Here is a 60,948-nt window from a genome sequence, read left to right on the forward strand (position 1 = left end):
ATGTATTTTTTACGTTATGTGTTTTATTTTATGTATATTTTGTACGTTATGCTTGTTTTATTTTATGTATATTTTGTACGTTATGCTTGTTGCATTTTATGTATATTTTGTACGTTATGTTTGTTGCATTTTATGTATATTTTGTACGTTATGCTTGTTGCATTTTATGTATATTTTGTACGTTATGCTTGTTTTATTTTATGTATATTTTGTACGTTATGCTTGTTTTATTTTATGTATATTTTGTACGTTATGCTTGTTTTATTTTATGTATATTTTGTACGTTATGCTTGTTTTATTTTATGTATATTTTGTACGTTATGCTTGTTGCATTTTATGTATATTTTGTACGTTATGTTTGTTGCATTTTATGTATATTTTGTACGTTATGCTTGTTTTATTTTATGTATATTTTGTACGTTATGCTTGTTTTATTTTATGTATATTTTGTACGTTATGCTTGTTGCATTTTATGTATATTTTGTACGTTATGTTTGTTTTATTTTATGTATATTTTGTACGTTATGTGTTTTATTTTATGTATATTTTGTACGTTATGCTTGTTTTATTTTATGTATATTTTGTACGTTATGTTTGTTGCATTTTATGTATATTTTGTACGTTATGCTTGTTGCATTTTATGTATATTTTGTACGTTATGTTTGTTGCATTTTATGTATATTTTGTACGTTATGCTTGTTGCATTTTATGTATATTTTGTACGTTATGCTTGTTTTATTTTATGTATATTTTGTACGTTATGCTTGTTTTATTTTATGTATTTTGTACGTTATGCTTGTTTTATTTTATGTATATTTTGTACGTTATGCTTGTTTTATTTTATGTATATTTTGTACGTTATGCTTGTTGCATTTTATGTATATTTTGTACGTTATGTTTGTTGCATTTTATGTATATTTTGTACGTTATGCTTGTTTTATTTTATGTATATTTTGTACGTTATGCTTGTTTTATTTTATGTATATTTTGTACGTTATGCTTGTTGCATTTTATGTATATTTTGTACGTTATGTTTGTTTTATTTTATGTATATTTTGTACGTTATGCTTGTTTTATTTTATGTATATTTTGTACGTTATGTTTGTTGCATTTTATGTATATTTTGTACGTTATGCTTGTTGCATTTATGTATATTTTGTACGTTATGTTTGTTGCATTTTATGTATATTTTGTACGTTATGCTTGTTTTATTTTATGTATATTTTGTACGTTATGTTTGTTTTATTTTATGTATATTTTGTACGTTATGTTTGTTTTATTTTATGTATATTTTGTACGTTATGCTTGTTTTATTTTATGTATATTTTGTACGTTATGTTTGTTGCATTTTATGTATATTTTGTAAGGTATGTTTGTTTTATTTTATGTATATTTTTTACGTTGTTTGTTGTATTTTTTGTTTGTTTTGTTGTTTTGTTGTGTTTCATGTAGAGTTTATTTTGTATCCAGGAAGAGTAGTAGGGGGATCGGACTAAATAGCAAAAACTTTCATAAGTTTTAATGAGGTAATTCTACTTCTTTGTGCAAGAACATCAGACAGAACATTTACTGACAGCAGCAGAGTTTTGTTAGAAAACAGAAACAGTCAGACGTCCTGCTGGCATGAATGAATAGACCCTCTGTTTGTCTTAATCCAACACACACACACTGAAACACACACGTCCTCCCTCTCACTTTCTCTCCACATTGCAATGTCAGCTGACTGTCAGAGAAAATAGACTTAGGTGTGTGTTTCAGTGTGTGCTTCTTTGTGTGCTACTGTGTGTGTTTGAGTGAGTGTGTGTTACAGTGTGTGTGTTTCTGTGTGTGTGGTGGTATGCAGGTCAGCTGTGTGTCACACTGGGGTTAGCTTCAGTCCAGTAGCATTAACATGAATCTGGATGCCTCAGGCCTGACTCTCTTATCTGTACTTTAACATGTTGGTCTCAATGAGCACGAGTCAAGTGTCTTAGCAGGTCGTCCTATTATCTCAGGGTCGGTGGTTTGATCCCCGGGTGCACCTGTCCAGGTGTCCAAGTGTCCTGATGCTCAGACCAGCAGCTTGTAGTTCGTCTGGACCCCGGACAGTCCATCTAGGCCGGACGCTTGTTTCCTGTCCAGCCTGTCTGTATTGTCTGCACCTTCATCTTGTTACACTGACACACTCACAACAAAGGAGCGTGTTAGCTTCGCTCATTAGCTTAGCATATCCTACTGTCTCTGTTGTGCAGCAGTTTAAACCTGGATGCAATCAACACAGCTAATAAACTCCAATAGCTTCCTTCATTTCACCTCGTCGATCGTTCTAAACTCTGGTGTGTCTCATTGTTTTTCACCACGACACAGTGAACAGTGAAACTGGATGATGTCAGCTTCACTAGAGCCTGCAAGTAAAACGATTCTGCCTTCTGAGTTAAAAACACAACTTTATTTAAATGTTCAATCCTACTGTGTGGATGAATAAATTAATCTCCAGTTAAACTCTATTAAATGAAAGATTACAAGTCGTGACTGATCCACAAAGGATCTGAAGCCCACTTTGGGTCTGGACCCAGCCGAGCGGCTGTACTCAGACACTACAAGAACAGTCCTCTACCACAGATCCTGCTTTTGTCTTGAGGACTACAAATCCAAACCCTGCTTCAAATGCTGTGAACCATTGACCTCGGAGGTCGGAGCTGGGAATGATTTCTCATGTCAAATGGAACACACCAAAAGCCTCCACCACCATCCCTAAAACCCCAAAAAACAGGGACCATAGAACTAAATGACCACAGACCCGTCACCCTGACCTGTGGTAATGAAGTCTTTTAAACGCCTTGTGTTGTCCCACCTTAAATCCATTACAGACCCACTCCTGGACCCCCTGCAGTTTGCCTTTCAGAGCCAACAGGTCTGTTCACTTCTTCCTCCAGCACCTGGACTCCCCTTGAACCTACGCCGGGATCCTGTTGGTGGATTTCAGCTCTGCTTTCAACACCATTATCCCGGCCCTGCTGCAGGACAAGCTCTCTCAGATGAACGTACGTACCTGACTCTACCTGCAGGTGGATCACTGACTTCCTGACAGACAGGAAGCAGCGTGTCTGACCATCTGGTGCAGCCAGTACAATCTGGTGCTCAACACTCTCTAAACAGTGCAGATGGTCGTAGGTCGCTCCCTCAACAAAAAAGCCCAGCAGAGGAGTTTAGTTTAGTCTGCAAAATTCAATGATGGTGCTGGTACCACGTATCATTCGCTCTGCAGAGAAGGTGATGTGCTGCAATATAACATCCCTCCTGGACCTGTACCCACAGGCACCCTCAGACACCCCACAAACCTCACACAAAAGGAACAGTTTCTTTCAGTCTGCAGCCTCATCTGCCTGAGACCCCCACTGACATGGATGACTCTCAACACCCCCCCCCCCCCATTTCAGTACAGCATGCATATTCTACACATTTTGCACATGTAAATCCAAAGTGTGTCCACGTGTTTGATCTGTACGCAGACGACACTGTCCTCTACATCAACAAATGTGACTTCAGTCTCACAACATCAAGCCACACACACAGGTAAACCAATGTAGTGTAGTGAACCGACAGTTTGGATTTGTGCATTTTATATTAAATAATTTTGGACTACTCAAATATTATTCCCCTCTCCCTGAGAGACGGAGGGGGGTTGAGATCAACTTTCAACAGACGGCTGAAGAGACTCCAACAGAAGGGGGTGGAAAGGTTGCTTTCCCTATGTGCTGTTCCTGAGCAGCCTGATCGTAAAACTGGCACCTTTGATTCTGCAGCCTGATAACTGATGACTGTTAAACTGACTAAAGGGACATTAACCAGCAGTTAACATTTCCCTGAACAGCCTATCAGAACTCTCCTTAAAAGGGGGCAAGAATCAGACACGGAGAACCTTGGAGAATCCCCTGGCAAAAAGCCAGGGATCGGGCAGCTAGCGTGGGACCCGTGCAACAGGCCAAAGGAGGCCGCCGACACAAGCAGTAAGACCAAAACAAAGTATTCTGTGTTCAGGGAGGTCCCATAGTGTTAATATTGTCTTTTAACTCATAGCTTACTTTCATTCGTTCTCCTCTGCCGTGGGAGTCAAATCCTCCCACAATCGAACCTCCATTCTCATTGTTTAGCCATTGTATATTTCTCTGATGTATTTAACCACCTTTTTATATCACCTTAGTTAATAAATTCACTATAACCAAGGAATTGTGTGTATTGCCTACTTCTGAGTCCCTGCCAAGAGAATTTACCCTTTAGATATGAGACTGACTGATTGATTTAAGATAATTGAGCGAATATTAACTATCTGATCACTGGTAAATAATTGTATAATTAATAAAAGCTACCTAGAGGTCCGGAGACTCTAAATTAATAACAACTCCGGTGGTGCACCGCGAAACGAGAGATCTATAGATTAATGTTGTCTGAATATTAAAATTCATAATTGGGTAATCTCATAAATTTATTAAAATTCATAGGTAGTTTAGACCTGCTACACCATTTAATAAAAATCTACCTGGCGTCCCCTGGCAGGTTGAAGATGGTTTGGTCCAGACTGAAGGCAGCTGGAGTCTGAATGGGGGTCAGAGTGGGATGGTACGGTCCAGCAGGGGGGGAGCTGGGCTGGGAGTGGGAAAGCCTGAGGACAGACTGGCAGACAGAGACACACGTTGATGATCACATATTAAAGTTCTTCCACTAGAAACATGTGTTGGTGTGTTTGTACCCGTCCCGCAGCATCGACGTCCAATCGTAGAGGAGGAGGGATGTTCCGTGGCCGGGGCGAAGGAGGTGGAGGGGTGGAGTTTAAACCTTGTATTCTCATTGGCTCTTTGCTGCCCAGGAGCCGGAAGTTGAAAGGCTCTTCGTGCGTTGGGGAGGATGGCCCGCTGCGCATTGCTAGCCCCACCCCCTCGCGGCCTCTGATTGGCTGAGCCAGCAGATGGGCACCTCCGTCTATGTCCCGGCCAATCATCTCAAGGGACTCCAGCGAGTGGGCGTGTCTCATGGTGTCCATCACCCGCCTGAACCCCGCCCCTTCCAGTCGCTCCTCAAAGTCCGTGCATGTCCATCGTCCACGGCGATAGGGCTCGCCCCGCCCGCCGCTGCCGGAACCGCCCACCGTCAGCCTCACCACCCTGAATCTGGAGGAAGACCCTGCACCCTGCCCCGGGGCATCATGGGACATGTACTTCCTCTTCAGAGAGGGCGTGTTCGGCTGGGAGGAGCTTCCCAGAGGGCTGCAGGAGAAGGAGGAGGCTGCTGATTGGAGGGCAGTCAGGACCACGCTGGGAGCTGATTGGCCAGCTGGAGTTTGGTTGAAATCTGAGGTCACGCTGGTGATCTGGAAGCCACTCCTCTTTTTACCACCGCTCATCCTCACAAACCCACCGCAGACTCACTGAAACACACAAAGACAACGCGTGACTTACGAGGACGCTTCACTAAAAGGTGTTTGTGCGCTCGCTGCTGGAAAACTGGACTTATTTACAGAGTTCAGAGAGAGGAGCTTCTTTTTATCTTAACATAAAAGCTTCAGATGCTACACTGACTTGTAACAGGCAGTACGACACCAACACGACTCTTCAGCGAGGAACTATAAGAAGAAGCAGCACGTATATACTGTACAGTGTGAGTTCTGCTAGCTCCGTGTTCTCAGTATGGACATCAGGCAGAGGCTGAAGAGACAGAAGAAGAACATGTTGTCAGATGAAGCTAAGAACAAGCAGCAGGCTGCCAGACGGCGAGCCGGCCTTCTTTCTGTTGGACCAGCCAGTCATATGTCTCTTGTGCTGGGTGTTTAGCTGTTAGCAGATTTGCTAGTGTTTGATGGTGATGTGATGAAAACAAGTGCACGTGTGCAGCTGAGCTGAGTTACAACTTTCCAAACAGTAAAGTCTGACTGATAATGGAGTCTCTGTGCTGTAACCACTAACCCCCTGACCTCAACCTGACACCAGGTCTAAACCCCGACACGTTAAGGTTTACCTGCTGCTGCTGTTCCCAGACTGGAGACGAGTCCTCACAGGTTCTGTGGAGTCAGCTTTATGTCCACAGAAAGACTAACAACAAACACCGTGGAGAGGGAGACTGCACCACACTGTCTCTCTCTCTCTCTCCTGCTGTTATGGTCAGTGTCTCTCGCCCCGCACTCCTCTTCTTCTTCTGTGCTTCCTGTTTCCTCTGACTCTGTTCTGTTGCTGGTTGCTTCAGGCTGCAGCCTGTTGCACAATCTGGATTACAGAGTGTGTGCTGAGTTCAGGTTCTGCAGGATCTGAGCTGTAAAACCACATTCACACAGTCTGCACATGCACTGCTGCAACTACTTGTACTCGGAGTATATGTACTCTCTGTCTGCACACGCACTGCTGCTACTACTTGTACTCTATTCTATACTCTATAGTATATGTACTCTCTGTCTGCACACGCACTGCTGCTACTACTTGTACTCTATTCTATACTCTATAGTATATGTACTCTCTGTCTGCACACGCACTGCTGCTACTACTTGTACTCAGAGTATATGTACTCTGTCTGCACATGCACTGCTGCTACTACTTGTACTCGGAGTATATGTACTCTCTGTCTGCACACGCACTGCTGCTACTACTTGTACTCTATTCTATACTCTATAGTATTTGTACTCTCTGTCTGCACACGCACTGCTGCTACTACTTGTACTCGGAGTATATGTACTCTCTGTCTGCACACGCACTGCTGCAACTACTTGTACTCGGAGTATATGTACTCTCTGTCTGCACACGCACTGCTGCTACTACTTGTACTCGGAGTATATGTACTCTCTGTCTGCACACGCACTGCTGCTACTACTTGTACTCGGAGTATATGTACTCTCTGTCTGCACACGCACTGCTGCTACTACTTGTACTCTATTCTATACTCTATAGTATTTGTACTCTCTGTCTGTACATGTAGTAGCAGTTCCTACTTGTACTCTCAGTGTGTACATGTGGGGTCTTCCTTCATACATCGGTCTGCCGGCTGCAGTAACTTCACTCACTGATTGGCTGGTTGGTTTATCTTCAGATTACTCTGTATCTCCACCAGAGGAAATGAGACGGAGGTGGAACCATTAGATAAAGTTCAGGAAACTGCACAGCTGTCTCTGACGCTTGGTTGAAACTCTGATCATTAGTACTTCAGTGAGTACTGCTCCTGTGAGTTCTGACTAACAGTAGACTTTAAACAGACTAAAACAACAAGTTAAAACTTTAAACCTGCTACAACATCCAGTAAGAGACTAAAAGTTCATTTCACATTCTTAGTGACCCTCGAAGGGTCCTGAGCCACAGGTTGGGACCCACTGAACAGATTAATGATGAGTGTTATGATGCAGTGTTATTTAAACAGCTGTCAGTGAGGGTTCTGTCCTCGGTCCTGGGTTTAGGGTTAGTGAAGCTGAAAAACTCTCAGCTGTACTTTACAAAGTACAAATACTCTGAACGCCGAACTAGTTGTATAAAGTACAAATACTCTGAACGCCGGACTGGAAAACTGCTCTGGTGCCAGTTGTATAAAGTACAAATACTCTGAACGCCGAACTAGTTGTATAAAGTACAAATACTCTGAACGCCGGACTAGTTGTATAAAGTATAAATACTCTGAACGCCGGACTGGAAAACTGCTCTGGTGCCAGCTGTATAGTATCTATACTCTGAAATATTATCTGTACTTTATAAAACTCACACCAGTTGTTTAAAGTACAAATACTGTGAAACGGGTAGTAAACAACAATCCCTCTGACGTCATCGTAAACAAAGACTCACGTTCACTCAGCTGAAGCGCGCTCCCGGTGCTGCTCCGGATCAGCGGCCGCGCGCCTCTGTCTCGCTCGCTCTCCGATGACGTCACCGCCGGACCCCGTGACACAATCGGTGTATTATACACAGGAAGTGGGCATGCGCAGTACAGCCTCGGGCCAGCCGCAGGCGGCGGGAGCGCGCACAGAGAGAAAAGTTTCAAGAGGAGTTCCTCCAACTTCTTCTTCTGCGGGTTTTCTTCTTCTTTTAGTCCACCACAGATCCGGCCTGCAGCGGGAGGCTCCTTCTTCTTCTTCTCTAAGGAGAAACTAACTCTTCTTCTGCTTCTCTGCCTCCCCTCTCTCTGTAAACCGCGCGCGCCTCTTAAACAGCCAGTAATCACCTTCATCCTCCTCCTCCTCCTCATCATCATGTCCGGGGCACACGGCCCCCCCGCCTTCCCCTGGTAGAGTGAGAGACGGGACGTGCGCGTGAACGAGCAACGCGCGTGCGCGTGAACGAACAACGCGCGTGCGCGACTTGGAAGTGCATGCGCCGTGCAGACGGGGCGAGGGGTATATTTTATTCAGTCCACATGTCAGAATCAGAAGGAGCTTTATTGTCAAGTAGCGTTTTACACACACGAGGAATTTGCTGTGGTGATGAGGTGCTGCACGTAGACAAACATCCAGTCGACATAAATAAATGTGGAAATATATAAATATGGAATAGAAGAACAACAGATACATACATGTGCATTATTCTGGGTCTGTGCAGATGTAACGCAACAGAAGAGAATATTGTGTACATATTAATATATAACCTGACAACATAAAAATATACAACAAAGATCAACAATCAACAACAAATATGTGCAACATGTCAGGTCTGAGCCCGACACGAGATGAAACAGGATTTATGTGCAGAGACATTTGTATCGTTTGTAAGTGGTCTTGTTAATGAGGCTGCAGACGGGAAGAAAGTGTTTGTGGCGAGAGGTTTTGGTCCTGATGGACCGCAGCCTCCTGCCAGAAGGGAGAGTCTGAAACAGTTTGTGTCCGGGGTGGGAGGAGTCAGCTGCAATCTTTCCTGCTCGCCACAGAGTCCTGGAGCCAATCACCTTCTCTGCAGAGCGAATGATGCGCTGCAGCCTGCCCTTGTCCCTGGCGGTGGCAGCAGCATTCCAGATGGTGATGGAGGAGGTGAGGATGGACTCAATGATGGAGGTGTAGAAGTGCACCATCATTGTCTTTGGCAGGCTGAACTTCTTCAGCTGCCGCAGGAACTACATCCTCTGCTGGGCCTTCTTGGTGAGGGAGGTGATGTTCAGCTCCCACTTGAGGTCCTGGGAGATGATGGTGCCCAGGAAGCAGAAGGAGTCCACAGTGGTGACTGAGGGGTCACACAGGATGATGGGGGGAGGGTGGAGCTGGGCTCTTCCTGAAGTCCACGACCATCTCCACTGTCTTCTGAGCGTTGAGCTCCAGACTGTTTCTGGTTGCACCAGGTCACCAGATGGCCGATCTCCCACCTGTAGGCGGACTCATCCCCACCAGAGATGAGCCCAATGAGGGTGGTGTCATCCGCAAACTTCAGGAGCTTGACAGACTGGTGACTGGAGGTGCAGCTGTTGGTGTACAGGGAGAAGAGAAGGGGGGAGAGAACGCAGCCCTGAGGGGATCCGGTGCTGATGGTCCTGGAGTCAGAGACTTGTTTTCCCAGCTTCACGCGCTGCTTCCTGTCTGTCAGGAAGTCTTTGATCCACCTGCAGGTGGAGTCAGGCACGCTCAGCTAGGAGAGCTTGTCCTGCAGCAGGCCCGGGATGATGGTGTTGAAAGCAGAGCTGAAATCCACAAACTGGATCCTGGTGTAGGTTCCTGGGGAGTCCAGGTGCTGGAGGATGTAGTGAAGGGCCATGTTTACTGCATCATCTACAGACCTGTTTGCTCTGTAGGCGAACTGCAGGGGGTCCAGGATCTGGTCTGTGATGGATTTTAGGTGGGACAACACAAGGCGTTCAAAGGACTTCATAACCACAGAGGTCAGGGCGACGGGTCTGTAGTGGTTTAGTCCTGTGGTCCTTGGTTTCTTGGCCCTTGTATTGATTTTATTCATTTGTATTTTATTTATTGTTCTGTTGTTTTGGTGTTTTATAAATAAATTCTGATCGATTGATTAATTAATGTTTTATTCTGACAGAAACATTTACATAATATGAAAGTATCTGAACATCATAAAGAGAATAATTCTGAATCATAACTCAGTAATTTAATGTCTTATTATGACAGAAGGCCGATTTAAAACATCTTGATGAAATCTTTTTAGAACTTTTTCAATCCCCCACTGTGTCCCTGAACAAGACACTTAACCCCTCGCTGCTCCAGAGGCGTGCGACCTCTGACACATAGCAGCTGTAAGTCGCTTTGGATGAAAGCATCAGCTAAATGCATAAATGTAATGTACTCCTTGTAGTTATTTGTTTTATGTATACTTTATGTATTTATAGATCATAAACCTCATCAGAACCTTTGAGGCTTCAGGGCAGATGAAGACCCTGCTGTAGGGTGTCAGTGCAGTGACCTCTTGTGGTCAGCTGACGCCGCTGCAGCCTGGTGCAGCTGGGAAAGACTCACGAGGCTGCAGGACTTTAAATCTTTTAAGTGCGTCTGGACTCAGAGGTAAAGGTTTGAATGTGCCCTGAGACGCTGTTCAGACTCCATGGTGTAACTGTATACTGCATATTCGTGCAGTGTGTACGTGTTATACTACGTCTCCACTAGAGCCCGACTGATCTGGGTTTATGGAGGACCGATGCCGATATTAAAGTGAAAAAGAGACGATATTTAGATTTAGAGAATGATTTGGAAAGTAGACCCCTTACCTGTATAAACTACACAGGCTGATACTGAAAGCTGGTATGTATGTGGGCTATTAAATCTTTTCCTGAAGGGATTATGTTAATAAAATAGATTACAGTCTCAACAACTTAACATGTAAACAATTGTCCATCAGTAAATATTTGTTGCAGGAAGGTGCAACTGTCACACATGACACACATGATCTGCAGCTTTGAGACTGAGAGAATTAAGATGTTAGAGGATATTTAGAAGTGAACTAGGGACAAATGTTGACTGGTCACTACAACTGTTTTAGAAATAAATCTACAATCACATCTGTCACCATTAACCTTCTGTGGGGCAGGACAAAGCCGGGGGAGTGCAGTGAAAAACGGGAGGGTTAGCAAGTCATGAAGGTTTGTTGAATCAAAGTTTAGTAGACCGCTAATTCTAACAAATACTAAGTTCCACTGTATAACAACCCAGGGTGTTATCCTGTGGAACAACAGCAGTAATGATTTAAAATTATGTAAAAACTTATTGCAATTTAAATTTAAAAAAAGAATCCTTGATGGATATGAGCTGGAACAGTGATTTTCTTTTTTGATCTTCATATAGTTAAGTTTAGGTAAGTTACATAGTTTAAGTAGTTAAAACATATCAGTGAAGTGGGGATAGGACAAGAAAAGTAACTTCTCCCTACCCCCTTTGAACATGACATGTTATCTGGACAATCTGCAGATGATCTTTTTTTGTTGATTGTTTATTTTTATTCAGTAACATGTTCAATAAAGAGTTGAAAAAAAAAATTGTTTACAGGAGAAGTGATGGGTCTGTTTTTATTATTAGAATTTAAATCATGTAATTAACGTGACAAATGACGGACTCACCGCTAGCAGCCCTATGCCTGTTTCTACACACTGCAGTCAGCTGATTGTTGTCTTTAGTGGATTTTCTGGTGCAGCAGTGCGAGCTGCAGAACTGTTTCTTTATCAATAGTCAAATATCTGCTGTCATAAACGCTGAAGCAGATTAAATGCAGTTAGCTCATATCGGCCGATAGTATCGGCCTGCCGATATCTCGGTCGGGCTGATATATCGGTCAGGTTCTAGTCTTTACTTCAGCTGAAACAAACGCTGAGCAGCTGGACCATGACAGAAAATATACAAATCTGAATCAACAGATAAAAAATAAACAACTTAAGAACTAAAGACTTCCTGTTGGTGGCATAAGAACCTGACTCAGTCCGATCAAATCAACCAATCAGACTACACCGTCTCCTCTGGACGTCATCATGTGTTGCATCATCATGTGATGTCACTTTATTTCACAGAAACAGAACAACCATTCATCTTTACAAAGCTCTTAAACACACCGCGAGAACTCCGTTAGCCTGCCCCATTTAAATCTATGGGCCCTGCTAGCAGTATTAGCATCCACTATTCACACCACTGGTTCCTGTTAACGCTGTTAGCATAACCTAAAACCCCAGGGGCCCCGTATAAACCAATGGGAACTCATTCACGTCAACGTGGACACTGGTAACAACGCTAGCATTGTTCAGTGAAATTAATGGGTTCTGCTAACAGTAACACTGCTAGCAACTAGATGCTCTGCTAACGCTAGCATTTCCAATTCAAATTAATGAGCACTGCAATCAATGGGATGCTAGCAGTGTTAGCATTTCCCAATCAAATCAATGGTCTCAATGGGTTCTAGCAGTGTTCAGTATAAGACTCGGGCAGGTTGACAGCAATGTCCACACATGGAACAGCTCGGGGTCAGCTAAAGACCACATAAGGTCATGTAAACAGGTAACATGAAGGTCAGGAGTCTATATGAAGGTCAGGAGTCTATATGAAGGTCAGGTGTCTATATGAAGGTCAGGAGTTGAAGGTCAGGTGTCAATATGAAGGTCAGGAGTCTATATGAAGGTCAGGAGTTGAAGGTCAGGAGTCTATATGAAGGTCAGGAGTTGAAGGTCAGGTGTCAATATGAAGGTCAGGAGTCTATATGAAGGTCAGGAGTTGAAGGTCAGGAGTCTATATGAAGGTCAGGAGTTGAAGGTCAGGAGTCTATATGAAGGTCAGGGGTCTATATGAAGGTCAGGAGTTGAAGGTCAGGAGTCTATATGAAGGTCAGGAGTCTATATGAAGGTCAGGAGTTGATGACACACACATGGAACAGCTCGGGGTCAGCTAAAGACCACATAAGGTCATGTAAACAGGTAACATGAAGGTCAGGAGTTGAAGGTCAGGTGTCTATATGAAGGTCAGGTGTCTATATGAAGGTCAGGAGTCTATATGAAGGTCAGGAGTTGAAGGTCAGGTGTCTATATGAAGGTCAGGAGTCTATATGAAGGTCAGGTGTCTATATGAAGGTCAGGTGTCTATATGAAGGTCAGGAGTCTATATGAAGGTCAGGAGTCTATATGAAGGTCAGGTGTCTATATGAAGGTCAGGTGTCTATATGAAGGTCAGGTGTCTATATGAAGGTCAGGGGTCTATATGAAGGTCAGGAGTCTATATGAAGGTCAGGAGTTGAAGGTCAGGAGTCTATATGAAGGTCAGGAGTCTATATGAAGGTCAGGGGTCTATATGAAGGTCAGGAGTCTATATGAAGGTCAGGGGTCTATATGAAGGTCAGGGGTCTATATGAAGGTCAGGAGTCTATATGAAGGTCAGGGGTCTATATGAAGGTCAGGGGTCTATATGAAGGTCAGGAGTTGAAGGTCAGGAGTCTATATGAAGGTCAGGGGTCTATATGAAGGTCAGGGGTCTATATGAAGGTCAGGTGCTGGTGTTCGTCGAGGCCGTAGCTGTGTTTGTGCTGCTCGAACAGTTCACTCAGACTCTCCAGGTAAACTTTATGGAGACACTCGATGTCCTCACTGCTGGGACTGGGAGTCTGGACAACTGGTATCGGCTTCCCCACTGAAAACAGAGTAGGGGGTTGTTAGCTATGATGCTAACTGTTGCTAACACCACAGCATCCTTAAATGAACAGTGTGCAGGATTCAGTGGCATCTAGCGGTGAAATTACACTTCACCACCAACTCAGTACCCCCTCCCTCCCTCCCTTCCCCAGTGTTTGGTTTGTCCTTTCTGGGTTTCTGTAGAAACATGGTGGACTCCTTTGTGGATATAAAGGGCTCATTCTAAGGTTACGAAAACACAACAACAACTCTAATTCTCAGCTAAGTAGAGTCACTTAATCGTACACACTGAACCTTTAGACACACAGAGATAAAACTGTAATCCATCTTCTCCAACAATTCTAGCTCAACATTAGGTAAGATGTCTGTGAAGATTCTCAGTCATCCAGGTCATAGTTCTCCAAAGAAAGTTAACCTTCATTCATGTGACTCTAACCTTTGTTGGATAATGTTGAGTAACTTTTGTAGTAAATGTAGTAATCATACCAATGGTGTTGATGGGCTTCCTGTAGGGCAACAGTCCAAAGCTGTACTGGAAAACTCCTCTAGCGTGAAACAGAGGCATCGCGACTCCCATGATGCTCTGCAGCCGGTTCTGTGCACACAGGACAACATTTGAAACGTCAACTAACAAGAAGAATCTGCTCTGTTGATAGGTTGCTATTGTGTGGTTGCTACGTTGCTCGATGCTCGAGCTATGACCTCAGTGTTCACGCTGTAGACTTGCAGGTGGAAGACATGGATAGAATGGTTTGTCCAACATGCAGAGACAAATAAAGGTATGCTAGCTATGTTTACTGGATTGATTTTAGCCTGATAGCTAGTGTCGTGTTACCACGGCACTTTCAGACGCTCTGTTTGCCATTTCACAGAGGTGCTGGGATAAACTGGCCTTATATAAACCCTGTCACAACCATTCACAGGATTTTGTTTTATAATTTGCGGAAACCTTTAACATAAGTACGACTTAAAAAGCAACCACTCATACAGCAAAGTGTATAGAATATTTAGCCTATGACTGATCAATCAACAACAAAGTCAAAGTAAACATTACACAGCTTAACAAGCAATAACCAAAACATTCCCAATTTATCCAATCCTTATTGTCAGTGTTGGGCAAGTCACTCTGCGTCCCCTCTTCTTCCCAACTAGTCACTCTGCGTCCCCTCTTCTTCCCCACTAGTCACTCTGCGTCCCCTCTTCTTCCCCACTAGTCACTCTGCGTCCCCTCTTCTTCCCCACTAGTCACTCTGCGTCCCCTCTTCTTCCCCACTAGTCACTCTGCGTCCCCTCTTCTTCCCCACTAGTCACTCTGCGTCCCCTCTTCTTCCCCACTAGTCACTCTGCGTCCCCTCTTCTTCCCCACTAGTCACTCTGCGTCCCCTCTTCTTCCCCACTAGTCACTCTGCGTCCCCTCTTCTTCCCCACTAGTCACTCTGCGTACCCTCTTCTTCCCCACTAGTCACTCTGCGTCCCCTCTTCTTCCCAACTAGTCACTCTGCGTCCCCTCTTCTTCCCCACTAGTCACTCTGCGTCCCCTCTTCTTCCCCACTAGTCACTCTGCGTCCCCTCTTCTTCCCCACTAGTCACTCTGCGTCCCCTCTTCTTCCCCACTAGTCACTCTGCGTCCCCTCTTCTTCCCCACTAGTCACTCTGCGTCCCCTCTTCTTCCCCACTAGTCACTCTGCGTACCCTCTTCTTCCCAACTAGTTACTCTGCGTCCCCTCTTCTTCCCAACTAGTCACTCTGCGTCCCCTCTTCTTCCCAACTAGTCACTCTGCGTACCCTCTTCTTCCCCACTAGTCACTCTGCGTCCCCTCTTCTTCCCAACTAGTCACTCTGCGTCCCCTCTTCTTCCCCACTAGTCACTCTGCGTACCCTCTTCTTCCCAACTAGTTACTCTGCGTCCCCTCTTCTTCCCAACTAGTCACTCTGCGTACCCTCTTCTTCCCAACTAGTCACTCTGCGTCCCCTCTTCTTCCCCACTAGTCACTCTGCGTCCCCTCTTCTTCCCCACTAGTCACTCTGCGTCCCCTCTTCTTCCCCACTAGTCACTCTGCGTCCCCTCTTCTTCCCCACTAGTCACTCTGCGTCCCCTCTTCTTCCCAACTAGTTACTCTGCGTCCCCTCTTCTTCCCAACTAGTCACTCTGCGTCCCCTCTTCTTCCCCACTAGTTACTCTGCGTACCCTCTTCTTCCCCACTAGTTACTCTGCGTACCCTCTTCTTCCCAACTAGTCACTCTGCGTCCCCTCTTCTTCCCCACTAGTCACTCTGCGTCCCCTCTTCTTCCCCACTAGTCACTCTGCGTCCCCTCTTCTTCCCCACTAGTCACTCTGCGTCCCCTCTTCTTCCCCACTAGTCACTCTGCGTCCTCTCTTCTTCCCCACTAGTTACTCTGCGTCCCCTCTTCTTCCCAACTAGTCACTCTGCGTCCCCTCTTCTTCCCAACTAGTCACTCTGCGTCCCCTCTTCTTCCCAACTAGTCACTCTGCGTACCCTCTTCTTCCCCACTAGTCACTCTGCGTCCCCTCTTCTTCCCCACTAGTCACTCTGCGTACCCTCTTCTTCCCAACTAGTTACTCTGCGTCCCCTCTTCTTCCCAACTAGTCACTCTGCGTACCCTCTTCTTCCCAACTAGTCACTCTGCGTCCCCTCTTCTTCCCCACTAGTCACTCTGCGTCCCCTCTTCTTCCCCACTAGTCACTCTGCGTCCCCTCTTCTTCCCCACTAGTCACTCTGCGTCCCCTCTTCTTCCCCACTAGTCACTCTGCGTCCCCTCTTCTTCCCAACTAGTCACTCTGCGTCCCCTCTTCTTCCCAACTAGTTACTCTGCGTCCCCTCTTCTTCCCAACTAGTCACTCTGCGTCCCCTCTTCTTCCCCACTAGTTACTCTGCGTACCCTCTTCTTCCCCACTAGTTACTCTGCGTACCCTCTTCTTCCCAACTAGTCACTCTGCGTCCCCTCTTCTTCCCCACTAGTCACTCTGCGTCCCCTCTTCTTCCCCACTAGTCACTCTGCGTCCCCTCTTCTTCCCCACTAGTCACTCTGCGTCCCCTCTTCTTCCCCACTAGTCACTCTGCGTCCCTCTTCTTCCCCACTAGTCACTCTGCGTCCCCTCTTCTTCCCCACTAGTCACTCTGCGTCCCCTCTTCTTCCCCACTAGTCACTCTGCGTCCCCTCTTCTTCCCCACTAGTCACTCTGCGTCCCCTCTTCTTCCCCACTAGTCACTCTGCGTACCCTCTTCTTCCCAACTAGTTACTCTGCGTACCCTCTTCTTCCCCACTAGTCACTCTGCGTACCCTCTTCTTCCCCACTAGTCACTCTGCGTACCCTCTTCTTCCCAACTAGTTACTCTGCGTACCCTCTTCTTCCCCACTAGTCACTCTGCGTCCCCTCTTCTTCCCCACTAGTCACTCTGCGTCCCCTCTTCTTCCCAACTAGTCACTCTGCGTACCCTCTTCTTCCCAACTAGTCACTCTGCGTACCCTCTTCTTCCCCACTAGTTACTCTGCGTACCCTCTTCTTCCCAACTAGTTACTCTGCGTACCCTCTTCTTCCCAACTAGTTACTCTGCGTACCCTCTTCTTCCCAACTAGTTACTCTGCGTACCCTCTTCTTCCCAACTAGTTACTCTGCGTACCCTCTTCTTCCCAACTAGTTACTCTGCATATCCTCTTATGGCACAATAACGGTAATAACGTTACTTAAAGCAGTACCTCTCTCTGCCTGTTCTCCGGTTCTCCGTTAGCTTCTTGGCTAACAGCTGACTCTAACAACAGAAGGTCCGGTGCCGCTGAGCTGCAGCGCGGTCGTGCATTCACATCGGGGATGGTGCGTTTAGTAGCGCAGCGTTACTTGAAATAGTAACTAATAATATAACTGTTTTGGAAATAGTAATCCGATACATTACTCTTTACTGGGAAACGTAATATTGCAGTATTCCTGCCCAACACGTTAGGCACCACTGATGCGCGACAGCGACTGTGGAATTGGCAGCTGAACTTTTTTTTTTTTATTACAGTTCTGCATGATTCATGTGGGTCCGATTTTCAGGTCAGAAAATCCGGATTTCTGGATTAATCTGGAAAAAAAATCACATCCCTGGCTTTTGTTTGATAGGGAGCATTATCATGCCATTATATCATCGTATAAGTGGCAATAAATGGACTTAAAATGACAAAAACATCTTTTATAGCAATTAATTCTTGGACAATATTTTATCTAACACAAGTAGTTATCATGTCATGTCAGGACTAACTAAAACCTCACTCTCCATCCAGGAGCTGTGCTTGGTCAGACCAGGTCCAAACACAGTGTCCGAGACCGACAGAGGCCAGGAAGTAGAGTAGGAGCTGATTTACAGGCTCCGATCAGAATTAATTCTTTGTGAGTAACGTCACGTTGATCAGACTGCAAGTCTTTGTTCCTGAGAAGGTGTCAGATCTTTACTCCTGTGTTCTGAACAGCACGACCTGTGTGAAAGAAACGTGGTGGGTTAATCAGTGTGACCTCTGACCTGCAGCGTCCTCAGAGGAGAGCCGGTGGGATTCTCCATCTGATCAAACAACTCGTTCTCTCCAAAGGAAAAGACAGGAACCAGCTGAGCCCTGCACACAAACACGCAGTCAGTATACTGTTTGTAAGTCCACCTCTTGGAGCCCCGCCCCCATCATAAGCTCCACCCACCCGTGTTTGAGAGCCAGTTTGATGAAGCCCTTCCTGTTTCGGACCTGGAACGAAACGCACAGGCGTTCAGTCTCATGAAAATCAGTGACATGAACCTTTTCTCCCGACTTTCATATCTTCCAGCCAGCAAGCTGGTGGACTCTTTACTGAACCAGACGACGGCGTTTCCCTCAGGTACTAGCGCGCTAACGTTGGCTCAGGTAGATCGTAACTATTTGTAATCTCTAGGTGGGAACTAGTTAGTGAGCTTTGACCTGGGTTAATGTAGTGATGATGAGCAGTCAGTGAACGTTCCCAGGTCATAGTTTCCAACCGGACTGGGTGAAGACACTCCAAGACCTTTCACCTCTCGTGCAAGAGGCTTCTTCTCAGTAACGCAGCTGATGTGTCCACACTGCCTCACAGAGGAATTTAACTACTTCTCTTTACTTCATCCTCTACTGAAGCAACACGGCTGCACTCTGACTGACCGTCTGGACTCTGTTAGAGACTTGCAACACAATCAGAGACAGACGTTTCTCAGAAAGTCAGGAGACCTCAGTCGGATCTAATTCATTCAGTAAGGTGACGGAATAAAACCTACCTGCAGCGTTAAAGCTCCCGGTCGGGCGTCCAGAGACTCTGGAGCTCCGCCCACCGCGATGACAGCAACGTTACCTCCTTCAGGACGACTGACCAGGTATGACAGGCTGGCCTTAGAGCTGGACACCAGGCCTGGCAGAGAGACAGGTGGGGGACAGACAGGTTAATAAAGACAGGCTGGCCTTAGAGCTGGACACCAGGCCTGGCAGACAGACAGGTGGGGGACAGACAGGTTAATAAAGACAGGCTGGCCTTAGAGCTGGACACCAGGCCTGGCAGAGAGACAGGTGGGGGACACACAGGTTAATAAAGACAGGCTGGCCTTAGAGCTGGACACCAGGCCTGGCAGACAGACAGGTGGGGGACAGACAGGTTAATAAAGACAGGCTGGCCTTAGAGCTGGACACCAGGCCTGGCAGAGAGACAGGTGGGGGACAGACAGGTTAACAAAGACAGGCTGGCCTTAGAGCTGGACACCAGGCCTGGCAGACAGACAGGTGGGGGACAGACAGGTTAATAAAGACAGGCTGGCCTTAGAGCTGGACACCAGGCCTGGCAGAGAGACAGGTGGGGGACAGACAGGTTAACAAAGACAGGCTGGCCTTAGAGCTGGACACCAGGCCTGGCAGAGAGACAGACAGGTTAATAAAGACAGGCTGGCCTTAGAGCTGGACACCAGGCCTGCCAGACAGACAGGTGGGGGACAGACAGGTTAATAAAGACAGGCTGGCCTTAGAGCTGGACACCAGGCCTGGCAGACAGACAGGTGGGGGACAGACAGGTTAACAAAGACAGGCTGGCCTTAGAGCTGGACACCAGGCCTGGCAGACAGACAGGTGGGGGACAGACAGGTTAATAAAGACAGGCTGGCCTTAGAGCTGGACACCAGGCCTGGCAGAGAGACAGGTGGGGGACAGGCAGGTTAATAAAGACAGGCTGGCCTTAGAGCTGGACACCAGGCCTGGCAGAGAGACAGGTGGGGGACAGGCAGGTTAATAAAGACAGGCTGGCCTTAGAGCTGGACACCAGGCCTGCCAGACAGACAGGTGGGGGACAGACAGGTTAACAAAGACAGGCTGGCCTTAGAGCTGGACACCAGGCCTGGCAGACAGACAGGTGGGGGACAGACAGGTAAACACTGGCAGTAAAGTGTGTCCACATTAGCAGAACATTTTGTTCAGTGGGGTCACAGTGCGTCCCTGACCAACCTCTGGAGGCTGGATCCCAGTCCGTCCCAATGATTACTATCATTATGAAGAGATCCAGGCTTCTGGACTGCAGACGATGCTCGGCTTCTTTTACAGAAATATCTCCTGCTGCTTGCTGACCTCCACCCTGACCTCTGCTGGGACCTCCAGCCCCATCAGGGCTGCTTCATGTTGGACCCCCGAAACCCTGAAGCAGCGTGAAAGAATGGACTGTCACATGACCCTGTTGACCTCATCCCCCAGTCCAGAGAGACCTCACTCACAAAGTGATGATGAAACTGATCATCACCCCCCCCCCCCCAATGCCCACGCTGCGACAGCCAATCAGAGAGCAGCGTTCTGCCTCCTCCTGCCCTGTGACACAGTGTTTACTCAGAGCTGTACAAACAGCTGATTGAGAAACTCCCTGACAGCAGCAGGATCCAAAGCCTCCATCAGCCCTAAACCAGGGGTGCCAGCTCCCAGTCCACAAGGAACCTTTCCCGACCTACAGATGGTTCAAAGACGGCAACGAACTGAAGAAACGCTAAAAAGTCTGACTAAAGAACAGCCAGTAAGCACAGGTCACCCACGTCCTGTGAACCCAACACCAACAGCACATGATGGAAATACAAGGAGGCACTGCAAGGTCGAAGCAAGGTGGCTCTTATCAGCAGGCTGTGCTAATGCAGTCTTTCAGAAAACAGCATTTTCAAACTCACTGAATAAAAACATTTATTTATATATATTTGGTAGACTACAGGCTTATTTCTTCATTTAAATGTCACGTGATGATTTCTACTAAAGCAAGTCAGTTTATCATCCCTCACGAAGCTTTGCAGGCGGCTTCTTCCCCTGAGATTCGGCCCCAGACTAAGTGATTACGTATCCCCATCAGAGCAGGGTCGTTGCCACGCTGCTGCTCGCCCTGTTGTGTTTCCATGCCATGTGCTCCCGGGCCCGATTCCCCGGACTCAGCTGCGCGAGTGTCGCCTCCCACAGGAAAAACTCCAGAGCCCAGATGAGCCACGCAACACTGGAGGATTCTGGGAATTACACGTGTGGTGGAGAACCCGCTGGGAAAGGCAGCTCCACTGGCACTGTTAGCGTCCAAAGCAGAGAGCACCGACTCCTAAGCAACAAGGGAAACGCCACAGATGTGCTCTGTTGTTGACGGCATATCACCGAAAACACTAGAGAAAATGGCTTTCTCCTCGACACCCGCCCTCTCACGGGTCTCAGTCAATGAGCTTGAAGATAATTTCAGTTCTAAAATGACAAATGTTATTGATGCCGTTGCACCAGCCAAGGTGAAGATGGTCTCTGGTAAGAAGATCTCCATGGAGAAATGCCACGATGGTTAGAACTCAAAAAAGAGAGTGTTGAAAAGCTGAACGCAGGTGGAGGAAAACAAATCTCCAGGTTCATTATGACATCTATAAAGAGAGACTTCGCATTGATAATTTAGAACTGAGAAATGCAAGGCGGACCTTCTTCTCTGACATCATCACCAAAAACACTAATAATGCACGTGCCCTGTTTGCTACTGTCGACCGGCTAACCAACCCTCATGTGTCTGTAGCCTCTGACCTTCTATCCACCAGGGCCTGCAATGAATCTGCCTCCTTCTTCACAGACAAAATTCAAACTATTAGACAAGCAATCAGTGCCTCCCTGCCTGTAACAGGATATGTCTTGTTCCTGTGTCCACTTAAAAAAAAAAAAAAATCATATAGCATGAGACAATTTCTCAGTGCTGTATTCGACACGGTCGACCACAACATATTACTAGACAGACTTGAAAACTGGGTTGGACTTACTGGCACAGTACTAAAATGGTTTGAATCCTACTTAAAGGACAGGGACTACTTTGTGTCTATAGGTAATCACACATCTGAGCTGACACAAATGACATGTGGAGTTCCCCAAGGCTCCATTCTGGGGCCTCTTTTGTTTAACATTTACATGCTTCCACTGGCTCAGATTATGAAAAACAACAAAATATGTTACCATAATTATGCAGATGACACACAGATTTACATAACCATTTCACCAGGGGACTATGTTCCCATACAGGCGCTGAGTAACTGTATTGAGCAGGTCAACGATTGGATGTGCCAGAATTTTCTTCAGTTAAACAAGGATAAAACTGAAGTTATTGTTTTTGGAGGCAGGGAGGAACGATTGAAATAAGTGCTCGACTTCAATCTGTAATGTTAAGAACCACAAATCAAGCCAGAAATCTTGGTGTAGTCATGGACTCAGACCTGAATTTGAGGAGCCACATTAAGACAATTACAAAGTCAGCCTACTATCACCTGAAGAATATATCAAGGATTAAAGGACTTATGTCTCAGCAGGACCTGGAAAAACTTATCCATGCATTTATCTTCAGTCGACTCGACTACTGTAACAGCGTCCTTACAGGCTCCCTAAGAAATCCATCAGACAGCTGCAGCTGATTCAGAACGCTGCTGCTCGAGTCCTCACTAAGACCAAAAAGGTGGATCACATCACTCCAGTTCTGAGGTCTTTACATTGGCTTCCTGTATGTTAAAGAATTGATTTCAAAATCCTGCTGTTAGTTTATAAAGCACTAAATGGTTTAGGGCCAAAATACATTTCTGATCTTCTGCTTCGTTACGAACCATCCAGACCTCTCAGGTCGTCTGGGGCAGGTCTGCTCTCCGTTTTATTTTCTATTTCACCCTTTTAAAAAATATAATTTAATGTGTTTTTTTTATTGCCCTACGTTGCTTTTGTTTTATGTAAAGCAATCTGAATTGCCTTGTTGTTGAAATGTGCTGTACAAATAAACTCGCCTTGCCTTGTTATGATTGTTCTCTTGCCAAATGACAGATCAGAAGGATAAACATGCATGTAACTATCGTAACATGCATGAAGAACAACTGTCCACATGTGGTTGCAGAAGATTAATCAGTGGAGCAGCACATGGTTCTTGGAGGTGGAATTTCGAACCAATGTATGGTGTGATCTCTCCGTTTTTCCCCATTCACTGCAGTCTGCCACCGTGCCTTTGACCGTCACTAGCACACAACAAAAGCAGCAGACTACAGAGTAGCGTTTTTTTAACGGTCTAACTCGGACTAGATGTTATCTGGTTCTGCTGCTCAAAATCTGCTGTTTGAGAATCTGCACTTTTAGAACATCATATACAGAATTTGAGCTTTTAGAACATCTAACAAGGAATCTGCACATTAAAAACATCTAACAGAGAATCTGCATTTTAAGAACATCTAACAGAGAATCTGCGCTTTAAGAACATCTAGCAGAATCTGCACTTTTAGAAAGAATCTTCACTTTTAGAACATCTAACAAGGAATCTGCACATTAAAAACATCTAACAGAGAATCTGCACATTAAAAACATCTAACAGAGAATCTGCACATTAAAAACATCTAACAGAGAATCTGCACTTTTAGAAAGAGAATCTGCACTTTTAGAAAGAGAATCTGCACTTTTAGAAAGAGAATCTGCACTTTTAGAAAGAGAATCTGCACTTTTAGAAAGAGAATCTGCACTTTTAGAAAGAGAATCTGCACTTTTAGAAAGAGAATCTGCACTTTTAGAAAGAGAATCTGCACTTTTAGAAAGAGAATCTGCACTTTTAGAAAGAGAATCTGCGCTTTGACACAGCTGCTTTCTGTACTTTCTATCATACAAACAGGAGGAAGTAGAGCATCGGGTTTTTTTTCAGGGAATAAATCCACATGTGGTGATCTGGTAAGTGTTGGGGCAGCGGGACGGTGCTGCCCCAACACAGGTCCTAATATCTCTGCTAAACACACAGAGACAGCCGGACAGACAGGTGTGTACCTCCACACATGATGTACTCTCTGAAGAGCGGGACTCTGAACCAGAACGGCAGCATCAGCAGGTGAGGCTTCAGTCCAGGAAAGAGTCGGGAAAAACCCGTCGCCTCCGTGCAGAAGTTTCCAAAGCCCCCCGCTACCAGCACACCTGAGAGACAGACAGGTAGACAGACAGGTCAACACTGCTACCAGCACACCTGACAGACAGACAGGTAGACAGACAGGTGTGTTTCTCACCATGGGGATGAAACCCGAAGATGTAGTTTTTCTTTGGATCCAGATCGACAGTTTTGACCAGCTGGAGACACAAATCAATAATCAGACTGAGCCTCAGGTATTGATCCTTTAGATCTATAAACCTGACCTCACCTTTAGAGGGAAGTAGTCCCTGAAGTAGTCCCAGACCCTCCAGGTCCTGACCCACTGCGACCTCCGACCGCCGCTGCTGGGCGTGTCCCAGTCCAACCACAGCCAACCGGCATACAGCAGGGCCCCCATCCACCAATCAGAGAGAGCCAGGAGGACAATGGCAGCAAGACAGCACTGAGCTGGGAGACAGACAGGTGAGCAGACAGACAGACAGACAGACAGGTGAGCAGGCACACAGACAGACAGACAGGTGAGCAGGTATACAGACAGACAGACAGGTGAGCAGGTATACAGACAGACAGACAGGTGAGCAGGTATACAGACAGACAGGTGAGCAGGTGGACAGGTATACAGACAGGTATACAGACAGGTATACAGACAGACAGGTGAGCAGGTGGACAGGTATACAGACAGGTATACAGACAGACAGGTGAGTTACCCAGAGCCAGGAAGGAGAAGCCCTAGTGAACACAGACAGACAGGTGGACAGGTATACAGACAGGTATACAGACAGACAGGTGAGTTACCCAGAGCCAGGAAGGAGAAGCCCTAGTGAACACAGACAGACAGGTGGACAGGTATACAGACAGACAGACAGACAGACAGGTGAGTTACCCAGAGCCAGGAAGGAGAAGACCCACTGCAGCGTGGCGGCGGTCTGCAGTCTCCGCTGCAGCGGGACGTTCAGCGGGGCGAACTCGATCTTCATGCCGGCGGTCGCGCTCCTTGTCCCGGCTTGAAGCGCTGCGACTTCCCGGTGTCTCCGCCTGGGTGTCGGAGCTTCTCTCGCCTCCTGTTTGTTTGCGTCTCTTTACCCGTCCGACCTGTTTTTCTCTCTGTCTGTCTGTGAGCAGGATACAAAAAGAGTTCCTTGTTGCAGAAATTAAAAAGTCCTCTCCTCTCTCTGACTCAACCCCCAAACTTTACAAACGCCCCCGCCCTCTTCTTCTGCGCATGCGCACCGGACCCCTCCTTCCTGGGGTGGGATCCTCTAGGCCAATTACAGCTCATCAATCAGCACGACACTAGAGCCTGGATCAGGCGCGTTCACGCTCAGGCGCACGAGGAGTTCGTGCTGCAATAAATAAAGTTTATTTAAATATAATGAGAGTAAAATGTGAGTTTAGATCATGACATGTTTCCATATATGCACACAGTACTGCCTGTGAGTGTGCTATATATATAATGTTTGAATTCTCAGTGTTACAGCAGCAGCAGCGGGGTGGGTTCAGGCAGCCTCAGCTGCTTCTGTCTATTCATGCAGACATACTGAATGATTCAGGGCTCAGTGGGGGCCACACAGGGCTCAGTGGGGGCCACACCATCACTTCCAGGACTCTTCTTTCAGCTGAAGATAGTTGTGAGTGACCCTCACTGTGTGTTTGTTGTCATGTTGCAGAGTAAATCTAGGGCCAGTCAGGGGCCTCCCTAAGGGCACTGCATGATGGGTAAGTACCTGTAACAGTTGTATTCACATTCTTCCAATAAGGCCTCAGTTTAGTGCGGCTCCAGAAAACAAGAGTGTGGTCGGCCTCCACGTTGGCACTTTTACTCTGCTATGAGGAGTCTAAACTATCCTTCGCTACAAACGTTTTATCAGAACGTCTACATGTACACGCGGAGGTCATCCAATCAGATGCTCCTCGATGTCCCCAGATCCAGGTTAAAAACTGAAGCCTTTTCAGTGCTCCTAATCTTTGGATACTCTACCTGTTGAAATAAGAACTGGCGCTCTCAGATCGTTGCTAAAGACCCGTCTCTGTTCACTGGCCTTCACACAGAGCTGCGTGTTGACGTTATTGACCTTTCCTGCTGTGTTTGTCGTGTATATCTGTTGTGTATTCTGAACCTGGAAGGCACTTTGGTCAACTAGTGTTTTTAAATGTGCTATATAAATAAACTTGAACTTGAAATGTGGCAACATTAATTGGCACATGAACAGGCTTTCCAGTGCTGTAACATTTATTATACTTTTAAAATCTACTGTAGCATGGCCTCTTTCATTGAGTAGTCCTGTAAGTATAAAGAAATATTGGTTTTCCAGCCCGGATTTCACCTTCAAGAAGCTCACACATGCCCCATGTTCTCTGTCCACAGTTTGAACTTTAGGTCAGTTACCTCAGGTTTGAGTTTCAGGTCATTTCCAACTCAGTAAATAACTGTGTAAATGTTGTTATTGGGTCTATGATCACAGCTCCTGTCTTTCTACACTACATCTTTCAATCAACCGAGATGAACCAGTGGGCCGGAGGTCTTTATTGTGCCGCGTAGAAATATTCAAATAGGTTTGGTAGTTTTGTAGGACTGCGGCCAAGTTAGCAAGAATAAATATACAACATCCAGTCAAGTTAGAAATATATGCAACATTAGACTATCAAAATAAAACTAGTGGTTAATGTTGTGAAACGGCGCCATTTGGTTGGTCAGAATCAGAATGCTTTATTGATCTCAGAGGGGAACTCTTTGTCACAGATACTCACTTGGCATAAAAGGAATAGAAAACATGATAGAATTTGGTAAATAGAGAAAGTGTAAAAATCTAAAATTAAATGATAAGACGTGTGGATATTTACAGTAGTATGCAGTATTAACAGAGGCGTAATGATAAATAGCAGAAATGAATAAATATTGAATAAATATTGTAATAATAATGAATATTAATGAGTGCTGGTTGTGATGAGTTGGAACGGATTAAAAATCTTTGACTGAATACCCAAAGTAATGAAACAGAGAGTGTTGCACATGAGTATTACAACACAGAGTATTTCACCATATTTCAGTTATTGCACTGCAAGTTACTGAGTAAGAGTCCGTGTGTCAGACGCTCTAAGGGAGGAGTTAAAGAGTCTGATGGCCACGAGCAGGAATGACTTCCTGTGGCGCTCTGTGGTGCATTATGGGGGATGAGTCTGTCACTGAAAGTGCTCCTGTCTTCAAGGAGCGGGTGGGAGACATTGTCCAAGATGACATGTAGTTTGGACAGCATCCTCCTCTCTGACACCACCAACAGAGAGTCCAGCTCCACCCCAACAACGTCACTGGCCTTGGATCAGTTTGTTGAGTCTGTTGGCGTCCGCTACCCTCCACCATCATATTGGTGGTTAGGTTTAGGAAAAGATCATAGTTAGGGTTAAAATAAATATGTGAGTTACATAACTTATGTTGTATAACAAAATAAATCAATGATGACCTATGTCTAACTCTAACCCATCCATCCATCCCAACCAACCCTCTCTCCGACTTTTCCATCACTAACCTGTTAGTGTTTAACACTGATACTGAAGAAAAAAAGATTGGTACAATATTCACACTCCTGGATTCTAGAGCTGAAGGGGATTCTGGACCTTGAGAAAATGAATCAGCAGGTAGAAACCTTTATCAGGACTCTATAAGAAGAGAATAACATCATCTGCAAAAAGCCAAACAATGTCTTTACATTCATATCTATTCCCTTTAGATTTTCATTCCAGCTCATAGCTTATATCTAATCTTGTCTTATTAGATAAATATCCATTCACCTTGATCCTGGCAGTCAGTTTCTGATATATACAGTAAGTTTTAATGCACTGGAATAGATTGCTGTTTTAACCCACATTTGTCGAAATGTTTAAAAAAACTCAGCTTCCTTCTCTTAGGATCCAGTTCATCCAGATGAACTGTAAAATAATATCAAAACAACCAACAGGGGACATTGTCTGTTTTCACTCGCTTTTATTTAGCAAAGGAGGAGGAGGAGAAGCTGCATCACAGCAGTAACAGAACAACATGCTAAAACACAGAGTGCAAGAAAACAAGAAGATAACAGCTGACTGCCGTTACGTTATTATGAAGCTGTCAGCTGCATCAGTAACAGAACAACATGCTAAAACACAGAGTGCAAGAAAACAAGAAGATAACAGCTGACTGCCGTTACGTTATTATGAAGCTGTCAGCTGCATCAGTAACAGAACAACATGCTAAAACACAGAGTGCAAGAAAACAAGAAGATAACAGCTGACTGCTGTTACATTATTATGAAGCTGTCAGCTGCATCAGTAACAGAACAACATGCTAAAACACAGAGTGCAAGAAAACAAGAAGATAACAGCTGACTGCTGTTACATTATTATGAAGCTGTCAGCTGCATCAGTAACAGAACAACATGCTAAAACACAGAGTGCAAGAAAACAAGAAGATAACAGCTGACTGCCGTTATGTTATTATGAAGCTGTCAGCTGCATCGTGGTAATTGGGATGGGAGTAGGATGCAGTGTTTTTGGACTCCAGATTCATTAAAAACTGGAGAATTAAAAGTTTCAGAAGCATGAAGAACCAAGCAGATTTATTTCCCCCACACAAGACTGGACTGTGGTCTGATCTGGACTGAGAGTCAGACCCAGTACCAGGTGAGGTTCAGTGAGGACTTTACAGTGCTGCTGGTTTTGTCTCGCCCCCCTACCAGCTGCCGCTGATTCTAACAAGGTGAGCCGGTCTGCAGTACTCGACCAGCAGGGTGGGACATCCTGTCTGCAGTACCGGACTCCACCAGCAGGGTGGGACATCCTGTCTGCACCTTCTCTGAACATCAAACTCAGCAGCAGCTAAAAATACCAAATGTCCTCAAAACATATCTGACCAATAAAACTATCAGGAATACAAATGTGGCACAAACAGGAAGTGATGTCATGGCATGTTGTTCTGTTACAAACAGGTGAGGAGCTGTTCTTAAATCTGATTGGCTGACAGGGGGACGCATTTAGTATATTCTGGACTACATCTAGACTAAAGCTGGACTAACCTGTAACTACACCTGACCTGAACCTAGCCTACATCTGGACTAAATCTGAATCTGGTCTGGAGCTGGACTACACCTGGGCTAAACCTAGCCTACATCTGGACTAAATCTGAATCTGGTCTGGAGCTGGACTACACCTAGGCTAAACCTAGCCTACATCTGAATCTGGTCTGGAGCTGGACTACACCTGGGCTAAACCTAGCCTACATCTAGACTAAATCTGAATCTGGTCTGGAGCTGGACTACACCTGGGCTAAACCTAGCCTACATCTGAATCTGGTCTGGAGCTGGACTACACCTGGGCTAAACCTAGCCTACATCTGAATCTGGTCTGGAGCTGGACTACACCTGGGCTAAACCTAGCCTACATCTGGACTGAACCTGAGCTACACCTAACCTTCACCTGAACTGAACCTGGGCTACACCTAGCCTACATCTGACCTGAACCTGGGCTACACCTAGCCTACATCTGACCTGAACCTAGGCTCCACCTGACCTACACCTGGACTGAACCTTGGCAAAACCTTGACTGTACCTAGACCATACCTAAGCTATACCTAGCCTACATCTGGACTGAACTCACACTGAACCTGGTCTGGAGTTGCACTACACCTAGCCTACATCTGGACTCAACCTAGGCTACACATGGTTTACACCCGGACTGAACCCGGGCTTCTACACCCAACCTGAACCTTGGCAAAACCTTGACTGTACCTAGACCATACCTAAGCTATACCTAGCCTACACCTGGACTTAAACTAGCTAAATGTGGGGCTACACCAGGCCGGGTCTGCACAGCATCTGGACTTCAGACCTGCTGCCACACGAGGTGGTTTTCTCGAGAGCTGGATCAGGTCTGACAGCTGCCTCAGGAAGCAGTTTGTCACGACAGAAGTGAGGATGAGAGATACTGGATTTGATTTATTCAGATCCACTTCAGTCACACGGGATCCAGACCTGCGAAAGAGGAATAACAGGTGCGTTAGAGGATGGGAGGGGTGTTTAGTAGAGTGGGAGGGGCCTAATGTATGATGGGAGGGGCTTGCTACCTTTAACTTTGTTACATTGGCGGTACTGACAGGACAGGCGGGTGAGAACCCAACGGAGCCGGATGACAACTAACCCGAGCAGGACCAGGACCAAAGGAATTATTCTGTCGAGACAAAACCAGAGAAACACAGTCAGCATGGTCTCCTCTCAGTGTTCCACCTCGACTGACTTCTTCTAACTCCCACAGCGCCCACTGTGGACACTCGTGGTACTACAACTGTCTCAGAACCAGCAGGAGTCTGATTTAGTTTTTACACACAGTGAAACCACAAAACCAGTCGGAGCTTCTGGAGTCCAGAAAATCCTTTTCACCCGGACAGACAGAAACCAGTGGATCAACAGAGGAGATTAAAGATCAGTGACGGTGATTCTTACATCACAGTGAGGTAGATCCACACTCCAGGAGCTGAGACTGTGGACAGGAAGAGTGCAGAGACAATCAGAACTCTGAACACGTCTTGAAACCTTGAATCTGACTCAAAGTGAACTGGTGAGTCTACCTGGAGCTTCAGTAGGCGTCAACCTCGTCGTGACCACAGGTGCGGTTCTGTTTCCACACAGAGAGTCGGCAAACGTGGAACACTGGACCAGAGTGTCCTGATGAGATGCTGCAGGACACAATCCAATCAGTCAGTCAGTGTTCATCAGACCGGAGGTTTTGACCAGTACAAACGTCTTCAAGCAGTAAAACCATAACAAAGAGGAAACGGGCTGAAAGGGGAAGGTGTGCTTACCTGAGCAGTCCTTGCACAACTTACACTGGATTCCTATCAGCCTCCTGTTAATCTCAGAACAGTTCTTGGTCACAAAGTAACCTGCAGGTCAGAAACAGGACGTCAAACATGTCGCATCTTTTACACTTCATGCAGGAGCATCTGGACTCTGATTGCTCACTTACCTTCTGGACACACTGGGCAGCCACCTGGGTTCACCAGGAGTTGTCCGGTGCACGGGTCAAAGGCCATCTTCAGCAGCAGACATGCGATGCTCACCTGGAACCAAGCAGACCAAACATCTGAACACCTGAACACCCGGACACCCGAACACCCGAACACCTGAACACCCGGACACCCGCTGCTGCAGACCAAAGATCTGGAGCCGTAAATACAGAAACTTCTTGTCTGAAGTCTTATGTTAAGATAGGAATAGACCAAGATCCTGTCATCCTATCTTAGGTTAGGAAATCCTAAATACTGAATCTGACGTTGCTTGTCACCTTTTATTAAAGATAAAGAGTGGGCTAAGACAGTGGACCCAGTCTCCGCTGCATATCCGACATCCAGCAGAGCATTGATGCTATCAGTAACCTACACTGACAAGTGGTTCAAAGACAAAAGTGATTCATGTGTCCAAAGAGCTCCTCCTGTGCTCACTGACAGTGGCAGGAACCTGTAGTCTGGAAAGTGAATTATGAAGGTAATAAAGGCAGCGATTGTGTTTTTATTACCCATAATGATCTCCTCTTATCGAAGACTAGCGTTTGTTACATCAAGCCTATCCAGCGCCACGTCGCCTGCAGCCTGTCTATTAACGAGGGTTTAGTCATCAAACACGTCAGTAAGATCAGTGAATAAGTTCTGCCTGATTTCATAGAAGCAATAAAAGAGCAGTGATGTGGATTAAAGGAGTCAGTAAAGACGACCTGGTGGGAAAGTAAAAGTTCGGACAGCTTAACAGTTGGTAAAGTTAAAATGCTTCTGAAATACACTTTCTATCTTAAGTTAGGACAAGAATATAGAGATAGGATCTGTTAATCTTTAGTCAACTTCTTCCTGAATCAGGTCCTAACCCTTATTACCATGGTTACTAAACGGTTAAGATAGGATCTTCAGTTTAAGAAGTTTCTGTAATATGACCCCAAAGATCTGGTCCCTGATAGTCTGTACTGAACCTTTGAGGAAACTTTTTTCTGTCTCCTAGCAACAGCCTTCCACTGAACACTAAAGTGATCCGCCCCCTGCATGCCAGAGGAAACCCCGCCTCCTCTGCGTGCAGCTGTCAGACCAGAGATCTGGTCTCAGTCCGCTCTGCAGCTTTAGAACTGTTTGTTTCTGTCTCTGGGCGACACTGCAGTGACCCTCAGCCTCTGCACGCAGCTGTCTGCAACACGCCACAACACATGCTGCGTTCAGGCGTCTTTCACCGCTCATAAAACCATAAAGTGATGAGTTCAGGGTCCACAGTAGACCGGGTGTAAACCACAAACCATCAGGTCTACAACAACAACTACTACTCATCAAACCCGGACCAGATTAACAAGAAGACTCTGAAATGCATTAAAACCGTCCAGACCACGTCAGACCAGGTCTACACTGAAAGCCAACAAACAGACTCCTCACACCTGGACCAGATCAACAGGACCAGAGACAGACCTCAGATCCACCACAGCCTGGTCGTGATGTCCCAGAAGAATAAAGAAAGAGATATTTAAAGGAAAGCCTGGGTCACCTGTCTGCACTCACCTGTAGTCCGTCCATGATGCCTTCACTATTTCACCGATCAAACTAACAAACCAACTGAATCCAGCCGGTTTTATCAGCACAGGCTGCTCCCACCTCCGCAGAGGGGGAGGAGGGCTATCCCAGCCCCCCTTCCTGTCGAGTCCTGCCCTCTGACGACACCAAGCACACCCAGACTTTGAGAACCCCTGCACTCTCTTTAAGGGACAGCAGGGGGTGCCCCCCCCCCCTCCATGATGTATTTATCTGTAATTTATTTGTAAGTTATTTTCCTCATTTTCTTTGTGCATTTGTTTTGAAATTCTAACCTGAAAAAATAATAAAGAAACAGACGAGAGAAATATAATAAATGTTTGTGTTGCTGCAGCATGATTTCTTTACATTTACCTGATCGAGGGTCTGTTCACTGATTTCTTTCTTAGTTTCAGTCAGAACCTGAACTGAACTGGCGTCATCGACCATCAAAAAGTCAAACAAAAAGCTTTTATGTAAATGTTTGCGACCAAACTCACCTGCCAAACATAAAATCTGTCACTGTAACCCTTTATGTGAAGGACAGTTTCTGTTGCTTCCTGGCTGTTGTCTTGGTTACGCCTGATAAGGTGTGTGTGGTCCTGCCCCCTTCACCTGTCTCAGCCAAATAAAGTAAGTTTATTTATTTAGCACAATTCATACATGGAAGCAATTCAATGTGCTTTACAAAGATACAAGCAATAAAAAATATAAAATACAAGGTATGCATAACAGAATAAAAACTTAATACTAATACTTAAAGTGGTAAATATTAAAAATATATATAATAATTTGAAAGTATGCCAAGAAAACATTGTGGAAATTATTGTCTTCTTCAGCACAAGCCTTACAGTGATTTTCAGACTAATAGCACCACTTTAAAACTCTTCTGTAACCAACTGGAAACCAGTGTTCAGACAGGAGTGACGTTCTCTGTTCTCTCGGTCCTGGAAAAGACTCTTTTTAGGGTTTTTAGGCAGACCAGTTAAGAGACCATTGCAATAGTCAAAATAGTGGAAATGAAAGCATTGATGAGCTTCTCTTTTGGGGACACAAACCCTTTAGTCGGATGATAGTGATTGATTTGATATGACTTGTGAAAGTGAAACCTGAGTCTATTTGAACGGCAAGATTTCAACCTGGTTTGTGGTTTTTAGGGCCTGAAAATCGAGGTATTTACTAATTCTCTTATTTTTGTAGCCAAACAAAACAATCTCGGTTTGTCCTGATCTAATTATAGAAAACTTTGGCTCATCCAATTATTTATTCGCTCTAAACTTTGGCACAGTGAGTCTATTGGGCTGTCGCAGAAAGACCCATATATATATTATACGTTTATTCAGATTCCTGGGGTCCATATGCAACGAACATACAACATACAAGTTACACATGAATCTAAAAAGATACCAACAATGCTTATAAAGAGTATCATCTGTGTACATGATTACGCAAGCTACTGACAAAGGGGAAAGTATCACAACAGACAGACACCATTATACATCAAACCATTCACCTGTTTGAGTCCTTATTGTTGAGTTATCTGGGGTGTGACTGCCTTAAACTAAAAAAAAAGGCTTAGGAGATGACAGTTTTCCACACTCTTCAGTTGTAATTCATACATCAATGGAGTTTGATAGCTTGATAACCTTTAAATGCAACCAGAAGGGAAAAAAACAAACAAACAAACGACATCAGCTCAATATTCATTTCTATGCAGTGATTTACTATCTAAGCCCCTTATTTGAATAATATTCCAAATGTACAACGTCAGCATTTTTGCCTCACACTAAACACATGATCAAAGAGTTATTAAATCACATCCAGAAACCTAGAGTAGTTCATCTAAGAATAAACATTAATCCGAATAATAATAATTCACCTTTAAACACAGCAAGTTAATCATGCGTCTAAGTAGAACCATTATATCGACTAGTGACGAAATCCAAACGAATCATGTTCACATTTCCACCCTGAATGACGTAATAATGCTATCATGACTCATTAAACGATCACTTGTTCACCATGTTGATAAATTAAATTAAAGCAGGCAAAATAAACAGGCGCACAGCAGCATCTCAAAGCGCCACGCTGGTCTTTTTAAAAAAGCCATTATATATCTCGCCGCATGCAAATCATTCAAAAAACACACTTAAACTAAGCGATCACTCACAGAGCGTCTCTGACCTCCTGCACACTGATGCACCCTCTGCTGTTAATCTGCGAGCCTCTAATTCACATTAAATTGGCGTCTTTTCCCACCTGGCTGCAGCGGAAACACCTCCGTGAACCTTCACCTCAGCACTTCTCAGCTCGGGACTGCCCCTCCAGGTGATCTCCCAATCAATCAGTGCCCCTCCAGGTGATCTCCCAATCAATCAGTGCCCCTCCAGGTGATCTCCCAATCAATCAGTGCCCCTCCAGGTGATCTCCCAATCAATCAGTGCCCCTCCAGGTGATCTCCCAATCAATCAGTGCCGCTCCAGGTGATCTCCCAATCAATCAGTGCCGCTATTGGTATTCGAGAAAATAATCTAATAAATTAACCACGAAAAATTTAAACCTAAATCAATTAAATTAATTAATTAAAACCAATTGAATGTCTGACATTCGTCTTAACAGCAAGTGTTTTTTTAGTAGGCTTTTGGCCTTACTGGGTGCTTCAGCAAAACAAATTGGTAAGTTATTCCACATTTTGACGGCTCTTTACATTCCAGATCTGCACACCACATCAGTCCTGGGTTTTTTCAAAACTAGAGAACCCTTTGTAGCATGCCCAATACTATAAATATGTTGGTTTCTCACATACTTTATTTGTGAGTACAGACCATTCGGTTGTTTCCTATAACAGATATTCCTAAAGAGTAAATAAGGTTCCACTCTAAGCACACTGTCCGTACTCAGCCTCACACCTGATGGACAGGCCAGTGCCAGTCTTGCAGCTTTATTTTGAGCTATTTGTAGCTCAAACAGATATTTTTTGGCTGCACCTGACCAGACAGGTGAACAGTAATCGAGGTGGGATAAAACTGATGCCTGTGTCACCAGCACTCTAGTGGCAGGGGTAAGAAAAGGGGAACATCTTCTAATGCTTGATATTCCATTACCCATTTTCTTGACAATATTGTCATTGTGTTTCTCCCACGTTATCTACAGCGTCAAATGCAGCATTGAGATCCAGTAAAACCAGAACTCATTTTTCACCCGACTCAGTATTCTGCAGTATATCTTTCAACAAGTTTATAAGAACTGTTTCAGAGCTCTGGTGAAGTCGGTAACCTGATAGAAATTCATCAAAATGTCTTACGTTTCTCTGTGGACAGGAGATCTGGGGATCTGGTCAGCTGTGGTAAATACAGTGCGGTTATGTTGGTGCTCCTGTTAAGCAGCTTAGTAAGAAATATAGCTGTCTGGTCCTGCAGATCTCAGCTAAAACTACAAAGGCTTTGTTACTAGAAGTCACAGTGGACGTGAAGGTTAGTTTTTCTCTCATACCCTTACACTGTATGGCAATAACTAATAATTTAATAGAGCTGCAGGACTAAACAGATCCCAGCCTCGATTATTTAAATTGCTCTCTTCAATGTTGAATCCCTCCCTAACAAAACTTAAATTTTAAATGATTTTATCTTTTTTGCTGTTTTAGATTTTATGTTTTTAACAGAATCCTGGTTGCCTTCTGGCAATTACTGCCTCTTTGGCCGCACTCTAGATCTGGTCTTTAGTCTGGGTGTGAAAATACCGTCTGTGGTTATTTAGGACATGTTGATATCAGACCACAAAGTCATTTATTTTAACTGTGTAATTAAAGGCAGCTGGTGTTGTACAGTAAACACAAAATATACCCGCTGCTTAAATGAGTAAAGTGCAAATAGATTTTGTATTCTTTTAGAAATGTACTTTCTGACGAAGCTGATTTGATCAATTCAAATTTCAATTCTCTATGTTAGTCAACGCTGGATCTTATAGTCCCCCTGAAAAACAAAATTGCATTATTATTGCATATTTCTTTAACCAGGAGAGTCCGGTTGAGTTTAAGAATCTCTTCTTCAGGGTTAACCTGGCCAAAAATCCCTGCCTTTTTAGATATTGTGCACCCACTCAACGGCACCTGGAGCTGCTTCACCTCAATTACGATGTCTGTACATTTAGAATCTGTGTCTCAGCTGAGAGTTTCCTCCAGCCCACTTGACATTATCCAACAAAGTTTTTATTTGAAGTCATGGAGTGTGTTTGCACACATTTGTTATCAGTTTTAACTACTTGCAAAAAAGATTATAGTAGGAGTGATTTATCGCCCCCCTGACTCTGACTTTGATGTTTTCGAGGGTAAACTGGAGGACATATTATTCTCCATAAACAAAAAAACAAAGATTGTGTCATACTTGGTGACTTCAATATTGATGTCTCTAAAGATGACGTTGTAAAAAGAGACTTTGTAAATACCTTGCATTCTTTTTCTTTCTTTTGTACCATAAATCAGTTTACCAGAGTAACGCTCTCCACTAGGACAGTTATTGACAATATCATCACAAACATTCGAAATACTAGACTAGAATCTGGAGTTGTTTTATCTGATATTACTGATCACTTTCCGATTGTATTTTTTCTAGATCTTGCAAATAAGAATGAATTATCACTGCAAAAAACAAAAATCAAAGTACTAAATGAGAGAACCTTGAAACTATTGAGCGAAAATTTACAGGCTAAAACATGGAAAGCAGTCTATGACTGCAACAATCCTGATACTGCTTCTGACAACCTGATAAATGAAATTACAAACTCTATTTGTTGTACTATCCCTGAAAAGAACGCTGGACACCGTGCAACTGGTTTCAACCCCTGGCTTACAAAGGGTATTTTAAAATCTATCACCCATAAAAATAAGCTCTATAAACGTTTCTTAAGAAGCCCAAGTGTTATGAATAAGGATATATATACTAGTTACAGGAATAAACTTACTAATATAATAAGGAAAAGTAAAAATAACCACTATATTCACCTCATAAAAGCATCACAGGGTGACTCTAAGAGGTCTTGGAAAGTGTTAAATGAAGTCCTTAACAAGAGAAAAAACAACACTGTGCTTCCAAATGCTCTGGGCTTACACTCAAATTTGGATAATAAATATATGCAAGACATTGATTTAGCAAATAATTTTAATAATTACTTTAACTCTATCGGGGAAAAACTCTCTAATAAAATAGTTAAGCCTCAGGGGATCACTTTCGACCATTATTTGCGGGGTTCTTATGCAAATTCTTTCTTTATGAAACCAACTAATTGTGATGAAGTCTACAAAATAATTAGTAATTTACGAAGTTCGTATACTGCTGGTGAGGATGAAATTTGTAGTAAAATTCTGAAAGCCATAGCATTTAATATCAGGGAGCCATTGACTTATTGTATTCATCTCTCTCTGCTTGCTGGAACTGTACCAAAAAGGACAAAAATTGCCCAAATTATACCAGTGTTCAAATCTGGGGATAAAAATGATATGTGCAATTATCGTCCGATATCAATCTTGCCCACAGTTTCTAAAGTTTTAGAGAGAGTAGTGTACAATAGGCTATATGGCTACCTTGATAAACTTTATATTATTGCTTCTTCTCAATATGGTTTTAGGAAGAAAAGAACCACAGGTATGGCGGTACTCGATCTGATTGAAAAGATCAATGATGCCATTGATAAAGGCGAGAGTGGTATTGGTATCTTTTTAGATTTATCTAAGGCGTTTGATACTATTGATTTCGACATCCTATTAAATAAATTACACCATTATGGAATTAGAGGATTAGCCCTTAGCTGGTTCAGAAGTTATCTATTTGGTAGACAGCAGTATGTAAGTATCAATGAACAAATTTCAATAAGCAAACCCATTAAATGTGGAGTCCCTCAGGGATCCATTTTGGGCCCTCTTCTTTTCTTAATATATATAAATGATTTTGGAAATTCCACAATGGCTTTACACAAGGTTTTATTTGCTGATGACACAAATCTACTTATGTCACATAAGAATCCAGACGATATGGAAGAAACAATAAATTACGAAATGTTGCTACCTGGTTTCGGTGCAATAAATTATCTCTTAACATAAATAAGACTAACTACATAGTGTAGACTTACCGAATACAATTCTTTTCATAATGCTTGTATGATATTCCAGGTTGTTCATAAGCTAAATGACCGATTGTGTGAACTTGTCCCAATCAGTCGACCCCAGCATACATATCACACAAGGGAAAAAGAGTTAATTACTGGTAAAATAAGACGTTTGAAATGTACGAGCCTGAGTGTATCTGTAGAGGTCCGCAGATTTGGAACAAGCTTGACGAAAACCTTAAATTGGTGCATTCTGTCTCCGTTTTCAAAAAAAATCTGAAGGAAAATTTGCACTTTTTGATCATTTTGGAAGTGTTATATTTGTTCTGGGATCGATCTTTTGTTTGTTTGTAGTGCTTGTGTTTTGTTGTATTTATATGTATTTGTTTTTATGGCGTTAGTTTTTCTTGAATGTTATATGTTGTATGTAGATATTGGGCCCCCTCTTAAAAGCTTCAATAGCTTCTTTGGGGTTCCCCCTTTTCACACAATAACCTTCCTCTTACTATTGTAATTTTTCCTTAAAAATGATGAGGTGTGTGTGTGAAATAAATAACTAAATCAAATCAAATCAAATCATTAAGTTTAGGCACCAAAACTACTTGGTTAGGTTAAGTAAAATTATTATCATTAATAATGTAATGAATATCAAGGAATTTGCTGTTTCATGCAAATGTCCTTATAGAAATATTAGAATGTATGTGCAATTATTCAAGGGGACAATACAGAACAGTAAATGGTCTGTACTTGTTTAGCGACTTCAGTCTTTCCCACCGCTCAAAGCTTTACACTACATCACATTCACCCACTCACAAACATTCATACATTGATGAGGTTAAGGTGTGAACTGCTCTTTGGAGACAGAAACTAACCTTTCCTTAAGTAGCTGTTTAGGCATTGGTTCCCAGAACAACAGGCATCCCTATAGGATTTTAAAATACTATAATACTATTAATATGACCCAGAGGGCACAGTTGGGATTGCTCACAGTTACAGAAATGCTAAGTGCATACGACTGCAGTGAGGCATCTGCATTTCTTGTGTATCCCAGGTGTGCGTGGTGGTGACGTTATTGTAATTACCTGTGTCTACCTGCCACTCCTCTGTCAGCTCTGTCTGCTCATAGCTGACGTAACGTATAAACGTTTATACAAGCTGGTTTAAATTTCCTTTCAGATTAAAACGTGTATATTTATTCACATTCAGCAAACTGAACAGTTGAACATACACTGCAGATGTAGGGTCAGCTGCAGATGTAGGGTCAGCTGCAGATGTAGGGTCAGCTGCAGATGTAGGGTCAGCTGCAGATGTAGGGTCAGCTGCAGATGTAGGGTCAGCTGCAGGTCTAGAGTCAGCTGCAGATGTAGGGTCAGCTGCAGATGTAGGGTCAGCTGCAGGTCTAGAGTCAGCTGCAGATGTAGAGTAAGCTGCAGGTGTAGAGTCAGCTGCAGGTCTAGAGTCAGCTGCAGGTCTAGATTCAGCTTCAGGTCTAGAGTCAGCTGCAGGTCGAGAGTCAGCGGCAGGTCTAGAGTCAGCTGCAGGTGTAGGGTCAGCTGCAGGTCTAGAGTCAGCTGCAGGTCGAGAGTCAGCTGCAGGTCGAGAGTCAGCTGCAGGTCTAGAGTCAGCTGCAGGTCTAGAGTCAGCTGCAGGTCTAGAGTCAGCTGCAGGTGTAGAGTCAGCTGCAGATGTAGGTTCAGCTGCAGGTGTAGGGTCAGCTGCAGATGTAGGTTCAGCTGCAGGTGTAGGGTCAGCTGCAGGTGTAGAGTCAGCTGCAGGTGTAGAGTCAGCTGCAGGTGTAGAGTCAGCTGCAGGTGTAGAGTCAGCTGCAGGTCTAGAGTCAGCTGCAGATGTAGGTTCAGCTGCAGGTGTAGAGTCAGCTGCAGGTGTAGGGTCAGCTGCAGGTGTAGGGTCAGCTGCAGGTCTAGAGTCAGCTGCAGGTGTAGAGTCAGCTGCAGGTCTAGAGTCAGCTGCAGGTGTAAGGTCAGCTGCAGGTCTAGAGTCAGCTGCAGGTCTAGAGTCAGCTGCAGGTGTAAGGTCAGCTGCAGGTGTAAGGTCAGCTGCAGGTGTAGGGTCAGCTGCAGGTCTAGAGTCAGCTGCAGGTGTAAGGTCAGCTGCAGGTCTAGAGTCAGCTGCAGGTCTAGAGTCAGCTGCAGGTGTAGAGTCAGCTGCAGGTCTAGAGTCAGCTGCAGGTGTAAGGTCAGCTGCAGGTCTAGAGTCAGCTGCAGGTCTAGAGTCAGCTGCAGGTGTAGAGTCAGCTGCAGGTGTAAGGTCAGCTGCAGGTCTAGAGTCAGCTGCAGGTGTAAGGTCAGCTGCAGGTCTAGAGTCGGCAGTGTGGGCGTTTTGAGGATGGGTGTTGCAAAGCTGAGCAGATTGAAAACTCATATTTATCTTTGACTGATACTGACTGACTCATCTGGACTCTGATAGAAACTCTTTCTCAACATCTTAAAATAACTTTTTTCTCAGGAACAGGTACAACAAGGTGAGCGGAGGAGGAACTCTCCCTCATGATTATTCAAGGGCGTGCAGCTACAGGTTAAACCTCTTCTTCTTCTTTGTCCCTCCTGAGTTGAACAGCCTTCAGAAATCTCTCTCAGCAGAAATAACTGATCTCTGTAGAGGTCTCTGATTATGTCATAGTTATTTGTCTTTGTGGATTAGTGGCTGTGGATCCTCCATTCACTGAAATATGGAATAAAACACTCTTATGGGTTGAGGAGTACTACATCCTATGCAATGATTCTACCCCCTACCCTCATCTTGTGCCCACATCGAGTGTAAAAGCCTCCGATACAGATCTTTTTGGTCGTTTTAACACTTGCAGACACCACTATCTTACTGAAACACAGTATTGATCTGTTATGAGAATACCATCCTATCATTTCTACGCAGTATTTAAAAGCTGCCCTGCTTCTCACTGGGTCCATACGCATATAAGCCTGTTGTACTGGTCCTTCACTCCTCACTAGTGGGTGCTTTAACATCATTATTATTTTAGCCTCTCTGGAACACACACCCTGGCAGGAGAGTTTTCTAAGTTGACAACTGCCTGTGGTTTCTAATGTGCACAAACCATTTCACTTGCACAGTTGAATTGCGCATAACACAACCTGATGGCATTATTAATCTGGTTCTGGATGCACTTGCCTGGTTTTATGCTGTGGATGTTGTGTGGGTTTTGCGTTGTTTACTTGTGCTTTTAACTAAAACGTCTCTGACTCAGCCCAGGGTTGTGTTACAAGCGCAACAGAGACGGTATGTCGAAAACACAGAAAGAGGAAAAAGAGATGTGTGGTGCCGAAAAACTAAGAATTGAGATGAACAAAATATTGGCACAAAAGACAGCAAAATGAAGCAAGTGTGGAAAGGTGCTGTGGGAGGCACAGATGAGCCAGGACCTGTGATGCATTTATTTATAGGCATATATTATATTTGGACGCACTTCTACACTTTACCCTTTTGCGTACCGGGACTTTTAATTGCGTACCAGCACTTCTAACAATCTGCCGGTTCTGTGCTCTGCCCTCTCCTTATCAGGTTCTCTGGGCTTGGTGTGACGCCAACCTGTTCCTGTTCTCACCTGCCTGCTGATCTCTGTGGGCGGAGACACTGACGCCCTGGTTGGCAGCAATCAGCAAACCTTTGAAATGTGTTTTTCTGGATTAGGATTATGACAAGTTAGTACTTTAGAGGACTAGAGACACCATGTAGAGCATTTTTCTTGCACTATATATACTTCACGTACTGCAGAGTACTAGCACAAGAAGGCTAATACTGCAGTGAAGGAGCATACAAAGGCACACAAAGTGTTATGCCATGATGTACCCACTGAGATGGACAGCTTTAAACTGCCGCTGTGCTTCATTCCGTGGAAGTTTGTAACATCTGTACGTCATCGTCCTGTTAGCTGGGCTCGTGAAGAACCACAGAAAAGTGTACATGTACTCCGATACAGCAGTATTTAATAAAATCATTCTTCATCAAAGCTCCAGGACAGTGTTTGACATTTTAACACCGGGTCCTCTAAAGCTACTGACTGCGTATCGGAACCTCAGCAATAATCTGTTGAATCCTCGGGTCAAACAAACGCTCTGTAACATCTATAATAATTCATTCTTCTTCAGCATGCAGCTGCAGAGAGTGGGTGTTTCTAGTACGCTGTAGTGCGTACATGGTTATCTGCTCTTTGGTGTATTACTCATCATTCTGCAGATGTAAGACTGTCAGTTACTGAAATGATGCATGCTGGGTTTTGTTTGTGCGTTGAGTAAGCCTCTCTCGTGGGTCTGCCAGGCCGGTTTCACAAGCCTCTCTGTCTTTGTGTGAGCGCTGGCTTTCTGCCATGCGTGAGGCTCTTAGGCTAAAACCATAAGATATGAAGGCACAGAGGAGACTCGAGACCACCAGAGAGTAAAACCTGATGTTGTCCTGGACAACCATTAACAAGTTTGATCGTGACTAATCGTATTGTCACGCTCTCTATATTTCTTGTAAATCTCAACTTAAACATTGATGTAAACAAATTAAATATAAAACCAAAGCTCTCCCACACGCTGTACCCAGCTGGCCTCCCTCTGCTGCTTGTTTGGGTGGCTGATTTGCAGGCTGATCACGAAACGTCTTCTAGTATCTTCAGCCAAGTTCATTTGTCCTTGATTTTAGCCTTCTTTGATAACTCTGACCTGGACGACAGAACCCTCACAGACGTGGTTTATCACGAGCGCGCTTTCTGTCTCAGTAGGGTGGATATCCAGGCTCACAGGGCTTTATCATTATGGACTATAGGAACCTGGACGTGGGTCACATCTCTCCTTCAGTTTGGATGCATTAGTTCCCTTCACCAATTATGTGCAGGTGTACCTGGAAGAACTGAAGGCAGAGGGGGTCACACCAGGTACTGGTCTGATTTAGACTCTGCTTCTGTTGACTCACTTTGCATTTTGTTCATTGATAAGTAGAATCGATTAACATTCGATTAACACACCAGAGCACTGCGCTCCCAGAATGCACCTGTGGTTCCTAGAGTCTCCAAAAGTAGACTAGGAGCCAGAGCGTTCAGCTATCAAGCTCCTCTCCTGTGGAACCAGGTTCCAGTTTGGGTTCAGGAGGCAGACACCATCTCCACATTTAAGAGTAGGCTTAAGACTTTCCTCTTTGATAAAGCTTATAGTTAGGGCTGGCTCAGGTGAGTCCTGAACCATCCCTTAGTTATGCTGCTATAGGCCTAGACTGCCGGGGGATTTCCCATGATGCACTGAGCTCCTCTCTCCTCTACTTTCTCTCCCTCTGTATGCAACCTCATCCCATTATTGCATGTTACTAACTCAACTTCTCCCCTTTCCGGTAGTCTTGTGCTTTCTCGTCCCTCTCCTCTCTCCTCCTATCACTTCCTGCAGGTTTTCTGGCTCTGGAGCTGTGGAGTCTGGATCTGTGGTTGCGGGTCACCTGCTGCCCCCGTGTTCCTGCTCGACACCCTCTGCTGCAACGACTATTGTTACTAGTCCTATTGTTATTATTGTTATTATAATCATTAACATTACGACTGTTACCATTAACACTACTATAAATATCTGTACCATTTTTCATTTAGTCTATAGCAACATCACCTTCACTGTCTGTACCTCTGTGTGGATACTGTGTAGGCTGCCTCTCTCTCTCTCTCTCTCTCTCTCTCTCTCCCTCTCTCTCTCTCTCTCTCTCCCCCTCCCTCTCTCTCTCTCTATCTCTCTCCCTCTCTCTCTCTCTCTCTCTCTCCCTCTCTCTCTCTCTCTCGGCCGCCCACCCTGAGCCATGGTTCTGCTCGAGGTTTCTGCCTCTTAAAAGGAAGTTTTTCCTTGCCTCTGTCGCCTAGTGCTGCTCTTGGTGGGAACTGTTGGGCTTCTGTAAATAGCATCACAGAGTTCGGTCTAGACCTGCTCTTTATGAAAAGCGCTGTGAGATAACTGTTGTTGTGAGTTGGCGCTATATAAATAAAATTAAATTGATTTGAATTGAATTCTTACTTTACAGCAGTTTGCACGAGTGTGTTAGGAGCTTCTCTCTCATTGAATGAAGCTCAGCATTAACAGAAGGTTTGTGTTTTTATTGTTCATGTTGTTCGTGTCACACATCTTCCACCACAGGGTTTTCAGTATAGAACAGATACATTTTCACAGTCTGAAACGCAGCCGTTTTTAAAGTTTATTATAAATCTGCAGGTCGTCAGCTGTGTAAACAACCACCAATAAAGTTAGCACAGTTTAAAGGTCACACTTTATTCATACAGCATCATGTTCAAACTGACAAGAAGTCTAAAACTGTGAATCATTTAAAAACAGTAAAATAAATAACTGTAAAATAATATTGGAATAAACAGCAGAGGATTTATTCCAGCAAAAGAGAAGAAGAAGGAGCTGCATCACATCAGTAACAGAACAACATGCTGAAACACAGAGTGCCAGAAAACAACAGCTGACTGTCGTTACGTTATTGTGAAGCTGTCAGATGCATCATGGGAAATGTAGGATGCAGTGTTTTTGGACTCCAGTTTCATTAAACACTGGAGAAGAAGAACCAAACAGACTTTTTTTTCCTCAGGAGAATGTTCATCTGAGTGAGCTGTCAGTCAACCAGAGAGGATCTCAACACAAGACTGGACTGTGGTCTGATCTGGACTGAGAGTCAGAACCAGTACCAGGTCTAAGTGTCTCTGAGGGTTTCTGCCAGGTCAAACGTCCCCAGTGAGGTTCAGTGGAGACTTTACAGTGCCGCTGGTTTAGTGTCGCTGAGACCGTCTGCAGTACCGGACTCCACCAGCAGGGTGGGACATCCTGTCTGCAGTACCGGACTCCACCAGCAGGGTGGGACATCCTGTCTGCAGTACCGGACTCCACCAGCAGGGTGGGACATCCTGTCTGCACCTTCTCTGAACATCAAACTCAGCAGTAGCTAAAAATACCAAATGTCCTCAAAACATATCTGACCAATAAAACTATCAGGAATACAAATGTGGCACAAACAGGAAGTGATGTCATGGCATGTTGTTCTGTTACAAACAGGTGAGGAGCTGTTCTTAAATCTGATTGGCTGACAGGGGGACGCATTTAGTATATTCTGGACTACATCTAGACTAAAGCTGGACTAACCTGTAACTACACCTGACCTGAACCTAGCCTACATCTGGACTAAATCTGAATCTGGTCTGGAGCTGGACTACACCTGGGCTGAACCTAGCCTACATCTGGACTAAATCTGAATCTGGTCTGGAGCTGGACTACACCTGGGCTAAACCTAGCCTACATCTGGACTAAATCTGAATCTGGTCTGGAGCTGGACTACACCTGGACTAAACCTAGCCTACATCTGGACTAAATCTGAATCTGGTCTGGAGCTGGACTACACCTGGGCTAAACCTAGCCTACATCTGGACTAAATCTGAATCTGGTCTGGAGCTGGACTACACCTGGACTAAACCTAGCCTACATCTGGACTAAACCTGAATCTGGTCTGGAGCTGGACTACACCTGGACTAAACCTAGCCTACATCTGGACTAAATCTGAATCTGGTCTGGAGCTGGACTACACCTGGACTAAACCTAGCCTACATCTGGACTAAATCTGAATCTGGTCTGGAGCTGGACTACACCTGGGTTAAACCTAGCCTACATCTGGACTAAATCTGAACCTGGTCTGGAGCTGGACTACACCTGGGCTAAACCTAGCCTACATCTGGACTAAATCTGAACCTGGTCTGGAGCTGGACTACACCTGGACTAAACCTAGCCTACATCTGGACTAAATCTGAACCTGGTCTGGAGCTGGACTACACCTGGGCTAAACCTAGCCTACATCTGGACTAAATCTGAACCTGGTCTGGAGCTGGACTACACCTGGGCTAAACCTAGCCTACATCTAGACTAAATCTGAACCTGGTCTGGAGCTGGACTACACCTGGGCTAAACCTAGCCTACATCTGGACTAAACCTAGCCTACATCTGGACTGAACTCACACTGAACCTGGTCTGGAGTTGGACTACACCTAGCCTACATCTGGACTCAACCTAGGCTACACATGGTTTACACCCGGACTGAACCCGGGCTTCTACACCCAACCTGAACCTTGGCAAAACCTTGACTGTACCTAGACCATACCTAAGCTATACCTAGCCTACACCTGGACTTAAACTAGCTAAATGTGGGGCTACACCAGGCCGGGTCTGCACAGCATCTGGACTTCAGACCTGCTGCCACACGAGGTGGTTTTCTCGAGAGCTGGATCAGGTCTGACAGCTGCCTCAGGAAGCAGTTTGTCACGACAGAAGTGAGGATGAGATGAGATACTGGATTTGATTTATTCAGATCCACTTCAGTCACACGGGATCCAGACCTGCGAAAGAGGAATAACAGGTGCGTTAGAGGATGGGAGGGGTGTTTAGTAGAGTGGGAGGGGCCTAATGTATGATGGGAGGGGCTTGCTACCTTTAACTTTGTTACATTGGCGGTACTGACAGGACAGGCGGGTGAGAACCCAACGGAGCCGGATGACAACAAACCCGAGCAGGACCAGGACCAAAGGAATTATTCTGTCGAGACAAAACCAGAGAAACACAGTCAGCATGGTCTCCTCTCAGTGTTCCACCTCGACTGACTTCTTCTAACTCCCACAGCGCCCACTGTGGACACTCGTGGTACTACAACTGTCTCAGAACCAGCAGGAGTCCGATTTAGTTTTTACACAGAGTGAAACCACAAAACCAGTCGGAGCTTCTGGAGTCCAGAAAATCCTTTTCACCCGGACAGACAGAAACCAGTGGATCAACAGAGGAGATTAAAGATCAGTGACGGTGATTCTTACATCACAGTGAGGTAGATCCACACTCCAGGAGCTGAGACTGTGGACAGGAAGAGTGCAGAGACAATCAGAACTCTGAACACGTCTTGAAACCTTGAATCTGACTCAAAGTGAACTGGTGAGTCTACCTGGAGCTTCAGTAGGCGTCGACGTCGTCGTGACCACAGGTGCGGTTCTGTTTCCACACAGAGAGTCGGCAAACGTGGAACACTGGACCAGAGTGTCCTGATGAGATGCTGCAGGACACAATCCAATCAGTCAGTCAGTGTTCATCAGACCGGAGGTTTTGACCAGTACAAACGTCTTCAAGCAGTAAAACCATAACAAAGAGGAAACGGGCTGAAAGGGGAAGGTGTGCTTACCTGAGCAGTCCTTGCACAACTTACACTGGATTCCTATCAGCCTCCTGTTAATCTCAGAACAGTTCTTGGTCACAAAGTAACCTGCAGGTCAGAAACAGGACGTCAAACATGTTGCATCTTTTACACTTCATGCAGGAGCATCTGGACTCTGATTGCTCACTTACCTTCTGGACACACTGGGCAGCCACCTGGGTTCACCAGGAGTTGTCCGGTGCACGGGTCAAAGGCCATCTTCAGCAGCAGACATGCGATGCTCACCTGGAACCAAGCAGACCAAACATCTGAACACCTGGACACTTGGACACCTGAACACCTGAACACCTGGACACCTGAACACCTGGACACTTGGACACCTGAACACCCGGACATCTGAACACCTGAACACCTGGACACTTGAACACCTGGACACCCGGACACCTGGACACCTGGACACCTGAACACCTAGACATCTGAACACCTGGACACCCGGACACTTGAACACCTGGACACTTGGACACCTGCTGCTGCAGACCAAAGATCTGAGGCCTTTACAGTATGTGACACAATGAGACCTTATCCAGCGCCACACATCGCCTGCACCTTTCTACTAACGAGTGTTAAGTCATCAAACACGTTGTTAGCATCTCCCATAAACCTCTCTGGTATAAGTTCTGCCTGGTGACGTTGAGTTGATTCAGTAAAGGCAGCAGCCACGTACAGAAGTTAGCCTGGTGGAAAGTCAGGACAGCAGTTTATTTAAGGTGTTGGTGTTACATCTTACAGAAGGACAGGAACGCTGACTGTTCATCTGTAATGGCCTTTTCCCTAAACCGGGTCCTAAACCTCATTACCATGGTTACCAAACAGTTTAGATCTGCGTGAGTTTCTGTAATATGACCCCAAAGATCTGGTCCCTGATAGTCTGTACTGAACCTTTGAGGAAATTTTTTCTGTCTCCTAGCAACAGCCTTCCACTGAACCTTTGAGTGATCCGCCCCCTGCATGCCAGAGGAAACCCCGCCTCCTCTGCGTGCAGCTGTCAGACCAGAGATCTGGTCTCAGTCCGCTCTGCAGCTTTAGAACTGTTTGTTTCTGTCTCTGGGCGACACTGCAGTGACCCTCAGCCTCTGCACGCAGCTGTCTGCAACACGCCACAACACATGCTGCGTTCAGGCGTCTTTCACCGCTCATAAAACCATAAAGTGATGAGTTCAGGGTCCACAGTAGACCGGGTGTAAACCACAAACCATCAGGTCTACAACAACAACTACTACTCATCAAACCCGGACCAGATTAACAAGAAGACTCTGAAATGCATTAAAACCGTCCAGACCACGTCAGACCAGGTCTACACTGAAAGCCAACAAACAGACTCCTCACACCTGGGCCAGATCAACAGGACCAGAGACAGACCTCAGATCCACCACAGCCTGGTCGTGATGTCCCAGAAGAATAAAGAAAGAGACCTTTAAAGGAAAGCCCGGGTCACCTGTCTGCACTCACCTGTAGTCCGTCCATGATGCCTTCACTATTTCACCGATCAAACTAACAAACCAACTGAATCCAGCTGGTTTTATCAGCACAGGCTGCTCCCACCTCCGCAGAGGGGGAGGAGGGCTATCCCAGCCCCCCTTCCTGTCGAGTCCTGCCCTCTGACGACACCAAGCACACCCACTGACGTCAGCAGGATTCACTCTGTGTGGCGTCAAGTTACAAAGTCATTTAACTTCCGCAGCTTCAGGTTCTCTCTGTACGTCTTCATTTATGTGTTGTTCACAGGGCGTCCAGCAGCACAGAGAAATGTCCTGCTCAGATCTTCTCAGAAAGACACTCACCATCATGCTGTTATGTTTCTACACATGTGGACGCAGTGTTAAGAGGAGGCATTGTGTGTGAAAGAAGTTAGTCACAGTTTGGTTCAGATTAAACTGAGAGTTCTGACTAACCTCTTCAGCCGTGAACAAACCCGGGGAGTATGTTTTTATTTAGCCGACGCGTTTATCCAAAGCGTCGGGCCTCTGGAGCAGCCGGGGGTTAAGTGTCTTGCTCAGGGACACGCTGGTGGATGTGTCACAGTCGGGAATTGAACCAAAGGCATGTGTCTTATCCACTGCTCCACCCCATAAATCCGTCCCGAACGCTGCTCCGTTTGTTTTTGTGTTTGTTTTGTGAGAAGCATGAAGGGAGCAACAAACTTCATGTCGTCAGAATGAGAAACAGACACACACAGTACTGTGATCCATGCTGGACTCGAACCAGTGCCTCTCCAGGCCCTGGTCTCTACTGACAGAGCAGCAGATCTCAGAGCAGCTTGATGAGCGTGAAGGTTCATGATGCTACTGCTGACATCAGCTGTTTAAAGGACAGCGTGGAGCAGGTCACATACTGGCCTCTGATGTCACTCCACGATATCTAACAAGACTGGACTGGTGTGACGAGGCTCCGACATGATCTGCATCCTCGTGTACGCACCAATCATCCTCCGCCACCCCCCCACAGAACAGACCTAGAGACTGCTCTGATGTACGGATGTCCGTAACGATGAGATGCTGTCGGCCATCCGAAGGTTTCCAGGCAGTAAAGCCTCAGCTAGTATCACAGGGAACGGGTTGAAATGAGGGAGCTGCGTCATCTTTTGGTCCTGTTCTCAGTGGTTTATTAGGTTTTTCGGTGACCCCATAGCTGATCATGGTCGCTCTGTGCAGGTGTGGTGGGCGGAGCCAGAATGACTAGAACCAGGGGCGAGTTCAACCTCAAAACGTTTCGCACCAGTTTGCAACATTTTCTGATTGAACGGCATGTTTCCTTGAAACGTTGCGCAACATTCTGCAACGGGCTTCGAGGTCTGTTTTCTCCCGCTTGGTGGGCGTGTCTCAGGTGTTACCCAATCAGCTGTGACAAGTTTGTAAACACAGCGGTGTTAAAAAGGCAGGAAAATGCAGCCCGCTTGCGTTCACAGCAGGGAGTTCAGGGAACCACCGTTTCCGTCGGGAACAACGTTTAGCTACGTTTTGTCGGCGCTGAACTCGCCCCTGGTCTAAAGGAAACCTGAAGTTGCTGAGCCGTCGTGTTTGAGGCTCCACGTGAACCGATCAGATCAATCAAACTTTATCGGCAGAGTCTGAGTGTTGCACTCTGAATAGTTGGGCAAGTTGCAGCAGTGAGGCAATACTTTACTGTATTTACTTTACTGTATTTACTTTACTGTATTTACTTCACTGTATTTACTTTACTCTTGATGTGCGATCACTTTGCACTTTACTGACCCATTGTACTAGAATCTGAAGTCCGGTTGAGCTAAAACAGCTGGGCGTGTGTGTCACCCAGTGAAACCAACCTTTTGTCCTTGTAATAAAAAATAAAGCCCATAGCAGAGCCTTGTCCTCCTTTTTTACAGCCGCTACCATCCCTTTTCAAAACCCTGAACACAGCTGGCCCCACATCGGTTTGTTCTTACCATTAACACAGAATCAGTCAACCCATTTCCAAAACGCTAAGCTTTTCTTACCCAACACCAAAACTGTGGATGTTTTTTGTGGTTGTGATGGAAATGTGATATTTTACTGTGTTTCCTGTTTCAGCCTGCATGCTTCATCAGAACAGACCAGTGTTTCACTGTCTGGTGTTTGATTAATTTATTATGTTACAGCTGGGTGAAGTTTTCCAAGGGAAAGATGCTCGTTAGAGAGTTTTCTTATCAGACTGTCCTTGATAGGCCTTCATCTCAGGACAGCTGGTCCCTTCCTCTCCTGGATAGCTGCGTAATACCCTTACAGTATAAAGTCACCTGCTTCTTCATTGGCTCTTTGTCTTGCCGCGTACTGGATGTTTTTCCCTTTTCACACCATTCTTTGTAAACCCTAGAAATGGTTGTGCGTGAAAATCCCAGTAACTGAGCAGATTGTGAAATACTCAGACCGGCCCGTCTGGCACAAATCACCTTTCTTTCCCATTCTGACATTCAGTTTGGAGTCCAGGAGATTGTCTTGACCAGGACCACACCCCTAAATGCATTGAAGCAACTGCCATGTGATTGGTTGATTAGATAATTGCATTAATGAGAAATTGAACAGGTGTTCCTAATAATCCTTTAGGTGAGTGTACGTTGTCCTTAAAAATGATGAGTGTCTGAAATAAACTACAAAATTGCGTTTGTTCTTTATTTTTTTTTGTGTGTTTTTCTTTGTTTTTTCTTAGACTTTCAGCTTAGATTGCTATTTTGATTGTACCATCTCACACGTGGATCCTTAGTTAGAATTACTGCAGATTCTCTCCGCTGTTTTGACCGGTTGAGCAGGGCTGTGTAACACGGGGTTCTCCGCTGCTAACCATTTGGGGCTTTGAACAGGGCCGTGCAGAAATACATTTTTCTCCGCTGTTTTAATTCCTTTTGGGGTTTAAACAGGGCTGTGCAGAAAAAACAAAAGAACAAAAAACTAAAAAAAAGAAACAAAAAGAGGAGCATAAAAAAAATATATATGTAAAAATAAAAAATTAAAATAATAAAGTTAAAAGACATTTAAAAAAACAGGAAAACAAGGGTTTCTCCGCTGTTCGAGCAATTTTGGAGTCTTAACAGGGCTGTGAAGAGGACTGTTTTTTTCTGCTGTCGACCGCTTTCCCCAGAGTTTGTAGCCGTAAACAATCTGGATTTACAGTGATGACTGTATCTAAGGAAAGGGTTAGAGTCCCCAAAAGACTTGTACAAGCAAAGAAGGATAGTGAAGGAGATGGGAAGTCAAACGAGCAAAATAAGCAAAGGTGAGAGACCTGATTGTTCCATCATACAATGCATGCAAAGAAATATGGTGAAGAATCACAAAAACATAGAATTATTGCTGAATAAATTCTGTTTCCTATTCAGTTTGAGGCAATTACAACAAGGTAGAAAAGTGATTATTTTTAAGGGTAAAAAGACAAAGAAGACTGGTTTTTTTTGTGTTTAAAATTTATGACTGAAAAAAATAAAACATCTATGGGACAATTTGATAAGTGGGTTGAAATGTGTTAAATGTGAGTTTTAATTCAAAAATATATATATTTGGAGCAGCTAAAGAAGAGCAGGCAGCCTTGTCCAGAGAGAGAAAGAAAACAAGCTGAAATCTACCATTTAAGGCAGATTACTATATAAACTAGAATTAAGGGAAAGTGTAAAGTCTCAAAACAGAACATTTGACTAGATAAAATAAGGATAAAAGCAAACTGTTAAAAAGACACCATAAGAACAAACTAACACATTATCTCTTCTTTAACGGAGGTACACAAGTCATGGAATCCATTCCGGCTGATCCAGTCCTGGACTCCGCTCCTCCTCCTCCGATACGCTCCAGACCCAGATCCAGCCAAGGATGAAGACTACGCTGATGTTAAAACTGCTGCTGAAACACGACACCATAAGCCAGAGAGAGATGATGAACTAATGCAACATTAAAGACCTACAGAAGCACTGTTCTGGTCCGGTAACAGTAATGCAACACATCGTATTGCCCAGTCATGGAAATGCCAATTATAAAAGGAATATTTGGTATTTGGAACATTGTTGAAGCGACGGGTCACGTGACAGCCGCACATGCAATTGGAGCAGTTTGGACCGTTTATCAAAGACTGAACACAGGCACACAGGCTGAAACACGTCTCAGGTGTGTGGAAGTTATTCACCCAGCGCTCACTGCATCTGCAGAGAAACACAGAAAGAGGTCTCTGGTGGTGATTAACAACAAGCCTCCTCCAGTTACACTTCTTTTAGATAAAGCTGCTGATAAAGTCAGACGGACAGAGACAGCTGAAAATGTTATTTTATAATCATGTTTCATTCTGACCAGTGAGAACAGCCAACATTTGTACTGGTGCTGATGGGATCCTGATAAAAACTGATCTTTCCAATAACTAGTTACAAAATGTTTGTGTTTGCTGTCAGTTACAGATGTCAGAAAGAGAGAAATCTGGTCGTGGATTTCATCAGGAAAGATTTCCTCAGCTATCTCAGCACAGCAGGAGCAAAGAAAGACAGAAACCTTCAGTCCAGAGCCTTGACCCAACCAGAGAAGGACGTCCTGCCATCACACCGCAGCAGCTACCTACAGTGGACCACAGAGTTGGTCTGGTCCTCTTGGAAAGAAAACTGTTGGTGTTTTGACAGAGTGATTAGATTTTGAGTCAGGTTTGCTGTGTTTTGATAGAGTTGGTGTTTAAAGAACAAAATGTGGTTTTGAGCATTTGGCTAATTGTGTGAGAGTAAGAGTGTCGATAAAGTTTCTTAAGTTTAGTTAAACGTTTGTCAGCAATTGAAAAAAACTGTAAACACAGGACAAGCAAGAGTTTGCAGCAGTGAGGTAAAACTTTACTCTGTTTACTTTACTTGTCAGGAGTTACGCCAGAACCCAGATGCAGACACGAAGACAATGCAGCAGTTAACAGTTTATTGAGTGGCAGGGCGTCTCCTGAGGGCTGGCGTGGCTGAGAGGGAGGGTTGGATCTCGGCTTCGAGACAACAAACGGTCAGAACGTATCTTGGTCTCTTGGTCACTGACGACCAAGGTACGTTTTAACCGTTTGTTTTTTTGGTGTAATTAACAAAGGCAGAAACCAGAAACCGGCCGTTTTCTTTCAGTTTTGGGCCCAAAACGTAAAAACAACATTCAGCTTGATTTCTTCTTTTTGTTGTTTTTTAAATCAAAAAACCTAATTCAGCACAATGTCTCGTTTTCCTCTTGAGAGAACAGAACTCATCCTGCCGTGTTTAAAGACTCATCACACCTGATCTGGTCTAGTTTTATACTCAAGACTGCCGACGTTTGAACAAATTCCTGAGTTAGAGACAGAGGATTTGCACCTTTGCAGCCACAGATTCTCCTCTATCATCCTCTCTGTACCTGATGTGAAAACTAGCCTTGATGGAAGATGCGAGCCAATAAGACTAATAATAATAATAATAATAATAATGCATTACATTTAAACAGTTCTTCAACCTTGGAAACTCAAAGCGCTGCACAGTGAAGTGGGGGGGACTCACCTCAACCAATGTGTGGCCCCCACCTGGGTGATGCACACATCATCAGTGCGCTCGTACCTTTGTGCATTGCTATAATAATAGTGTAAAAAACACCAGCTGACTGATGAGCTGCAGACTCACAGCAGAGAGGGGACGTGGACGTGGGTCACGTCTCGGTCCCGGTTTCTTTTCCTATTGATGTCTGAGGGTTTTCTTTAACCTTTTCCTTTCATGCTTAGAGAGGCTGCTGTCGGTCATTTTGAACATCAAGTCGTACGCACGATGCTTCTGAGGTGGCAGACCCAGATGAGCAGGAGCTGGGATGCTCTCTCAGCAGGGAGTCTCCGGTCACCTCGCTGTAAGGTTTGAATGGACCAGAATATGTTCCTCCATCTGTTAAACCAACCTACACAAGAGTACTGCAGTACTGTGGCAGTGATGGTACATTTCTGAATAATAATATGACCACGGTTAAACTTTTAAACCTTTATTTATCTGAAACTTGTGCATCTACATGTGGACCAGCTTTTCTTTTACAGTTAGAACAAATTTAAATGAAAACTTTAGGATTATAACATTTGAACACTTCACACTAACAGTAGGGAGACTCAGAATACTCCATAATGAAACGCTGCTGTGCCTCATGCAGCCCACCGCTGACTGTGTCCGCCTGCCTCTGCTCCTGCAGGTCCGGCAGCCCACCAGACTCCTGCAGCAACAGGTCTGTGGTAACTCCAAGGTAAACAATAAAAGCCTGTTACGTGTCTCCACAGGCAGAGGCAGCCTGCACAGCAGCCGGCCGGTCTGCGCAAACTCCACAAAGTCTTTCAGGGTCCTGGAGACCTCCTGCAGACGCCGGGATCCGAGGACGACTCCCTCCATGTGGTCCGTGACCCCGCGGCACGGTGTAAATCTTTCTTGCAGAACGCAGAACCGTCAGTGTCCATGAACAACATGTTCAACAGTCACTTTAAATGTGTCGTTCTGAAGAGTTTACTGATGTCTCAACATGAAGTCGATGCCTCAACACCACCGGATTAACATCAGCATGTTCCTGACAACATTAAATGATATTATGAAATGTTAGTCTGTCCCTCTGGTTCCTTCACAGCCCATGAGTTCATTACCATGGCGATCAGTTAATACAACGGGCTCCTCCTGGGCCCGTCAGCGAGGACTCGAACTCTGAGAACCTCACGGCCACCGTTTTCCTGGTTTCAGGTTTTCCGTTTCATAGTTAGCCAACTAACGGACACTCAAACACGACGTTTAAAGAACTGTTTCAGGTGCCGCCTTCTTCAGTTTACCTGCATCACCTCTGGGAGCAGACAGAGCTGCTGAGGCAACAGGGCCCCCGGATGGCGCACAGGGGCCACCGTTTAGGAGCTCTGTGGTACTAAACAGACCATCCTGTCCAGGGAGTGTGCCTCTATTGTGGTGGTCTGTAAAATAAATGGTGCACGGACCTGACAATAAGCTGTTTTATATAAACTGCACACCTGGATTAGTACAGGTCTGCACTGTTTTTCCGGTCCGTGTATCTTTTGGTCATTTGATTTTCCTTTTAGAAACAGCTATTAAAAAACAAAAAACAAGTGGCTATTTGATTTTTGTTGTAATATACAAAAATTTAAATTAAAATACAAAGTATTTCTCTTTTTCAGTGTCAAAAATGAACAAGTGAAATATACAAAATAATTTGAGTTTCTTTTTCTTTTTTGAATAAAATCACCGGAAAACAGAAACAGAAAAAGGCTCGTTTGTTCGTATTCTAATACCGGATGTGGTCATTTCTGTGACAAGAGCGCCAAATTTGACAGGGTACCGGTGTTGTTGTAGCCCAGAATAAAATGTCTTTAGAACATTACTCAGCTATGATTTTAGACATGGCAAAACAAGGCCAGTCATCCACAGAAATCTCAGCGCAGATATCACAAGTAAGTGGGGGAGCAAGAGGATGTTCCGCAAGAAACGTGAGGAGATTTTGCCATGAAAATGGATTAAGTTTGATGGGACTCCCCGACGCACGTTTGGAGTTGGAGGTGGCAAAAGCTGTAACTGAGGTATGATCTTGCTTTATTTCCCTTTTGCTACAGGTTGTGTGTGTGTGTGAGAAAGAGAGCGTATGAGAACGAACATGCAGTAACATGCACACACCAGTATGTCCCGCATTTCTATGTCTTATCAAATTTGACTGGCATAGTAAATAAATCACAATAAATATCCTCAGCCTTCCACTATTAATAAATACTCACAGTCAACAGAATCATCACAACACTGATACATTACAACAAAACGCAACCTGCACTGTCTAATTTCATGATATACATCAGCTGGTATGATTTTGGAACGTGAAAATACTGTTATTTCTAGACTGGACCTACATATGGAAGAAGGATGATGAAGGGGTGCATGCTGCAGAGACACGGGTTGGATCAGTGCTCAGGACAATGCATCAGCCTTACCATGAAGCAAGACGTCCGGTCTGTTACTGTCTCATCTCTAATATTTTACACAATCAAACATGTGGAATTTATGTGTAAATATGAGCTGTGTGTGTGTGTTTTGTTGTTTGTTTAGCTGTAGTTACTTGTGTAAGATTAAAAACGTACTCAAAACGTAATCAGAACAAATTATTTTCATTTTTTTGACAGATCTTCAACTGATGTAGTGTATATAGGAGTAATAGTTACATCGTTTTCCTATCTCTCTTAAGGTGCCCGCAATCTCAACCCCATACCATATCGAGCTGATTACATGGGTCACAAAGTTAATTTGGACCAAAATGAAAAACTGGGGGTCACCCATGTTTTAGCCATTGATGGCTTCAGCAAAAAGGTTGTTGCTCATTTTACAATGCCTATAAAAAACAACCTTACCATCTATGAAGATGTTTTCAGGTAATAGCCAATGTATTATTGTGGACACATGACTAGCATCAGAGAATATGTAACTATATAATAACTTTTGAACGTCTAATTATAAAGCATATTATATTGCAAATAAACAGTTAATTTGGCAGTTTTGCACAAAATAAAACTGACTTTTTCATCCAATAGGCCGGCAGTACTTGCCTATGGTATGTGGGACCAGGTGCGAGTAGATCATGGCAAGGAGTTTTATTTGACGCTCTTCATGCAGGAGTTGCTGTCATCTCACCGCCATAATCAGGAGCGAAGGCCTTATTTACAGACTTCATCCACAAGGGTACAGGGTTCCATACTTTGTTTGGTTGCTTCAGCAATACACTTGTATTATTACCACTCTTATTCTACTTGCTTCAGCAGCAGTTTTCTTGCATACATGAGACAAATTGTCATTACTATTTCTATGCTTTAGGGCAATTAAATATAAAATTAACCATCGCCAAGAACAGGTTTCTTTTATAGCTTAACAATAAATACCTGCAGAAGCAAGCACACTGGACTTAATTCAACCTTTATATTCTCGTTATGTGATGAGCATTGTGATTTTTGTTTTCTATTTGGGAAAATGCTCCTTATGCAGAATTCCTGGTAAAACTATAAATTTACTAGCTCAGCGGTCAATGTGCATAATGACTGCTGAGTTGGTAAATTTACAGATTTACTGGGAATTCTGCATGACCATTTTCCCCGAATAGACTATATGTTTTATTTACCCACCAGAACAAACTGACTGATTACACATCTTTGTTGGAAATTCAGAATCATATAATTGAACGAATCTGGCCTGAAGTCAACAATCGTGTCAACTGTCCACTGAAGACAGCACTTCTGCAGTTGGTGGATCAAGAGGAAATAGACATGAGTGACAGCCTTGTGAGATATTGTGTGTCCAACCTGACTGGCCGCTTGTGTGAGATTGGTCTTACAAGGCTGGTGGAGTCGTGGAATGCTCATCGAATCCCAGGTGAAATAAAACATCGAAGATTACAATAATTACGACAGGCATTCATCAGTTTCAAGACCAACAGTGTGTTCTTTATTTTACAGGTAAAGGTGAGGTGTCCCAAAACAACCCCACAGGAGCTGTTGCCTCATTCAGCTGAAGCAGCAACCTTTACAGCCAACAGCTGGGATCCTCACTGACCAGACATTCAACTTTTGGAGTTGATCCATTTTCAACTGAACAGGACAAGATTACAGTTGAGAACCAGTTTGCAGAGCAATATTCAGACATTTCAGACTTGTTCTCTAGAGCAGTAAACAATGACTTTGCTCCATACAAACAGGCATTGCTCTGTCTTATTTCCACAACTCAGCGCGATGTGTGAAAAGCCATTAGCTCTGTTTAACTTAGAGACTGTAAATCTGTAACAGGACCAATGAACATCGATCTGGCATCATCCAGCCCAAACATGTAAATAAATTCACATCACTACTTCAGCTCTGACCCACATTTTTTAACCTATAAAACAAACTCAAATACAACGTGGATTTTTTACCTATTTGTGGGTGTAAAAGTGCAAAATGTTACTCCTCTTCAACAAGCGATCTCAGAACAGAAAACGCCTCTGACAGACCATTAATTTCAAATATGCTGCTGCCTGCAGTGTTCCCTCTACATTTTGCACAGAGGTCTCCTGCCACTGTTCCACACATGTTTTGCAGCCAATAATGCTCCGGCAACACTGTGTGAAGACTGTGAAGGCTCCTCAATGAATTCTAAAAGACAACATGAGAAAAACTATTCATTCTGTGTGTTACTGTGTGTGTAGGTGTGTCCATACAACCTCAATGTGTTATTGATGTACTGGGTGACAATGTTTTCTTTTTACTCAGCCTAAAATGTCTTTGTTAATGTATCATTACACCATAGGCTGTCACACAAAGGTTCGCTTCAGTACATGTAAGTGATTGTAGTGGATGAGACATAGGTGACCGGGGTTAGAGAACGTAATAATTTATGTGTATTTAGAAATTTCAAATTCTGGAACACGCTACACAAAATGGATCCAAAATAAATGTTCATGTGGGACAATGACTATCTATTGTGTACTTACTCATACATACAACACAGCAGAACCCTTGCTTGATGTTCTGTAGCTGGGAAGGAGTCAGGATCACTCTTTGAGCGGCAGCTACATTGGTGAGCTCTCTGATCGCTGAAGTGACATCTGGTAGGCTCTGTGATGCCAGCACAAGCTCTTCTATCTTCTCAGTGACCTCTCCAATGCCTGCAGCATCTTCATCTTTTCGGCTGTTACAAGGAAAAAACATAATAGATGTATACTGGTTGTGTTTTAGCGGTTTTAGTAGTGGTAGCCAAATAAATCTTTGTCCCAAACACTATAGAAGCCACTAAAATACAGAAGCAGTAAAGGCCAAAGAGTTGGCAAACAGTCTGAACAACAAAGGTAAGGATAAATATAAAGAAACACAATGCATTTCAATCTTTGGACAAATAAGAGAAATATTAATACTTAAGATCACCTCATTCTCCTCCTTTTGGTGCCCTGCAACTCCTGGAAGCCCTGTTCTTGTACAGCAAGAATCTTTCGTGCATTTTGTTTCCAGCACTGTGACCCTTTACAGTGGGGGATGAAACCAGGAAAAACATTCAAACTTAGTGTTGGTTAAGTTATCATGAGTTATCGTGTCCCATCTAATTTTAAATCACAAAAGTAAAGACTTAAAAGTAACCTGTTGTTCCTTCAGACTCCAACATTGCATTCCCCTGCGCATCAGTCAATACCACGGGGTCATGACTTCCAACGGCATCTTGCACTTTTCCCATGATCCCCTGAAGGGTAGCCTCACATTCTAAAACCGGACCACCACCATTCTGCTGGGACTCAACCTCCCACCAACCACCTCAGCAAGAGAAATCGATCTGGAAGAATATCATATTAAAATAATCGTTACGAGACACACGGCATTCATAATCCTAGTAGTGGTTAATAGTCTTATGTATTTTGTATATCAACAATAACTGTAAAATGCGCTCAGGTTGTTCTTGTTGTATCTTTGACTGGTGTGAGGATGTAATCATCTCTTCCTTGGCTCAGGACCAAACAATAAACAAAGTCCCATTTAAATACATTCATAACATTTTGCATAAGCTTGCTGACAAACACACACTGCAAAAACACAACCCCCGCCACTTTCTGGGCAGAGGTTATGAAAGTCAGGGGGAAATGTTAAAATGTTCAGAATAATGTAAATGAAATGTACAACTATTACACTACAGCTACAAAGAGTGAAAGAATGGCAA

The 60,948-nt window shown here is 44.4% G+C and overlaps 2 protein-coding genes and 1 long non-coding RNA gene across 8 annotated transcripts in view; 1 reads left to right on the top strand and 2 right to left on the bottom strand.

Annotated features, from left to right (window-relative positions):
- LOC119912418 (TSC22 domain family protein 4-like) overlaps nt 1-8,221 on the bottom strand; it is a 27,258-nt gene extending 19,037 nt beyond the window's left edge. The window contains exons 1-4 of one of the 4 annotated variants that reach the window (XM_038731615.1): nt 5,992-8,221; nt 5,556-5,681; nt 4,730-5,404; nt 4,520-4,653 (exon numbers count right to left, since the gene is read on the bottom strand). In XM_038731615.1, the coding sequence (XP_038587543.1) occupies nt 4,520-4,653; nt 4,730-5,380 (785 nt within the window). In that variant the 5' untranslated portion in view covers nt 5,381-5,404; nt 5,556-5,681; nt 5,992-8,221. Of the gene's footprint in view, nt 1-4,519; nt 4,654-4,729; nt 5,405-5,555 lie in introns of all 4 variants that reach the window. The other 3 variants (XM_038731616.1, XM_038731614.1, XM_038731613.1) reach the window with 3 other exon arrangements.
- A 3,656-nt stretch (nt 8,222-11,877) lies between these two features.
- On the bottom strand, nt 11,878-25,097 carry mogat3a (monoacylglycerol O-acyltransferase 3a). 3 transcript variants are annotated; one of them, XM_038731609.1, is made up of 9 exons: nt 24,813-25,097; nt 24,198-24,376; nt 24,066-24,126; nt 23,833-23,976; nt 18,810-18,940; nt 18,227-18,270; nt 18,057-18,147; nt 14,023-14,131; nt 11,878-13,534 (listed from the first exon to the last, which is right to left on the bottom strand). In XM_038731609.1, the coding sequence occupies exons 1-9, from the start codon at nt 24,904-24,906 to the stop codon at nt 13,380-13,382; spliced, it is 1,008 nt and encodes a 335-aa protein (XP_038587537.1). In that variant the 5' UTR covers nt 24,907-25,097; the 3' UTR covers nt 11,878-13,379. The 3 variants fall into 3 exon arrangements, with proteins under 3 accessions (XP_038587537.1, XP_038587539.1, XP_038587540.1); XM_038731611.1 differs by lacking the exon at nt 24,813-25,097 and adding an exon at nt 24,725-24,809; XM_038731612.1 differs by lacking the exon at nt 24,813-25,097 and adding an exon at nt 24,637-24,673.
- Nucleotides 25,098-52,852: 27,755 nt separating this feature from the next.
- On the top strand, nt 52,853-55,839 carry LOC119912439. Its single transcript, XR_005446155.1, has 2 exons — nt 52,853-55,111; nt 55,527-55,839. It is a non-coding gene; the product is annotated as an uncharacterized LOC119912439 (long non-coding RNA).
- Nucleotides 55,840-60,948: the final 5,109 nt, after the last annotated feature.

Source organism: Micropterus salmoides, unplaced genomic scaffold (genome assembly GCF_014851395.1).
Source record: "Micropterus salmoides isolate LMB-PRFRI ecotype aquatic unplaced genomic scaffold, ASM1485139v1 Ms_hic_scaffold_2, whole genome shotgun sequence".
Lineage (NCBI taxonomy): Eukaryota > Metazoa > Chordata > Actinopteri > Centrarchiformes > Centrarchidae > Micropterus > Micropterus salmoides.

Coding starts and splice junctions, on each gene's coding strand:
- mogat3a (XM_038731609.1), bottom strand. CDS start 24,906: ATGAAGATCGAGTTCGCCCCGCTGAACGTCCCGCTGCAGCGGAGACTG. Junction 24,377..24,812: donor CTTCTCCTTCCTGGCTCTGG/GTAACTCACCTG, acceptor TCTGTCTCCCAG/CTCAGTGCTGTCTTGCTGCC. Junction 23,977..24,065: donor CTTCGGGTTTCATCCCCATG/GTGAGAAACACA, acceptor TCTGTCTCTCAG/GTGTGCTGGTAGCGGGGGGC.